Below are 71,458 nucleotides of genomic sequence, written 5' to 3' on the forward strand. Positions count from 1 at the left end.
CGGACTCTGCTAAGAACTTTACATATGTTACCTTAACTTTGTAACAACCCAGCAAAAATAGGTACTCTTATCCCTGTTTTACAGATGAGGATAACCGATACCTGAGGCTCAGAAAGGCTACGTGACTTGCTCAAGGTCATTCAACTAGTGGTTGAGGCAGTACTCGTAAGTCTGTCAGACTCGAGAATCCACTTTATTTTCACTGTACCACACCGCCCTGGCTCACCACTCTACAAGTGCCTAGAGACCCACACCAGAGTGGAAAAGGAAAAGTGAGGCAAGGCACGAGCCTTTTCATTTTCACTGCCTGGCTCCCAAGTGACTCTGGGGACGCTAATCCCATGGTGTTTCACTCGGCCGACGGCCTCACCAGCCTGGGGCCCTGGGAAGCTGACAGGAGTCAAAGGGGCCCCTGCCAGGCTTGTCCTGGCAGCTGCCCAGCTGACTTGAGCTAACACAGCAGCAGGCACAGGAAAGGCTCGAGAGAGAGTGGAAAAGCACCAGACCCTGGGCCGCTGAGGGCAGAGAAGTGATCCCGGCCATGTTCAGACAGGATAACGCAGCTCTAAAGCCACCACTATCACCAGGCTGGGAAGAGACCCGGGCGGGGGCCGGGAGGGCTGGGTAAAAGCCCCAAGTACATCTATTTACTAATGTGTTTCAGTGAATCCTGACTGCTGGGCCAACCCAAAAGAGGGTCATGTGCCTCCAAGGTGAATCAGCGAGTGTGGAAGAAAACCAGTCCATGCCCTGGTTGGTCCCAGCAAGCCTGGCCCACCTTTGCCCCATCCACAGAAACCCTGCTGCCTGATGACACCTGAGCAGAGGCAAGAAAGCACGCATGATCTCACAGCCCCGAGGTAGCAGAGGAGCTCAGCCAGCCCGTGGGAAAAGAGCGAGCCAGCTGAGAATACTAACAGACTTGCTGGAGGCAAAAATTCAGCGAGGGCAAGCCCGAGGAAATAGAATTATTTAAAAGGAGCACAAAGTGAGACTAGAAAAACAGAGCAACCTGGACTTCCAAAGGTAGTGCTTCTTCCATCAGGCACTGGGAGGACGTACATCAGTGGTGGCAGGGTTATTCCAAAATATCTGAAAACCCAAAAACGTCTTTGTGGGAAAACTTTTTGTGTGTTATTTCTGTAGGTTTTCTGTCCTGTTATGTTTTGCTTAGGCCAATATTAAACTACATATGTGCAGGATGCCCAAAAGTGTTTTGAGGGAACCAATCCTGGGATCTAATGTTTGCCACAGTTGTTAGACTGCTTAAAAACAAAGCACACCTCTAAGATTTCATTAGAAGGCAAGGGGCAGCTTGACAGGTGGCATACTGGCAGCCACTGGGTCAAATTAACCCTATGGGTATGTTAACATGCTTAGAATTTTTAAAAAAATAAATTTTCAACATTTAAAAACCAGAAGTTTCCATACCACACACCTCTCCCCCCCCCCCCGCAAAAAAATCTGAACTTCTGGCATCTTTTAGAGAGGAAAACAACAATCTGGTATCTCTGGGCAAGCAGCACAAATTGGAAGAAGCTGCACAGCCACTGCCCCCTTTAGGCAGGCCTGTGCTTTTCTAGCACCTGGACTGGCCGCTCATTTAAGCCACCTGACTGACCCCTGTAGGCAAGAGAGTTTGCTACTGGTGGTTTAGCCCAGTGAAGGGATCCCAGGCTTGGTCGTCCTCAGGACTGCCACAGGGGGACAGCACTGGTCTGCCCATGAGGCCTGCGACAGCCTGAGCCTGTAACCAAGCTGAGCTTATTAGCACATCCTTTCAGAACCAGAAACCTCATCCTCACTTCAGCAGCAGACCCTGCTTCCCCACGCTCCCCATCGGACTTATGCCCTGAGAAGCAACAGCAGCTCATCTCAACATTCCCAGCAGGCCTCAGTGACTGAGGGGAAGCCACCGAATCGACTTGCCCTTCCTCCTCTGGCTACCACTTTCCACGTCCCCCCGCTCCTCCCACCCCACAGCCGGCATCTCTACCTGTTCAGGAATTCTACCTTCACCCACCTGTTAACACCACTGGGCCTCAGATCCTGAGGTAAGAGGCAGGGCAAACACCCTCCTCCTTTTAAGGCAGGTTCATTCTTCATCAAATGCTCATTACTTGTCTTTGCTCACTCAGGTTAAAGGTCAGTTGACTTCGTGAGGCAACAGGTCGGCTCTCTGCTCTCACCCCTTCCAACCTCACCGACAACATCTTTAGTGGCAGCATTTAGTATAAGCTCCTACTGCCCTTCAGGAAAGACATTTAGTATTATGCACTGAGGCCCTTAAAACCGTTCGTCCCATTTCATCCAAAATGCCATTTACTCTTAGAGGAAAACATAGGCAGAACACTCTATGACATAAATCACAGCAAGATCCTTTTTGACCCACCTCCTAGAGAAATGGAAATAAAAACAAAAATAAACAAATGGGACCTAATGAAACTTCAAAGCTTTTGCACACCAAAGGAAACCATAAACAAGACCAAAAGACAACCCTCAGAATGGGAGAAAATATTTGCAAATGAAGCAACTGACAAAGGATTAATCTCCAAAATGCCATTTACTGTTCCTACCATTTAGTCCAAAAATGCAGGAAAATCCTTATATAAGATACTCTTTGCAGTATTTCTCCTAGTGAACGACCAGAAACAACCCAAATGTCCAGCAATAGGGAAACTGTTAAAAACAAACTATGCTATATTCCCACTTGATGGGCAATTATACAGCTAATGAAAACAATTAGGATTATGAGGACCATGTGATAAGATAGGAAAGTGATTACGATATGAAAACACTATGTAAAAAAATATAAAATTAAATGTACAGTAGTATCTAAAAAAACCAGTCCAAGGATTAGTGAAAGATACCAAAATGTTAATATTTTTATCTGTACCAGAGCCCTCAGAATGTGGGTAACCTTTTTTAAACCCCTACCAAATTTAATGTACATATACTACTTTTATAGGGAAAAGTATGTGTGCATGTGTGTGTGAAGTTGGAAAATTTGATAGCAATTGTTAAGCTCCTTGGTCTACTCTTAATGTAGACTTTGAAAGTATATAAGCCTCATGTCATCATGATAAAAAGGCCCTTGGGAACCTGCACCTCCAGGACTCACCGCCTCCAGGATCCAATGCAGCCACGCTAGTAAAACAAAGCTTCCGGGGCCCCAAAGTCCTTAGTTAAAGGCCAATTTTATCCTACCCGGAGATGCCTGCTTTGCATAGCTCCTAGGAGACCCCAGCACCACCTGGAAGACAGGATTAGATCAAAATGGTTCTCAGACGCCACTTTAATCAAGTTTTGCACTACACAGTGACGGGGTGGGGGGTGAAAGACAATGACTGTTTTCAAGCAAATCCACCTGCCCCAAGGTGAACAGCCTGGGCTCCCAAGAACAGAAAACTGCTTTCCTTCCCAGGGGAATCCCCTTCCTGAGCTGACAGGACAGGATTTCAGGGAGAATGCACACAAAGGACAGAGCAAGCTAGCTAAGGGAGCCAGGGAGATTTCTGAACTCTTCCCAGTGCAAACCAGAACTAGGCATGTAGGTACCCCTCCTAAAGGCATCACCCCAATCCCAGCCACTCCCACCTGAGGCCAAACTGCCTCCCCACAGGGAATGACGGCCAATGTTCACTTCATCACTCTCCTCCCAGTGGTGCACCTAGCAACACAGAAGCCTGAGCAGCTGTGGTCACCATCCAGCAGAGGCAGCCTTCAGGCCAGAACCCTCACGGGCCTTCCACTTCACTGGCCCCTCAGCTACTAGTGTGTCTGCCTGGCCATAGCAGAGCAGCCAGTATGTGTGTGGCTGTGTGGGGCGGGAGGGGCCAGAAGAAGCAATAAAGCAAATCAGTTGTGGGTTCTGGTTGCTGGGTTGACATGGTGGCAGGACCAGTCCTGGCCCCCAGAAGGACCCATAGGGCCCTGTGTCCTCCATTAATTCTTCTCCGGGCGGTTTCTGTTCAGGACAGCTTTAGGGGCAAATTCCAGCTTGTCCTTAAGGCTCACGACCTGGGTGTGGTCCTTGCCTAGCAGCTCATCCAGCTTGCGGTCCTCCCGGCGCTCCGAGATGCTCTTCTCCTCCTCCACAGGCTGGAGATCCTTCCCCCGGATGAACCATTCCAGGTGGTAGCCCACAGCCCCAACCACGAAGGCCACGGGAAAGGTGACATAGGGAGCATAGGTACGCACCACGGTCCAAAGCACAGGCCACATGACATCTGCAGAAGAGGAGGAGGCCGCATTAGGGAGAAGCAGCACCCCTTCCCACCAAACACGGACAACCCACCAGGGCTCTCCACTCACCAGGCAGCCTGGCACGATTTACTGAGCATCCACCCCATGCAGAGCAATGCAAGAGGGCACCCTGCTTTATGCAACAGTTGGGTCTCCGAAACAATCCAGGAAATTTCAGAAGAGTCAATTGTTAGGGAAGGGGGAAAGAATCTCGTTTACGTACTACACTCTTTGACAATTATGCAACCACGTATGGCAGCGTTCCCCACGAGAGGACCTCTGAGCCTTACCTAATAAAGCTTCAATCCTACTGTTGACCCCAGGCCCTCCCTGCACAACTTGCCAACATTCTAAGAGTGGGTAAGAGCCTTTCTCTGCTCTACAATATTCCTCCATCAGCAGAGCCAGCCATCCTTTCCCCACCACGCTCACCCCTGTGAGTCTCCTGTCTCCAGGTTAATGAGAAGTAGTTCCTCTGCCCCACATAAAGAATAAGCAACATATTTAGGCAGCCAAAACCCCAAACCATTACCCAACCACTCTGGATTTTAGATAAAGATAATGTTTTTTTCCTATTCTGAACTTGACTTTTCTAACAAGACAAACCTCTTCCTTACAAATCTGCTTGCCAAACCCCTTTCAAAATACACTCTCTTCAACCAAAGCCATATCCTCGTATTTGCATAAACTCCTAAAAATATCACCAGCCCATTATACATACTCTGGACACACTAGAACTTGAAAATCTATGTTAAAAAACTACTGTACAAGAAGTGGAAAAACAAAGAAATGGAATGACCCCAGGGCTTCCAGAAATAAAGTAAGGCAACACCAGGATAATGTAAAAACACACAAATTGGGTCACTCTCAGCCATTTAGTCTCAAATGATCATTATCATTATTAACAATTATCAAAGACGATTCACAACTATCATAATAGTGATAGCTCCATTTATTGAGCACTTATTACATGCCAGACCTTGGGCTAAGCTCTTTATATATACTATCTCCTTTAATCCGCATGTCCACTCTCTTGATGTAGCTGGCATGACCAGAGGGTTAAGTAACATGCCCAGAAGTCTCAACTGAAAGATCATTCCTTTTGTGCCCCTGCAGGTATTTCTCCAATCTAGCTATCTCTGGTCTGAACCTCGCCAAAGTTAAGATGACTCTCTCCCCCTCCCTTTGGTTCCAATTCTCTCTGGAAGAACCCCAGCATTTTGTGGACCCAAGACTATAATGGACCATCACCAAGGAAAAAACTGCAGCAGCTCCAAGACTGCCCTCTGAGTCCCTGTCTTAGCACCAGGCACTATGCTGGACAATTAACACACTAGTCATCATCTGATCTTCACAACACCTCTATGAGGTAGGAATTATTAGCCCAGATTTTTGTTGAAGGCCACAAATGCTCAGGGACATAAGCTTAACTTGCCCAAGATCACCAGAAGTGAGAGAGACATTGACTGGAACCCAGGCCTCTCCAACTTCAACACCTATGCTCCTTCTACTGGAAAGAACACACTGCGAATAGGTGTATGGTTTCTGTCCAAATCCTGGACTTGAGGAGAACTTACTGCAATTTTTTCCCATCAGCTTGGCATTTCACTACCTAGAAGAGCTTCCCTTTTTGCAAACTCTAAGATTACACTCAGAGATTTGTGAAATTACAAGATTTAGGAGTTGTTAAAAGAGGCACCCTTGAAGAATCTCAAACCTAATATTTCATTTTCTTTCCTACCTGTAAGCAAGTTCTCTATAAGTAAACACTTTTCCTAAACAGCAACTCTCCACTCAGATTTCCAATCTGTCTTCAAATATACGAAGCATGAGTCCACAACTAATATTGCTTCTCACATGCAGCCCGAGGTCTCCCTCTGTGGTCGGGTTCACATTCTAACCATTCCCAAATAACTTAATCCTTTTATTTATTCAACATTTATAACCACTTTCTCTGTGTCACACATTGGGCTGGCCTACCCCATGTGTCTGCATTTCTCAAAGCACTTAACCCTCCAAGAGGGAAAGGCCCATGTTTGTGCGTCCCCACTGTGCCCTATTCATCCCCCACCCCTCCCACCACGCCCGGCATTAAGTGCTTAAAAAGTCTGGTGAATGAATGAGAGCTCAAGCAACTCACTTGTGTAAAACCACCGCAGTCATCTAACCACCCGCCCTCGAAAGGCGGCAGGAACACAGCAGGTGCCTTTGCTGATTACAAGTAGCTAGATACTCTAACAAGTCATCTCCAGGGTGTCAAAACGAAAGAGGCAAAAGTGGCAAATATTTCCAGCCCCGCACCGAAGGAGCCTGAGCGTCCGGTTAAGGTCAAACGGTAAAGGTTGCCGGGAAACCTGCCCTTGTGCCGGGGACCTCGGAGGCCCAAGGAGACGCGAAGCCGCAGTCCGAGATTTGAGAACTGCTAACAAGGGCAGAGGAGACCTGGGTGGAAGAATTCATTCTGACCGTTACTGAGCCCGGTCCGGGTATGAGAGCGCAAGGAGGTCAGGTCCAAGGGTCTGCCCTTCTCCCTCCTCTAGGTTCCCGGTCCCCTGCCCCTATCCCACCACGCTCACGGCCTCGTCTGGTCTGTCCTCACCCACGTGCCTAAGGCCGAGAAGCCCGGGCTGCAGAATGTCTGCAGGGCGCTCAGACTCCCACGCCGAGCCCGGGGAAGAGAGGGAGCAGTCTAGCCTGGCCAGGGCCGCAGCGGACGCTCGCCATCTCCCTTCCCCTCACTCAGAGGTCAAGGCCACCAGCCGTCGCCACGGCTACGGGCGGCCCAGCAGCCGCTCGGGGGTAGGAACTGCCTGCCGGGACGAGTGCTCACCCGCGCCGCAGCTCACACCCCGCCGTCCGGCCCCAGCTTTCCGCCCGCGATCCGCCCGCGCTGGGGTAGCACCGAAGCCGCCACTCCCAGCGGCCCGCGAGACCTCGCCCCGGACCCCGCCCACCGGCGCCGGCTCCCTCGGAGCGCAGGGATTGGCTGAGCTCCAGAGCCAAAGGCCTGAGGAAGCTAGGGCTCTGCAACGGGCCGCGCTGCGCTGAGGCATACAGCGCCCCCCCCCGGACAGGAGGTTTCCCAGTGACATCACCACGGGCTTTCGCGTGGAGAAAGTGGAAGGTCACGCATTCATGTATTCAACTGATGTTTATTAGGCTTCTTCTAAGACCTTGGTCTGGGCACAGAAAAATAAAAAACATGATCCTTGACCTCAAGAAGGTCTCAGCAGAGTAAAATCTAGAACTCTTAAGAACTCTTCTGGTCTGGGCTAGCTTTCTAGCAGCGTGACCTTGGGAACATTGTCCATCTGCCTGAGCCTCCTTTCCTTCTTATGCATAGAGGTAATAACACCTATTTCACAGGAGGTTGTGAGAGTTGATGAAACAATGTATGCAAAGTGCTGTGCTGGCACATAACAAGCAGGGAAATAAATGGTACTATTGTTAGTATACAAATAATTGAAATATAGTAAAACCTGTCTTACTTGACCCCTTAGGTGCAAGTATTCACTGCCTCCTCTGTGTCCCCACTGTGCCCTGTACAGATGTCTACTTTAACACATATAGAAAAAAAAAAACACCAAAGCTTAAGCTCCATAACACCCCCACCTAGCCCTGTCTTTCCACCTTCATTCCACTAGTCTCAGACAGGCGTACTTATTTACCTTTGGTAACACATACTAAACCCCTCCTATTCCCCCACACAGACCAAACTGTTTCACACCTCTGTGCCTTTATTTATGCTTTTTCATCTACCTGGAGTGCCCTTCCCACCTTTCTTTACCAAAGTAGCTCTGTCTTGTTTTTCAAGCTCAAGGGACACCTTGGTAGGAAGCCTCCTAGATTGCATTATCAGGGCAGATTCCCTTCCTTTATGATCTCAAAGATCTCAATGCTAAGCTCTGACAATGGAGGTGGAGAAAAAGGAACAGATAAAGAATAAAGAAATGTGTACGAAACCATTATTAGCAGAACGTGTTCACTGAGGGAGGACAAGGGAACAGAATTGCCCAGAATAACTAGCATTCAGTCAGCCAATTAACATGTGCTAGGCATTGGGGATGCAAAGATGACTGGGACCGTGTTTTCCCCCAAGAGTTGTCTGACTAACAGGGAAGCAGAGGGGTCTACAAAATGTCAAGAGAGTGTGAGAAATGTGATGACGGGAGCATGCACAAGTAGCACAGAGAAGGAGCCCCAGGAAGAATCAGGGAAGGCTCCCCAGAGGAACCTGCCCTTGAGCTAAGTCTCAAGTAGTGGCTAGCAGTTCTGTCAGGCAGAACTGAGTGGGGCTGCAGGGCACAGATTTAGGAATCAGAGAGTTGTGGGTTCAAATCCTAACCCTGCTGCCTGTTAATCTCAGAAAAGCTGTTTACACTCATTGTTTTAAAAAAGACAGTAATAGTACCCACCCCCCTTTGGTTGTTCTGTACTAAATCACCTAATGTGTATAAAATGCTTGGCATTTACAGTATATGGCACCTTCTAAGTGCTTGGTAATTGATCACCAGTATGTTTAGTATTCCTCAAATTTACCCCTCCTTCTGTAATGTCCTATGTCCATTTATGGCATTACTTACTCACCAAGCCAAAAACCTAAGTGACATCTTCAAGGCCTCTTCATCTCTGCATTATTCCCCAGATCCAGTTTATAGCACCTATGCCTCCTGAATGTCTCTCAAATTCATCATCATCTCTTACCTAGACTACCTCGGCAACTCCCTTCAGTGGTCTCTCTGCCTTCCATTGCCTCCTCCAGTCCATTTCTATTCTGTTGGCCAAAGAGTCTTTCAAACACTTAAATAAAACCATGGACTCTCCAACTTAGACCCATGGCTCCCTTCCAGCCACATCTCCTTTATTTCCCCTCTACCCATCCTAGCCTGTCACCTGTCTCCAGTCTCTGCTCTTTCCATTATCCCACACACACATAGCATTCCATGCCTTTGCCTAGGCTGGTCCTTTTGCCTGAAATGAATGTCTTCCCTCCTCATCCCTGACTACAAAACTCTAATTCATCCTGCAAGGCCCAGTTCAAAAGGCTCCTCTTGCAGAAAGGTTTCCTAGACTCGCCAGCTGCTAGAGGATCCCTCCTCTGGTCTCTTCCGCCCCTCTGGGAGAGCAGGCCTCCCTCTGTACCATAACTTTGTGTTTATGTGCCTTGCTATGGCCAGATGGGAGCAACTCAGGCACAGGGACTGGATCTAATCCTTCACATGTCCATGGAGCCCAGCACAACTACCTGGGCCACAATACCCTAAGGAGACTCCCCACACGCCCCCTACATCAGCCCCACAAGGGGAGATTTTAGACACCACATCTGTAGCAGGATGCCCACACAGTCTTGGATGCTACCCGTCTCTCCGTGTCCATTCCCATATACCTCATGGTCCCGGCAAGCCTGGCCCAGTTTCTGAGAAAACACGGAGACCCATAAAAATCTATATAATGTAGAGGTTAAACTTGGACTCAGCTACTTCCTGGCTTTGTGATTTGGGCTAAGTTGTTGAACCTCTCCAAGCCTCGGTTTTCTCATCTGTAAAATGGGGGTGATAACAATACATGCTTCATAGGATTGCCCCGAGTATTGTCTAGTTCAAACCTCTCCCAGGTCCCCATTTTCGAAAAAACTGACCTCAGGATGATAGCCACTCAGCCAGTGCCCCACTTGGCATATCTGGGGGAAATAGACATATGAACATTTCTAGTTGAAACTGTGAGTCATCCAATTTCAGTATTCCCAAACCTGGCTGCCATCAAAATGATGCAGTGGTTAAGAATCTGCCTGCCAATGCAGGGGACACGGGTTCGAGCCCTGGTCCGGGAAGATTCCACATGCCGTGGAGCAACTAAGCCCATGTGCCACAACTACTAAGCCTGCGCTCTAGAGCCCGTGAGCCACAAGTACCGAGCCCATGTGCCTAGAGCCCGTGCTCTGCAACAAGAGAAGCCACCACAATGAGAAGCCTGTGCACCACAGGGAAGAGCAGCCCCGTCTCACCGCAACAAGAGAAAGCCCGCACGCAGCAACGAAATCCCAACGCAGCCAAAATAAGCCAAAAAAACTCATCTGAGAGCAAAGACTCTATTCACTAAGCCTTGCACGGGGCCCAGGAATCTGTTTGGAATCAGCTCCAGGCTGATTCACTTTTGGGAATCCGGGTCGCACGGGAGCCCTCTTCACCTCCCAGTGGTCTCAAATGAGTGTGTGTGGGAATATGACCTCTTGCTTTTCAGGTGGTCTTCCAGACCAGCCTGTAATATATGTTCATGCCACTCTCTTGTTCCAAACCCTTCTGTGGCTCCCCGTGGCCCTCAGGACCCAGGCCCACCTTCCTCAAATTGACCCAAAAGCCCAGCATGATCAAGCCTCTGCATTCCCAATACCTCTTTCTCCTCCAAGCCTCTGCACAGCTGTTCTCTGAACTTGAACATTCTTCCCAGCCCTCGCCCTCCTTCAGTGGCTAACACCTAGTCATCTTTCCAGCACTCACCCTTATAATGTAACTGCTTATTTACTTGTCTTTCCCATATGGCTGTTAGCACCATAAGAGCAGAAACTAACTTGTTCAGAGCTATCTTCAGGTGCTGGACAGGGCCAACAGTGGTTCTTGATAAATATTTGCTGAATACATGAATGAGAAGAACTGGCTAGTCCAGTGTGGCCCAGAAGAGCAGCCAACCCTTTTGGAAGGTTCTTCGTCCTGCGTCAGAGTCCACATCAACGCAAAGACTGGAGAGAGGGCTTTGTGGGTAGGAGCTGCCATTCGACTCTTTCTGGGCTCAAAAGGCTGTAGAGCTAAACGCTCAGGATTTACATTAGACAGACTTGGGTCCACCACTCTTAGGCCTGCCTGTGACTTTGGCCAGGGCACTTGACCTCTCCTGGGCTTCAGCTTTCTCACCTGTTGTAAGGATGAGCTACGTTCATGTAAAGCACTCGCATCTTGCCTGACCCTCAGCAAGCATCCAATAAATATTAGCCATCACTACTAGGTTTGGGATGCCACTGAGCTTCCCAGGAAAGTTCTGTTCTCTCTTCTGTTCCCCATCAATGTACCCATGCACAGGAGGCATCAGAAAACATGACAGCACAGAATTGAACAGTTTTCTGGAGCAGAAAGAACAGTGGCCCCTTAGGGAAAAGGAAACCAATATTTGTCCATATCGAAGAACAGCAGCCCTCCTGTTTATGGAGCACACGCTGTGTGCCAGGCATTGGGCTCTGGGCTTCCCTCTCTGGGGGAACCCTGGGGAACTGGAAGGCAGAAAGGGAACCGGACTAAACTAGGAGGAATTGGAAGACAGGCCTCTTCACCCCACCCGGGCCTCTCCAGGAGGGCTCAGGTCCTCTGTCGCCACCCGGCGGGGCCGAATCCCCATTCCCCCAGCTGGCCCAGACAACTCCGCTCTCCCCAGACCAAAAGCCTGGGCTCCGGCCTCTCCTCCCTCCACCCGCTGTCCCAGGCTCGGGCAGAGGTGGCTTCTTCTGGAGAGAGCAGCTGGCTCGAGTGCAGTTCTGCCGTTTTATTTTTCCTGGGATACTCAAGGGGATGTGGGAACAGCCACAGGTGTGGTGAGGGGAAGCCCCCATCTCCCCTCCCCAGCAGCGGGGAAAGGGGAGAGGCCCAGGCGCCCTGGTCCTGGGTTGGTCCAGCCACTGTGGTCCCTGGGCCCGGTGGGCTGAGGGCTGAGGGTAGAGCCCCTGGGAGGGTGGGGCGGGCTCCTAGGCGGGGTTCGGGATTCTTCATAAAAAGCCACGAAGCTTGATTCCCCACGAAGCCCAGCCCCGCGGGGTGGGGGGGACGCAGAGCCCAGATGAGGGACCCGGCCCGGCCTGGCCCGTGGGGTAAGTAATGGCAGAGATGGTGCCCGTGGGGAGGAGGTGGGGACGAAGCGTCGGACCTGGAAGGTGGGGGGTCCCGGTGGGAGCGCAGGGCGGAGAGGCACGGCCCCCAGCCCAGCCCGGGCGCCTTCGCGTGGGGTCGGGAAGGTAAAAAACCCACGAGACCGTGACGGGCAGGAGGGGCCGGGGCGTGCGGTGCCGGCGGGGCGGGCGCACGGGGCAGCCCGCGTTCACAGTGACCTCGACGCTGGGTGTACAGTACGGGTAGAAAACCGCGGGCCCGGGCCCGGGCTGGGCGGGCCGGGCCGGTCACAGCCTGGTCTGGGCCTCGGGGATGTAGATCTCGATGCTGTCGGCGCTCTCGGTGGCCGAGCTGTGGCGGAAGGAGGCGGCGCGCTTGGCCGCCAGGAGCCGCTTGCGCGCTTCCTGCCGCTGCCGGTCCACCGAGTCCAGGGAGCGCTCCTTCACCGGCACGCCCCGGCCCCGCAAGGGCTTCTTTGGTATCGGCGGAGGGACCTTCTTCTCCTCCTGCCGGCAGAGGGGGCGGCACTTAGTTTGGGGGCGGGTCCCACCCGACTTCCCAACCGGCACCCCCGCGGCCCGGAACGGTTAACAGCGCGCGCCTCTGACTCGTGAGAGCGGTTCTTGAGAGCGTGTGACGGCCCCCGAAGCCCCAGGGGTGCTTGTTCTGCCAAGGTGAAACCCACATTTTTCATTTTTTAAAGAGATGGACTCGAGCGCCCCCTGGTGGAGCCGTTTTCCACAACTCGCATCAGAGCGTTCGCTCCCTCCTGGTCCACAGGAGTGCAGTTCCCCCGACGCCGGCAAGGCAATGAGGGCTCACGTTCCAGGCTGCTGGGACCCATCACTGACAAGGTCTGGTGAGATGAGGGCTGAGGGGACCTTGAAGGTCCCCTCTGTGCCGAGGTCCAAGCTGAGGGCAGTCTGCCCTTCTGGAAGCTCTAGTTTGGCTCCCTCAAACGACAGCTGGTCCGAGGTGGCTGCAGCCACCAAAGGGTTCTTGCAGCTCAGGCAGTGATGAGCAGTGGGACCAAGCAGAGGGCAGTGACCAAGAGCAGGGTCGAAGAGGGTCACCATCACCTGTCCAGGACTACCTTTGCTGCCCAGGGTCTCTTCTCCTGCCTTTCTCTACCGCCCCCCACCCCGCCCACACTCTCTGGGGAAGGGCATTTTCCAGGGTCTGGACTCTTGGTTTGAAGGGACCTCCCCCCACCTTAGGCTCCAGGAGTTTCCAGCTGTTGGCCTTGAGTTGCTGTAGCTCCAGGAACTTGAGGGTAACATCCTCGATAGAGAGCTGCAAGAGGTCCCAGAAACCCGCCAGGTCCTGGAAGGTGGGCACGGGGAACGCAGTGGGGTCCTGCAGTGGAGGGTGACAGAGGGGAGGCAGTCAGTCGGCAAGGTCTGAGCCCCAGCTTGGACCAGAGAAAGCCCAACCCACCCTCATTGTCAGGAAGCTCAACCTGGGAGAGTGGGGAGGGGACTGGGAGGTAGGGAGACAAGACAAGACAAACACCTGGTCTCACTTCCAGGCATACACACACTCCAGTCCCCTACCAGGTACACACACCTGATAGGCTCCGTGCCATGGGCACTCACCATGCTTTGCTGACACAGCCGGAAGAACTGCTGAACCTTCTGGGACAGGAGAAGTTGTGTGCTGCCCACGGCACTGCGGATCTTCTCCAGGACTGGAGAGCAAAAGGAGATGCGGGGAGAGGAAAGATGCCTCTCCTTACCCAGCCTCCAGGAAGTCTGCCCTGAAAGACTGACCCCTCTGTTATCTGGCACCGTCTATCCGTCTGTCTCCTCCGGCCCCCTCCCCATCCCATCCTCAAGGTCATGACAAGCAGCTCCTATCCCACTTCACTAGGAAGACTGTCTCCTCAGACACTGATGTTTCTTCTTTCACACGATCTACACGTCCTGACTGCTTATCCTCCTGTGTCCGCTTCCCTCCCATGTCAGAGAACAGATGGAAAGCAGTGCCAGCCTGGCCCAATAGCCTTAGCCAGGCACTAGCTCCGTGACCACTCATTGGCAGAACTTTGTCACTCATCAGTATATGACTCCTTGGCTCATTGAGAATTACCAAATAATGTCATGTGCATGACTCTTGTCTTCTAGTCACTATCCCATCAAATTGGGGATTCTGCGGTTAAGACTGTGTCTCCCCTCAGACTGGACTTGCAGGGAAGGGCATGTCCTCCCTTGTGCAGGGCCCTGTCTCCCTGGCTGAATCTCCTTCTCCTAGGCCTCAGGCATGAGCTGACACTGTGCACTGCCTCCCCCTCTGCCTGAAGTCCTGGTCTCACACCTGGATCAGACCTGGATTCCCACACCAGCCCAGATGGGAATAGGGTCCCCTCAATCCCCATGGACTTGGGCTGTCAGCCATCTCCTAGAAGGCCCAACCCTTTCACCCGGTCACTTTCCCAGTCCTATCTCTGACCTCTGAAGCTGCTCCCTGCTTCCTTCCAAGAGCTCCCAACATGCCCTACTGCCAATAGGAGCCACCAAGGTCTGGGGCCATACGACCAAACTGTGAGAAAGGCACAGTCAGGCCCAGCCAAAGGCCTCTCCTATCACATCGCGGTAGTGGCCGCCGCCGCCACGATGCCTCCGTGCCCGGGGTCCCCTCACTCACTCTCCTCCGGCAGTTCATAGTCCTCCGCCTCGCGCTCCATCTGCTGGCACCAGTGCTCCAGCTTCTCCACCTCCGCCCTCAGCATCTTGATGAACCACTCGCCATCCCGTGGGCTGGGGGACGTGCGGCCTGAGTCGGGGAGGCTACGTGAGCCGCGCTCCATCCAGGAGTCACGGCGCCCGGACCCGGGGCCGGGGGTAGGGGCAGGGGCGGGGCCGGGCGACCCATCGGTGGCCGGCGGCTCATACGGCAGTGGGTAGCCCTCGCGGTAGGCCCACTGGCCTTGCGTGTGGACCGTGCGGAAGACTGAGTAGGTGGGGGCCCGGGGCCCGGGCTGGGGCTCAGAGGCGTGCCTCTGGAAGGAGCGTCCGAACTGCAGGGCCTTGTCTTCTGTGGCCACGGTGGCCAGGCCGGCCAGGCCCTCCAGCTCCAGGTCGGCCTGCACGCCGGCTGTCACACTGTTGGAGCGCTTGAACCTCGCCCGCCTGGTGAGAGAGCTGGCGGTTATCTCTGCCCCTGCCCAGTCTCATCCCAGCCCTCACCCGCACCCCAGGCCAAAAGGAAACCTACAAAGTGATGGACATTAATTCACGACCTTTAAATGTATCAGTCCTTGCCACGGGTCGGTACATAACATACCTACCTGTTGCACCGGTTCTGGACAGGGGTGATATTCAAAATATTTAACCACCTGTACTCCATGGGCAGAACAGATGCTGGCAGACACCAATCAGACGGACAAAGCCAAAGTGCTAGGGCATCACCCCGCAGAAGCTGGATTGTGGGCCAAAAGGGCCTGGGGAGGGTCCAGGGTGGTGGCTCTTTACCAATGAACACAGCATTATTTCAGCATTTTAACAAACAACGTGTCTTCGCTAGTTCATACCAGCTGTACGGGTATATCCTCAGTCCTATGGAGAGATGAATAAACTATAGCACAGAGAGGCCCACAGTCAGCCAGCTGGAAAACAGCGGAGCCAAGATCTGGACCCAGGGCTGCCACGCTCCACAGCCCAAGAACTTCCCACCATACCAGCTGCTAGAACATCAGGAAGAACTGCCTTAGAGCAGCTGGCGAGAAGGGGTGGGCTGCAGCTGGGAGGACTTCGCCTCTAGGGACCCCATGGCTCAGCACGGAGCCTGGCCAGACACAGTCAGCGGGTGCCAGTGGAGCTGAATTAAGTTGTTGGCAGGAATGACACAGGGCCTGGAAATTTCTTGTCTTTGAGTTAATAAAATGCAAATCTTATGCAAAACAGAATGTCAGTTGACCTTGTTCTCCCCCTCCCCACTGAGTTCAATCAGAGTGAGGGCTCTTTTCTATGAAGAAGTAAGTGCTCCCTGAGGCGCATGAGGTTGGGGTCAGATAATAGATAATACTTAAAGAAGAGAGAGTCAGGAGATGTGAGGGTGGCAGGGAGAGGTGAACAGACGTTTGAGGTCTGGAAATTCAAGGACCATGAAAGAAAAGCCCATGTGTCCTAAGCTTCCTCCACCCTCATATGGTCGGAAGAGAGAGGGATTTGGGGGACCAGATTTAGGGGCTCCTCCTGCTTCCCAGAAGACTCCCCCACCCCCCACAACTTTAGCCTTCCTCATGCTGCCTGGGCCTTCTCTCCCTGCCTGCCTGCTTCCCTCCAGCTGGCGGGCTGCCTGCTGGGAGCCTGTTGCCATAGAAACCAGACCCAGAAGGATGCTGCAGGACCCAGGAAAGAGAGATGCACTCATGTGCAGTCCCCAGCCAGCCCTATGTACCAACCCCCACCCAGAGAAAGAGAAAGCCGGAACATACCCGCATTGCCTCCCATGTGGTCTTCACCTTGGCACCTGCCCTGGTCGGGGCTTGCATCTCTCTTTCCTTGACTATTGGATCAACCTCCTTTCGGACACTGCTGCCTCCACTCAGAATAGCACAGAAGAAGAGCAGTGGATTGTGAGGCAGACCGGAGTTCTAACGCTGGCCTTGTTGCTATGTGCCTTTGGGAGGCCACTCACCCTCCACCTGGGCCTCCACCTGGGCCATCTAGTAAGTATATATGTATGTGTGTATATAAAATACACTATATGATATATATGAATATGTATTATATATAAACACACACACACATATATGCTATAAAATGACAGGAATGAACCAGTACCAATGCCAAGGTACCTCCTCTCTCTAAAATTATACTTTGCAGGTAGGGGATGAGTGAAATAGGTGAGGGAGATTAAGAGGGACAAATTTCCAGCTACAAAATAAATAAGTCACAGGGATGAAACGTACAGCATGAGTAATACAGTCAGGAATATCGTAGTAACTTTATACGGTGACAGATGGTAACTAGGCTTACCGTGGTGGTCACTGAATGATGTATAGAAATATTGAATTTGTGCACCTGACACTACATAGTGTTGTAGGTCAATTACACGTCAATAAGAAATAATAATAACATAATTTTTTGAATAAAATAAAATGAAATTATACCTTTTAAAAATTATACCTTGTAAAATTATACCTATGCATATTTTAAGATCTGGGGCCCAACATTCTCTCACCAATCCACCCAGCACTGGAGTAGTCTTTCTAAAGCTGACCTCTGCCCAACCCATCCCCCTGCGCAAAACCCTTCCATTGCTCCCCACTGCCAACAAGATAAAGCCCAGGCTTCCTGTGCTAGCATTTACTCCGGATGCAGTCCTCTCTGACCTCATCTCCCTTGAACCCTCCTTGCTCCCCAAGTAGATTATACTGGCCCTGACTTCAGCCTCTGCACGTACTATTCCCCTGCCTGAAATGGCCTTCCTCCCCCTCACTGCCTGCTGGTTCCCTGCTCAAGCCCCCTCCTCTTCTGTGAGCCCCCTGACTGCCCCGAGGCCATCCTCGTACCATCCCTCCCTCAGCCATCTTCTTGCATTTGGAGGCGGTCCCACGGTTTGGTTACATTGCTCTGTTTCTGGTGAGAGTTTTGTATGTCTAACTGAACTGTCAGGGTGCCCTTTGGCTCCCTTTAAATATTTTTGTGCTTTGAGCTCCAGTTAGCCTCTGGCTCCTTCGGCACTCCAGCAATTGCAAACCACACAGGTAAAGGTGGGGCTTGCCCCAATAAATACATTAGTGAAGATCTGCCTTCCCTATTTGCTTTTCTGGTACTCCCATGAAACATGGAGCTGTCCTTTGTCATCACTGGGTCTGTGCCTTCCACTGTCCTCTGAGGGGTCCTGAGAAGATCACACTGTATCTTTTTTTTTTTTTTTTGGCTGCGTTGGGTGTTCGTTGCTCCACGTGGGCTTTCTCTAGTTGCAGCGAGCAGGGGCTACTCTTCGTGGCAGTGAGTGGGTCTCATTGCAGTGGCTTCTCGTTGCGGAGCACGGGCTCTAGGTGCACAGGCTTCAGTAGTTGTGGCATGTGGGTTCAGTAGTTGTGGCTCATGGGCTCTAGAGCACAGGCTCAGTAGTTGTGGCGCACAGGCTTAGTTTCTCCGTGGCGTGTGGGATCTTCCCGGACCAGGGCTCGAACCTGTGTCCCCTGCATTGGCAGGCAGATTCTTAACCACTGCGCCACCAGGGAAGCCCCACACTGTGTCTTGATGGAAGTAGGCCACGCAGTCTGGAACAGAAGCATGAATGCCCCAGGCTTCATGGTTCTCAAGTCAGTACCTCAAGTAGCTCTCTCACTGTGTCTACTTGAAGGAAGACCAAAGAAATTGAGGAGCTTATGGGATTACTGGAAACACAATCTTCACCAACACTTCCAGCCAGGAGCCAGAGATTTGCACAGCACAAGCAGGAATTGGTCATCTTTGTGCAAGTGGCATTTAAAACCAGCAGTGTGAGACAAGATCACCCAAGAAAAGAGAAATGGAACAAAGATGCAAAGCCCTGGGGAACACAGACATTTCAGGGGCCAGTGGAGACGGCAGAGCCCCAGGCGTGTCTAAGCCAGAGAGGAAGAGGAGGAAAATCAAGAGAAGGGGACCACAAAAGGATGAAATCCTCAAAAAAGGGTCTCAAGCAGGAATGAGCAGCCGACTGGAAAATGCAGCCAGTTGAGAATGAAAGGTGTCCATTGACTTGGCAATATGGAAGCCACTGGTGATCAGGGCAAAAGTCAGTTTGGTGGAGTATGGGGGCAGACGCAGATGGAGGGGGTTGTCAGGAGGTGGAGAAAACTAGGCAAGACAACTCTTCCAAAGGGCTTGGTTGAGAAGGAAGGAAGAAAGAAGACAATGTACCTTTAAGGAAGGGATGATCTGGTTATTTGTCAGTTGTATCTCAATAGAGCTGGAGGGGGAGGAAAAGGAGGGACAACTGGATGCTTCTCACATGCCATATCCCCAAGGGGCAGGTAGAATAATGGCCACCGGAAAAAGTCCATGTCCTAATTCCCAGAACCTATGAATATGTTACCTTCCACAGCAAAAAGGACTTTGCAAAAATGATTACGTCAAGGATCTTGAGACGAGATCCTGCAGTCTCCAGTTGTGTCCATTTTAATCAAAAGGGTCCTTCTAAGTGAAAGAGGGAGGTAGGAAAGTCAGAATCAGAGAAGCAGATGGGACAATGGGATCAAGGTTGGAGTGATTGCCTGTGAGGACTCAACCCGCCACTGCTGGCTTTGAAGACAGAAATGGGCTACAAGCCGAGGAATGCGGACAGCCTCTATAAACTGGGAAAGGTGAAAAAATGGATGCTTTCCAGAGACTCCAAAAGGGGTCAGTCCTGCCAACACCTTGATTTTAGCCTAGTGAAACCCAGTTCAGACTTCCAACCTCTAGAAATGTAAGATAATAAATATGGATTATTGGATGCCACTAAAGTAGTGGCTACAATACTGTGCTGTAATAATACAGCAGCCGTAGGTAACTAATACAACCTGTAAAGAGAAGTCAATTCAAGCTAGAGAAGAGAGAGGCAGTAACCCAAGGACCAGATAGGAGGGGAACAAATAATAACCACTTTACATGAATCAATATGCTCAGCCCTCACATTAGTATCACCCCTACTCACAGATGAGAAAACTAAGGCTTAGAGAACCTAAGTGACGTCCTAAGACCAGACACTTATTAATTTAGTGCAGTCTGTCTGCAGAGGCCAGCTCTTAAACCATTACACTCCACTGCCTTCCTAGGACTGAGGGACGGGAGCAGCTTTAACCAGAAAGGCAGAGGCCTCCACCCCTGAGGCAGCACTGCTGGAGGAGGCAAGGAAAGAGATGCAGTTGGAGGCTGGTCCGGCAGTGGAGACAGGTCCCACCAATGACCTCAGTCGTTACAAAGAAGTAAGCAGGGAGGTCGTCTGCTGGAGATTTGGGGGTGAGAAGGCTGGGGGAGGGAACGAGAATGAATAGTTTTAAGGAAGGTAGGCTAGCAGAGTGGTTAAGCATGTATGCTCTGGAGCCAGAATGTCCGGGTCCAAAACCCAGCTCTATGGCTCGTGCCTCAGTTTCTTCATCTATAAATGAGAATGATAATAGTACCTACTCACAGGATTGTTATGAGATAATGTATCTAAGAAACTTAGAACAGCACGTGGCCTGCCCACTGCAAGTGTTAGCTGTTACATGGTGAGGCAGGAAGGTTTGTAGCTCACACTGAAAAAAAAAGGGAGGTGGACAAATAAAACAATGGGAGTGTAGCACTGAGAACCCAGCCAGACCATTGTAGTTATTGATTATTATGATTGCTGTTGATCATTCCCATCTGTTCTCCCACAGCACTCTGAATAAAACCTTTTTTATACTCCATATCACATTGTATTGTAGTTAGTTATTTACATATCTGTCTCCCTTACTAAATTGGGCAGTTCCTCAAATAAACGTTGATTATTTGGTTGGTTGGTTGGAAGGGAGGATAGTAGAGATTACAAATCATCCCCCAACATCCATTCTCCTTTCTTCCTTAGTAAAAGAATCCCACGATTTTAAGCTAGACACATGGTCCCTTCAAATAAAGATTCTTTTACCCATCTCCCTTGTAGCTAGGTGTGGCTATGTGGCTAAGTTCTAGCTCATAGGTTATAAGCAGAAGTAGTATGTGCAACTTTCAGAAAATGTCCTTAAAAGGAGAGGGCATGCCCTTCTTTGTTCCCTTCTCCTCCCTGCTGACCATAATGTAGATATGATGGCTGGACCTCAAGCAGCCATTTTGGAACATGAGATGGAAGCCACGTGCTGAGGAGGGAGGAGCAATAAGATAGAAGGAGGCTGGGTCTGACACTGCGGAGCACCTACCAGCCCTCAACTGACTCTCTGGACTTCTAAGCAAGAGAGAAATAAACTTCTATCATGTTTGAGTCACTGTCATTTGGGGGTATTCTGTAACTCACAGCCAAACCTAATCCTAACTCTAACTGATCCATTTTCAGGGTAGTGAAGTCCAAGGCTTATGTCCCTACTTAGTTTTGGATTTGGCAGTATTTGCTGCAGTCTTCACCAATCGCTGCAAACACAGGAGAGAAACTGGCTTCAGTTATGAATCATCACTAATTCATAACAATGCCTTTCAGAATATTTTCTCCCCAAGCCTTTTAACAAGGTTGAGGAGGCCTCCTCCCCTCAAGTCCTTTAGGGTGACAGTGCTCACATTCCTGATGATTCTGGAAGTTATCATGGTTACTTCTGGGAGATGTTTCTCCTGTGATTCTCTAAGGGATAACACAAAAGGCTCTGGGAAGAAACTGGCTTATCCCAAGAGACATACTGTCCAAGGAATGATCAACATCCAGGAGTTGTCGAGAAGTTTCGCCAGGAGTATTTGGCAGCAGGCTGGCGGGGGGGGGGGGGGGGGGGGGGGAAATGGGCGTGGACGTTTCAGCAAGGCTCAGCCATTATAGCAGCTCCCTCTCTGAGAAAGCATCTAAGAGCTTAAACATATAATCAATCAGGAATCCCCAAGCCCACCACCGCAGGCTGGGGGCTGTGACAGTGATGCCGAGGTGGGGCTAGGGTGGGAGTTGAGGAAGAGTCGTGACCATCCTGGAGTTTATGCTGAGGAATAGAGGCAGTGTCCGCACCCCAGGCTTGTGGTCAGCCAGCGACTCGTTGCTTTTGCAGGACTGCTCTTGGAATATAACTTCATGAGGATGGAAGCTTCCTGTTCTTTCTGCACATTCCCTTCCCAAGGTCCCAAAGCCGGAAATGATCATGAAGCTGAGGGAGGGGTGGACTTCCAACACAGAGTTCTCCAGGGAGCCCTGGTTGGGCAAAAGGGGATCTAAGTAGGGTTGTCAGATAAAATACAGGACTCCCAGTTAAATTTTAATTTCAAATAAATAACAGATACTTTTTTTAGTATAAGTACGTCTCAAGTACTGTTTGGGAAGTACTTATACTAAAACTAATTCATTGCTTGTCTGACAATCAAATTTAACTGGGTGGTATGGTGTTTTTACTTGTTTACTTTGTTTTGTTGCTGCTAAATCTGGAATTTAAGATAAGATCTTAGTGGCAGGGATCTAGAAGTGGAAGCTACAAGGGGATACCATGATTAGTGAGAGAGGTAAAAATCACATGGTTTTGATGTTCTCAAAAGGCCCTAGGAACAGACTTCTAATATCCATCAATGATATTTGATGCATTCTTTTATCATGGCCCAGAGTGTGCTAGGTCCAGGAAGACAGGTGCTATAGGATGCCCTGAGATGGGGGTGGTAACTGTTTCTTAAATATGCTCCCTCCCATCACAGGGTCTTAGCACCTGCTGGGCCTTCTGCCTGGAACACTCAGCTCCCACTTTCACTTTGCTAATTTTTGTTCCTCCTTCAGATCTCCACTCAAATGTCACATTCTCAGGAAATCCATGCCTGACCCCTCTGCCTGGGTCAAAGGCCCCTATTACACACTCTCATAGTGTACACACCTCTCCTTTGTGGCTCCTTCTCAGCTGTACTTCTGCATCACTTAGAAGGTTCTTAGATTAACATGGCAGCAAGCTTCACAGGGCAGGGGCTGTGTCTGGCTCTGCTCACCTTTGTATCTTTGGTGCCCAGTACAGTACTTGACGGATAATAGGGTTATAATAAATGTCTGTGGAGAGATGAATCTTAGGTGGAGGTGTGGTGGACATGGAACCGAAGGGGCACCAACCCCAACCCCTGTCTATTTCTAAGCCAAGTCACCACTGATGATGAGCAACAGAACGGACCCACAGACAACTCCCAGGTATAAAGGGCTATAAATCTGCACTCCTCACCCAATAGGTTAGCAGGGAACACCTGAAAGGCAGAAAAGGAGAAACTTTTCCTCCCCAGCAATTTTTTTAAACCAAAGTACAGAAAGAGAGGGAAATACTGGGACCAGTGAGACAGAAGCAAGGACAAGAGAGTCCAAGAAAATGGGGTGGCAGTGGGTGGGGGGCTAGGCCTGGATGTGTGCCTAGAAGGGCTGCTGGTATTCGTGGCTCACTTTTATGTACCAGCTGGGGCATGGTGTGCGGTAAGTCAGACTTAAAGTGCCAGGGACATAAGGGAGAGAAAGGACGGTGCAGGTGTATAACTAAGGATGCCTTCAGCAGACAAGCAAGGGAGCCTGGCCAGAAAGATGCGCCAGATTTCTTCTCTCCCCACCTGTCACCCCCTCTGGATTCCCAGTGTGATCACCTGTCCCAAGCAATTCAGTTCTTTAGACATTTATCCATAAACCTTCTCCTCTCCCCTGCCCACCCCTCCAAACCTCCCCAAGCACCTACACAAGAGCAAGGAAGACCTCATTCTCTGCCTGTCCCCACCCTTCCCTGACTTCACTCCAAACACTTCCAAAATTGGTCCCACTTGTCTCTGTAACTGCTGCTGACGACTGATCGATGTAGTGGACTGGACTAACTTAGGAAGTTCCCACCCACCCCACCCCCACACATATAGAAATGCTGGGTCAAATAAAGCCCAAAAGATGGTTTTGCTACAATGCCAAGCTTGAAAGCAGGAAAGAAACATCTTCAGGTATCAGAAACAAAAAGGAAAGTCAAAACCTTAGTGGTGAAAGGGAACCTAAGCCAAGCGAGCCACAGGAATATGGGCCAGATATATCCTAGAGGCTAGATGGTAACGCCCAGGGAGGATTTAAAGGAGAGACCCCAAGCCTGTGCATCCTGGGGACCTGGAAGGAGACCCCGTGCATAAAGCCAGCAGCCAAAAAAAAAGGTTGTTTCATTTACAAATGTGGACTAGAAAATTCATGTCATGATTCAGGTATGTGGCCTGGAAGTAGGATGCTGAGAAATCAGAATATTAAGGCTGCTCTGGTTGTGGGTATGGGGTTTGAATGAGTAGTACCAGTGAAATACAGAAACCTCAAGCTGAGATATTAACTCTAAAACTGGTCCCAAGCTCAAGCAATACTTGAGCATAAAGGAAATTGAACCCAGGAGGAAGCAGTGGGCAGTAACAAGCAATAGTGAACACATAAATTGTTAAAACATGTTTGTAAATCCAAACTATTAAACCATAAAAGATATAACAACAACAGATTCTTTAAAGGGTTTTAAAGGTAGGGTTTTTTAAAGAGGTATAATCAAAATACTAGATAAATATAACATGGAATGGGAGAAAATATTTGCAAAAGAAGCAACTGATAAAGGATTAATCTCCAAAATATACAAGCAGCTCATGCAGCTCAATAACAAAAAAACAAACAACCCAATCCAAAAATGGGCAGAAGACCTAAAAGACATTTCTCCAAAGAAGATATACAGACTGCCAACAAATACATGAAAGAATGCTCAACATCACTAATCATTAGAGAAATGCAAATCAAAACTACAATGAGGTATCACCTCACACAGGTCAGAATGGCCATCATCAAAAAATCTACAAACGATAAATGCTGGAGAGGGTGTGGAGAAAAGGGAACCCTCTGGCACTGCTGGTGGGAATGTAAATTGATACAGCCACTATGGAGAACAGTGTGGAGGTTCCTTAAAAAACTAAAATCAGAACTACCATATGATCCAGCAGTCCCACTACTGGGCATATACCCTGAGAAAACCATAAATCAAAAGGAGTCATGTACCACAATGTTCATTGCAGCTCTATTCACAATAGCCAGGACATGGAAGCAACCTAAGTGTCCATCATGGGACGAATGGATGAAGAAGATGTGGCACATATGTAAAATGGAATATTACTCAGCCATAAAGAGAAACGAAATTGAGTTATTTGTAGTGAGGTGGATGGACCTAGAGTCTGTCATACAGAGTGAAGTAAGTCAGAAAGAGAAAAACAAATACCACATGCTAACACATATATATGGAATCTAAAAAAAAAAAAAGGTTCTGAAGAACCTAGGGGCAGGATAGGAATAAAGACGCAGACATGGAGAATGGACATAGAGAACGGGGAGTGGGAAGGGTAAGCTGGGATGAAGTGAGAGAGTGGCATGGACATATATACACTACCAAATGTAAAACAGATAGCTAGGGGGAAGCAGCCACATAGCACAGGCAGATCAGCTCGGTGCTTTGTGACCACCTAGAGGGGTGGGATAGGGAGGGTGGGCGGGAGACGCAAGAGGACGGGGATATGGGGATGTATGTATACATATAGCTGATTCACTTTGTTATACAGCAGAAACTAACACAACATTGTAAAGGAATTATACTCCAATAAAGATGTTAAAAAAAAAAAAAAAAGTGCTGACTCAGGGCTGGAAGGCATGGGAACCACTGGCTCTGCCCTGAAGGAGGAGGAAGCTCCCTGTTGCCAGACACACCTGATGGCTTTCACACTTTGATGGCCCTTGAGATTGCTTTGTAGAATCACTCTTTTTTTTTTACCAATAAAGGAAGAATTTAAAACATATATATATATATATATATATATATATATATATATAAAACATGGAAAATGGGAGGAGGGAGTTAAGAAGGAAATTAAAGTATACCAAGGTTCTTGTTTTGTGCCTATTTCAGGATAGAAGTACTAACTAATTTTAGACTTTATCAGAGACATATGAAATTAAGTATATTTGTTTAAAATTTGAGGGAAATCACTACTAAAACGTAAACTTCCAAAGCAGTGGAGGGATGGAGGGAACAAGAGAAATAAAGTCACCTTGATCGGCTCAATAGAGGGCAGAAAAGTAGGGGAGGAGGAAAGCAAAGAAAAAGCATGTCCAGTAGAAAATTTTTAAAGAGATGATAGAAATAAGGCCAAATAAATCAGTAATCAAAAAATATATAAATGGATTAAATAGGTCTACTTAACTCTATTAAACAGGTCTACTTAATGGATTAAATGGATTTAATAGGATTAAAATATATAAATGGATTAAATAGGTCTACTTTACTTAATTTTAGGAGTTTAGCATAACCTTAATGCCTGAACTGAAAACAATAAAACAATAAAAAAGCATGTCCAGTAGAAAATTTTTAAAGAGATGATAGAAATAAGGCCAAATAAATCAGTAATCAAAAAATATATAAATGGATTAAATAGGTCTACTTAACTCTAGCTCCATACTGCTTACAAGCAACATATGTAAAACATAAGGCTATGGAAGGCTGAAAGACAAAGGATGGAAGAAGATATAACGGAAAATTAATCAAAAGAAAGCAGACGCAGCAATAAAATCAGGCAAAATCAACCTCAAGGCAAAAACCAATAGTAAGGATGAAAAGCATCCTATTTAATGATAAAAGGGCCAACCCAGCAAGAAGATACAACAATCATAAGCCTGAATACTAAATAGCATTCTCTCAAATTAAGAAAAAATTGATAAAAGTCCCAGGGAAAATGACACATTCACAATCATGGTGAGACATTTTTAAAGCACCTCACCCAGAACTCTTAGATCAGACATCCAAAAAATATCAAAGATAAACATTTGAAAAATGCAATTTATAAGTCTGACCATATATACGCTATGTGTATATGATGAAGGAAGCCTTGACAAATTCTAAGGAATAAATATCATACAGAATGCATTCTATGACCACAATATAGCAAATCTAGAAATCAGAAGTGAAAAGGAGCCCCTCAAACAAGAAAATACATTTCGAAACTAAAAAAAATTAAAAAATAAAAAATTCTTCTAAATAATTTACAAGTTAAAAAGGAAGTTATGATAAACTTCCTAAAGGAAGTTAGTTACAAACTATTTATAACTGAACGATGAAAACACTGCACCCCAAAACGTATGAGATACAGATACAGCAGTGTAGTTAGAAGGGAATTTATAGCCTTAAAAACATGTTAGAAAATAAGAAATAGTGTTCAAGAAGCTGAATAAAATCAAACAAGGTAGAAGAAAGAAAATAACAGAGAAGTAGTAGAAGAAAGGAAATATTAAAGCTAAAAGAGAAACAATAGAGATGCTCACCCAAACCAAAAGCTAGTTTTTTTAAGACTAATAAAATATAATTTTAAAAATATATTAAAATAATAAAATATGCAAACCTTGAGAAAAATGAATCAAAAAAGAGAGGTAGGGTATAAGCATGTGGTATTAGGAATAAAAAGGGGGGCATAACCTATAAATATAATAAAAATGTGTAAAATTATAACACCATGAGAAAGAATATTTGTACCAAAAATTTTGAAAACTGTCAATTTTTGTTAAATGGTCCATTTTTTAGAAAAATATAAATCATCAAAATTGACTGAAGAAGAAAAATAAAACCATAATAGATCAATAACCATGAAATAAACTGAAGCTGTAGTTCAAAAAGTTTCTCTTATCCCAAAAAGGCCCAGAGAGTTTTATAGGCAACCTTTACCAAACCTTTAAGGAATAGATAATTCCTACTTTACACAAATCGTTTCAAAGAACAGAACAGAGAGCATGTTACCAAACTCATTTTAGGAGTTTAGCACAACCTTAATGCCTTAACTGAGTAACAACAATAAAAACAAAATTGTAGGCCGATCTCACTTCTGAACATAAATATAAAAATCTTAAATAAAATAACAGCTATTCAAAAATCCAGCAACCTATATGAAAATAATACAGCAAGACTGTGACAAAAACGGTTAGAGTTCCATTTCCCATTCTTCTCTTTGTGTTTAGCCATAAGAACCCTGATTTTCAGCTCTGCTCATTGCACATTGCTTCCCAATAAGAGACTATTCCACAGCACCTCCCTTGCAGCTAGATGCCACCATGGGATGAGTTTTTAGCCAGTACGATGTGGGAAAGGGTTGTGTGTAACTTTCAGGAAATCTTTTTTTTTTCTTTTTGGCCTCACCGAGCAGCTTGCGGGATCTTAGTTCCCCGACCAGGGATTGAACCTGGGCCATGGCAGTGAAAGTGCCGAGCCCTAGACCACTGGACTGCCAGGGAATTCCCGCCGGAAGTCTTTTTAAAAGGAAGGACTGCATCCTTCTCCTCTCTTTCTCCTTGGTGCTGCTCAGAATGCAGACAGGATGGCTGGTGCTTGAGCACCAGCTCCTTGGTTATGAGTGATGATATACAAAGGGTAGAAGATCAGCAAGACAGGAGGAGCCTGGGGTCCTGACACTGAACTTCTACATCCAGGCTTTTTCTTTTTTCTTGGTGAGAGAGAAATATACTGAAGTCACTGTTGAGACCCTGTTACAGCCAAACTTAATCCAAACTGATAATGGGATCAAGTGGGATTTATCCCAGGAATGAAAGAATGGGTCAACATGGAAAATCTATTAATATAATTCACCACATTACAGATGAAAGTATTAAATCTATGATCATCTAGGTAGATTCTGGAAAAGCACTCAATAAAATTCCACTCTCATCTTTTATTAAAAAATAAAAATTAAAAGCTCTTAGCCAACTAGGACTAGAAGGGAATTTCCTTAACCTGATCAATAGTATCCATCAAAATCTGTTGCAGGGCTTCCCTGGTGGCGCAGTGGTTGAGAGTCCGCCTGCCGATGCAGGGGACACGGGTTTGTGCCCCGGTCCGGGAAGATCCCACATGCCGCGGAGCGGCTGGGCCCGTGAGCCATGGCCGCTGAGCCTGCGCGTCCGGAGCCTGTGCTCCGCAACGGGAGAGGCCACAACAGTGAGAGGCCCGCGTACCGCAAAAAAAAAAAAAAAAATCTGTTGCAAACATCATCACACTCATAACTGGGCCTTAGAAGATATTCACTAATGTCAGGAAGGACATAAGAGTGCTACACGCAACAGTAAACTAGAAGTCCTCTTCAATGCACTATTACAAGGGAAAGAAATTTTAAAAAGACAGATTTAAAAGGAATATCCTCATCTGCAGAAAATATCACTGACGATATAGAAAACCCATCGTGATTTTCAGACAAACTTTGGGTCCTAATAAGAGAGAGCAGCAAGGCTGCTGAATACAAAATCAACATATAAAACGTAATAGTGTTCCCAGACACTGGTACTGCCCAACAGGAAAGAAAAAAAAAAGATCCCCAACGTAAGATTGTCCATAATGCCTTTCTTCTGGATCATGAAAAAATCCTGCTTCCTAGCCTCTCCATACCCACCATTACTTCCCTGAAATTCATTCTCCACTCAGCAGCTAGTGACCTTTTGTAAACGTAAATTAGATCACACCACACTCCTTCTTTAACCTTTTAAGGGCTACTCATTAATTAGAATTAAATTCCAGTTCTTTATCATGCCCATGCTGTACATGACCTGGCCCCCACCTATTCTCCAATCTACTCCCTCACCACTGTCCTGTCCTGTTCCACACCAGCCACATGAATTTTCTTTCAGTTCCCAATGCATGTCAAACTCTTTCCTCCCCCAGTGCCTTCACATATGCTATTCCCTCCTCCTGGAATGTTTCCTCCCCCGACCATCACCTGAGTGTTCCTAGTCAACCCTCAAGTCTCAGCTTAAATGTCACCTGCTTAACCTAAATAAAATCCCTTCTCTCTTAGTGCCTGCTTTTTTCTTTCATATTCCCACCATAATTGTAATAATATCACATTACCTATTATACCACAGTGTGTAATCATATTTTTACTCATGGTTTGTTTATTCATTGCCTTGACTCCCTTCTAGGCCATAACTTCTACGAAGGTAAGAGTCATGTCTTCCACATTTCCCTGAGCATTTAACAGGCACTGTCATATGCTTATGACATAATAAGTGTTAATAATACTTATTAACAGATGCTTAATAAGTATTTTCTGAATGAATCAATCCACAAATGAATGACAGAGGTTGCTGATATAGTCTGAGTCTCAGTAGAATGCCTGCTGCACTCTTCCCAGGATTCAGGCTTGTTAGGAGGAATGGGGGGACCCCCAGGGGTCTATATGGATGAGGGACCAAGAAGCCCCATGAGGGAGCAAATGGGGGCACATGGGCTTGGTTTCTGGTCCATGGGGCAGCATTGGAGCTGGGGGCAGTGGTCTGAACACAGAGCTGCACCCAGCCATGACTCCTACCCCACCTCTCAAGAACTCAAGTCATAGACTTGCAGAATTGGCTTTACCGTAAAGTGCTACTTTTCTGTGATCTTTGTGGAATATTAAGAATTTGGAAGACGGTAGCTTTCAGTAATAATGGGGGCAACAAGGGCGCCTTTTTACCGCACTCGATGGAGGCATTTACAGCTTCAGGAGCATATGGAGCTGCAGGGAGCTAGTGTGAGAGTAGAGAAAAGTGATGAATCCCCACAGGAACCCCAAGAAGTCTTGACCAGGCACACACACACACACACACACGATGCTCCCAGGGGTTCCCAGAAATAGTTGGGGGAATTTAGGGAAGGTCTAAAACCCAACAATGGCAACCGGGAACAGAGCTGTGAGGGACTGCTACTGGCACTCTACTTTTATTCCTTCAAGGGGTATGGCCTGGGCAACACAGATTACCACGAAACTCTTGCAGCCAGCCCCAGGCAGGTTCCCAGACACCACACTTAGGGCCACTGGCCTGGGAGCACTGCAGCCCAGAGGGCAGATGGGCCACTATGACACTGCCACATGGCCATTAGAGAAAGCATCTTCCCATAGGAAGCCAACAACAGAGGGATTCCTCCCAGTATTCCCTCCAGAGCTCTCAGTGCTAATTTTTCAGTTCGAAATTAAGGAAACACTGTTTCTGAGGCCACCTAATGCCAGAATAGTGGCATACCCCCAACTGGTTAAATGCTTGTATGAGCCGAGTGGGGAGGAGTATTATATCTGCCCGGGGCCCCTGAGAGGCAATCTTCACGTTTATTTGTTTCTTTTGGGGTTCACATACTTGTACACCACAGGAAGTAACGAGGGATTGGAAAAATCCTGTTATCCCCTATAAAGGACAATTGCTAGAGGCCTGCTTTGCACCTACCTGCTACTTCTCCCTACTACCCTGTTCCCAGGACCACTGTATTCTCCTGTCCACCTCACAGCACCTGGGACAGGTATGGGTACAAGGAGAATTCACTTTAGACTGCCCTGGTGACACCTCCGTGGAGAGCCTCTGTGGCTGCTCTGACACCTCCCCATTCAAAGGGCTTGTTCTCAGGACCAGGAAGAGAGGGTGTGCAGGGAGCCCAGGCCAGTGAGGTCGTTATGCATCCCTCTCTCCTCTTCTCCACCCCACCCCCAGCAAAGCCTGAGATATCCCCACTCGGACCCACCTCTTGTCTTCTTCCACCTGTACACCGATGGAGTGGAACTCTCTTCGACTCCTGTTCTCCGTGTCCGAGTCTGAGATAGTCTCCACCTGGTGGCAGGATTGGGAAGTCAGTGGCCAGGGCTAGACAGGGGATACAAGTCCTTCCCAGGGAGAAGGGCAAGCGATGCCTGAGCCCCAAGCCAGCTGGCAAATCCTGAAAAGACAATCTGCCTGAACAAGACGAGAGACCCAGGAGGTTAGATGCATCAAGGTGCCAACCTCTGGGCACCGCTCTCCGCTCGCCAGGGGTGATGGTGCCAGGATGAGGGACAAGGATGTGGGCTGGGACTGTCTGGAGCAGCCCCGTCGATGATCAAGCTAAGAGCAAGCGAGGAAAAGGTCTATATCCAGAAGGGCCCACTGACCCCCTCAATCCATCCTCAACCGGACGGGGCCTGAACTTCCTCGGCGCCTCCTCCTTCCATACCTGCACCCCGATGGACGGCCGCCACTTCCGCTGCCGCGCCAGGCTCCGCAGCTCCTCCCTGCCTGGAATGGTCTTGATGATGAGTGTGGGGGGCTTGGGGCTGGCCCGGGGTGACACCGGCGCCAACTCCAGGGTGCGCGCGCCCATGGCCGGGCCGTCCAGCCCGTCGGCGGAGCTGCAGCGCCGGGCTGGGCCCTCTGCCGCGGTGAAGCTCTCATGGGCGGAGTCGGTGCTGCTCTGGGCGGTGATGGAGATGCGGGGCGGGGCCTGGCTTCCCGGTGGGATGGGGGGCGGGGCCTTTCTGAAGTTGAAGGCTGTGGCCAGGGAACGCAAAGACACATAGGGTGAGAAACACGTCCTGGCAGGTGTCTGCCACTCCCCACACCCACGCGGTACCACGGGACCCAGCAGCCACGTGTACTCCACGTGCTGCTACCTACAGAACCACGGATCCTTCTCCCCATCATCCGACCCAGAGAGGCAAGCGACCTGCCCAAGGTCACACAGCAGAGCCGTGACCAGGGCCAGAACCGGACCCAGATCGCTCTCCAACCTAGGGCCGGGCCAGGGACAGAGGGGGCGTACTCACAGGAGCCGGGCCTCCCTGAGACAGAGGCAGGGGTAGAAAGGAGGGGCAGGCAGTCATCGTCTTGAGAGCAGCCGGCCTGGATGGCCCGGAGGTAGCTGTGGCTCCGCATGCGGAAACAGCCGGGCAGGTCCAGGGCGTCCACGGCCTGGGACTCCAGCTCCCCAAACACGGACCCGCACACGGCCTCCAGCTGCTGGTTCAGCTCCTCGCTGAGCTGGGTACAGGGGCCAGAAGGACAGTTACCGTGGTGCTGAGATGGGATGGGGGCGTCTCTGAGGCACTTTGCATTAGGAATATATCTGGTTCTGCAGAAGCTATGTCTCTGTATGACTCTTAACGCCTTTGGACTAAAAGAAACCCTCACCCCCTGCAAAGAAAGATGGAGGCACCTCTGCCCTGTGCTGCTCGCCAGGCCTGCTTTGGAACCAGCCTTGGGGTCTAATCTTTCCTCTACCCCCCCCATGCCTCTCCCAGATGCCTAGCTCGGGTGCCTCCAGACCACCCCATCTTCCTCTCCACCTGTCCCAGCCCTTCACGTTTCTCTCACTTGACCCTGGGGGGAGAGGACCAGAGAGCTGACAGCCACCCTCCTGCCAAGTATGGGGATGGGGTACTGTAGGGAAGGACAACTTTTATTTTATTATTTATGACCAACTGCATTACAAAAATGATGGAAAGCAACCTATAGAGATAAAATGATGTGGCAGGAAGGAAATTAATGGGTACATAACAGAGCAAAAATGATCATCCTTCAAGTGTTCCAAGCCCTCCCCCACCTTCTGCCCACTGACTAGGGTTCTGGTCCAGCCTGCCGGCTCCTTCCCTGCCCTCATCCTCTGAGGAAAGTTCGGCCACTGCTGATTGAGGTTCTTGGTTTTGGTTTTGATATTTTGTGATGCAGAATCCATGGTGTTAAAAAAAAAATTGAAGCGACTAAGAAAAAGCAAAACAAAAATTTTGTTCATGGAAGCATGTCACATAACACTCCACGAAGACTAAATATGCCAGCGGCTGTAGCTTCATTTGCTTTATATGAGAAAACTGACACAAAGAAAATATAAAGGTAGGGAAGGACGTGGTTCAGTGGTAAGCTCAACACCCAGAGCACAGGATGGTTGCCCATTTGACCCTGAGCTTCAGAGCACCCATAGCTTCAAGGAGTATAGCTTCTGGGTTGCCCACATGGGCTATGTCGTGAGACTCAACTGGACTCCAGTGCTGGCTCTGCTACTTCCTAGCAGTGTGGCCTGGGAACATTGAAATTTGGGGCCTCTGTTTAATCACCTGTCAAATGGGAATGATAATGGTACCAGTGCTGGCTCTGCTACTTCCTAGCAGTGTGGCCTGGGAACATTAAAATTTTGGGCCTCTGTTTAATCACCTGTCAAAGGGGAATGATAATGGTACCATCTTCACAGGGCTATTTAGGAGACTCAAAGAAAAACAAGGGAGGCACTTGATGCAGGTAAGCCCTCAATCAGTGCCACAGGATGGCCTCAGGGCCTACCTGGTAGACACAGGCCACCACTCATGACAATCACACTATTCTTGTCACTGAGTCCAAGAGAAATTCCCCCATGGGTGATTATGTAGAGGCCACTGGATGAAGTCGTGGACAAGGTCCTCAGTAGCATCCACATGGTGACTGTGACAGCAAGTATCCCATGGTTGCATCTTGTGACCTCCCAGGAAAGGTTCATGGCATCATATTTATGTACAGTCAACAGAGAAAGGAGTAGCTCGACTCATGTGCAAATTGCAGCTCAGTGTTTCCAAACTCGGCCCCCAAAGTGTATGTGCCATTGTATCACTAGAGTCTACCTCAAATTGAGCAGGAATTTCCATCCTATTCTACAGATAGGCAAACTAAGGCTCAGAGAGAGCAGATGAATTATCCAAAGATGCCCAGCATGTAAGTGAGAAAACTAAAGTGTCCAGTTTCCTGTCTCTCCTGCCAGGCTAACTGAGCATCAGAATGTCCTGGAGAGCTTGTTAAACCTACATTAACTCAGTCCCCACCCTAAGGATCTGAACCCAGGGTTCTCTAACCATAAGCCTCTCTTCACCTTGGCTGCTTTGAAGGTCAGAGCCAAATTTGCTGGAGATTCAGTGATTCCAACATGGGTCCAGTAATTAAAAAGAAAGACTGTCTGCAGCTTTTTCTAAAGGAACTTCAGTACAAGTGTACAGAAATCATAGGCCATGGACAAATCAATCCAAGATCCCGTAGACGTGAAGTTCTCCCATGTTTGTCCGGCACAAGCCACACTCTTGTGGCACCTGTGACTTTCATGACTCCTTGTGAGTCTACCTCTCATTTTCCTATCTCTTGACCTCTGGGGTACCAAGCACCAGTGGTACCTGAAGCTCAGGAGCTGATCTAACTCTTGCTATTTCTAGGCCGGGCTCAAGATACTCCCCAACTAGAACCAATCCAGCCCAGAGGGTCCCTCTGAAGCACAAGAAAGCTTATCTAACCCTAGCAGAGAGCATTTCAGTCTCAAGTCTGGACACCAAGGATGGAAGGAATCTCACTCCGTGGCTTAGATCTGTATCTCCAGCCCTTTTCTCTGTGTAAAGCACTAGGCATAATATCTGGCATATAGCAGGTGCTCAATAAACATTAACTACTATTATTAGTAGCAAGAGGTTCTTAAATCACAGTGACAATACCTCTCAAAGGCCCATCTTTCCCAAGGGTTCTCAAGCTCTTGAAATCCCCACCATATGCTAGTCCCATGACCAATTCTATCCAAGGCAGACAGAAGGAGGGTGTGAAACTCTCTGGGGCTACACATATTCCATCTCTACTAGCCAAGAGGAGCTTCTGGCGTTCCAATAAGGGACCAGGACCTAAGGGAAACGTAGATTTTTATAGACTCTCAGAGGAATACTGCATCTGAGCTGATCTTTACTGTATTACAAGTATGAAATTGCGACACTGCGCTGTGAATTCTCCTATTTTCCCTACACTGCCTTCCACCCTGCTCCCCTCAACTCTCACTTTCAGGAGAGTCAAAGCCAAAGAATCCTCTTGGGAAATGAGAAACTTAACCTTTCTGCAAACCAGACTCAGAATCAGTAAGTATTTCCAAGGATGTGGGATATTTAAAAGAAAATACTTTGCTTGGGTCTAACTGAAAATTATCTGTGCTAGAGTTAGTGGGTCCAACTGGGGACAAGGCAACATCCTATATACTTTACATATGTCATTTGGTTTAGATAACCTTGGAAAACCCTCCCATTTTAAAACATTCTAAAACACTTAATAAAATATAACAAACGTTTTATATACATTAATGGAGCTCACAAGAAAGCGAGGTAAGTCCCCAGGGGACAAAAGCAAAGAGGAGACTGGAAAATCAGAATATTAACTGTGTGAGCCAATGCTGCAAACAGCCCAGTGGAGGGTGGGAGGCGGGGGCAGGGGTTGCTGGTCTCAGTAACCAAAGGGCTTAGATTTTATCACCCACTTGGGCCCACACGAAGCGTGGAACTGGAAATGGGAACCTGCATAGAAGTAGGAAAGGGGAAAGCTTTGATGAAAAGACAAACTAGAAAAACCAATTATCAACACAGACTGATGACAAGGGAGCTAGTCGGTAGTCTAGGCACTGGGGAGAGGGGAAAGATGATAAACCTCCTAAGAATTTATACCCACAAGCTAGTCTTCACACAGACCCAGCCTTCACTGTCTGCATGGACCAGACGCCCCCCAAATTAAAAATTAACATTAAAAGGTCCCAGACCGAGAATAGGTGAACAGAAGCAATTTAAAAATATTTTCTGAATGGTTCTGAAGAACCTAGGGGCAGGACAGGAATAAAGACGCAGACGTAGAGAATGGACTTAAAGACACGGGAAGGGGGACGGGTAAGCTGGGACGAAGTGAGAGAATGGCATGGACTTATATATACTACCAAATGTAAAATAGATAGCTAGTGGGAAGCAGCCGCATAGCACAGGGCGATCAGCTCAGTGCTTTGTGACCACCTAAAGGGGTGGGATTAGGAGGGTGAAAGGGAGACGCAAGAGGGAGGAGATAGGGGGATACATGTATATGTATTGCTGATTTACTGTGTTATAAAGCAGAAATTAACACATCATTGTAAAGCAGTTATACTCCAATAAAGATGTTAAAATATATTAATTAATTAATTAAAAATATTTTCTGGGGGACCCACTCCGAACCCAGGCTGATGAGGGTTCTCAAAGATAAAGCTACACTGAAGACGAACGAACTCATATTAAACTGTGTGGTAAACAACCTCTGACACAGCTCCTAATCATCTTCACCTCCTGGCATTCACATCCTTGCATAGTGCCCTCCTCTTGAGTGCAGATTAGACCTATTGGTCCACTTCTAATGAACAGAATATGGCAGATACAATGGCATGTCACTTCTGAGATTAGATTACAAAAACACTGAGGCTTCCATCTTGGACACTTTCTCTCACCATCTCTCTCTAGGAGTCTTTGCTCTGGGGGAAGCAAGTTGTTATGTTTGAATTGTGTTATGTTGTGAGCCATATGGTGAGTCCCACACATCAAGGATCTGAAGCCTGCTGACAGCCATGTGAGTGTGGAAGGGGATCTTCCTCTAGGCAAGCCCTGAGATGACTGCAGCCTTGGCCAACACCTTGATGAAGCCTGTGAGACATCTGATCCATGTGGCACCCAGCTAAGCTGTGCTTGGATTCCTGACCCACAGAAATTGTGAGATAATAAATATTTTTTGTTTAAGACTCTATGTTTTGGGGTAATTTATCATGCAGCAATAGATCACTAATGCAAACAGTGACATAAACAAGAACTAAACTTCTACTGAGTGAAGCCGTTGAGAATTCAAGGTTTATCGGTTACTGCAGCTAGTGCTACCTTAGCTAAAACAGAATAGCTTTTAAACAATGTTTAAATTTTCTAAAAGATAAACAAAACTGAAAACATAAGGATAGAATAAAAGCTTTGAGGGACTTTTCTAGCGGTCCAGTGGTTAAGACTCCACGCTTCCTCTGCAGGGGGCACAGATGTGATTCCTGGTCAGGGAGCTAAGATCCCACGTGCCGCCTGGTGCGGCCAAAGAAAAAGTTTTGAAAAAACCAGAAAGATGTGAAAAGGGACTAAATCAGATTTCTAGGGGGCAAAGGGGGAAATTTAAAACACAACTAATGAGTAAATGAAACACAGTTGAAGAGAAAAATAGTGAACCAGTGAATAGTGAATAATATCTGAGGAACTTACCTAGAAGGCAACATAGAGACGTGAAGAGATGGAAAACATGAAGGAGAGAATAAAAAGGCCCCAAATACAACAAATAAGAGTTCTAGAGGGGGGACTCGATAAAATGTAGAAGAGGCAATATTCAAAGGGTTAATAATAGTCACTGAGAATTTTCCAGACTTCTGACTTCAGACACAACAGAGTGAGGATACCAAATCCTATCCCCCAAGACAACTATAAAGCTGCACAAAACTGTCAAAAACAACCGTTTTATCACTCTGAAAATCAATCAAAGGTATACAGCCAAGAAACACATTCATGAAAATTACTGAACTTTGGTTGGGTAAGAACAGCATGAGTCTGTGGTGTCCTTGCCTGAGGCTGCTCCCGTTACCCAAGCTCCCAGCTCTATCTGTTGCAATAGTTCAAAAAGGGTGGGCCAGGCTATGAAAACCAGCTGCTTCACTGCAACTAACAAAGGGAGCTCACTTGATTTTGAGCATTGTCTGTTATAGTGTCTAGAATAAGAATAACCAGCAGCACTGCCAGGCTGAGGTTTCAGCACTGTTTGGGGGCAAGCAGTGGGACTGCCAGACTAGACAGGGATTTGATGGGGAGTTCCAGGGGCTACGACAGCCACAGAGAGTTTGATAAGCTCTTCACATAGTCTGGGTTAACTAGAGGCTGGGTGCATGTACAACAGAGATCAGAGAGGCCTTGAGCCCACCCACATATCCTTTGCCAATGGAGCCAGCGCATACGTGCAGAAGAAATGCAAGAGAGCCTGGTGAAAAGTAAAAGCCAGAGATGGCCTGAAAACAGCACAGTGTTTGTACTCCCCAGATCACACATAGAACCATAAAAGGAGAGAGAAGAAGTCTTACGGACTTGAAGTTTTTGAGCACAACCTCTGATCAATCTCTGGCTGGACATTAAGCTATGCAGAGACAGGGTCAACCCCTAGGAAACCAGGCTTTAACATAAAAACAAGAAAGAAAAAAAATTCGCGGAGAAATCAGAGGCTGCATCTGGAATCGTAGATAGATTTCACAGATTTAGCCCAGGGATTAACAAACAAACAAAGCAATAACAATCTTCAAGAGGTAAAATAAGAATCCAGAGTTGCTACAATACATTATCTAAAATGTTCAGTATTCAACCAAAAAATTTGTAACACATGTAAATAAACAAGAAAATGTGAATGTCCCCAAACATTTGATTTATCAGACAAAGACTACAAAGCAGCTATTATAAGAATGTTCAAAGAACTAAAGGAAAGCATGTTTAAATATTTAAAGGAAGGTATGACAACAGTGACAGAATTAATAGAAAATCACAACAAAGAGAATTTTTTTTAAAAAGGAACAAGAAAAGGACTTCCCTGGTGGCTCAGTGGTTAAGAATCCTCCTGACAATGCAGGGGACACGGGTTCAAGCCCTGGTCTGGGAAGATCCCACATGCCGCAGAGCAACTAAGCCCACGCACCACAACTACTAAGCCTGCGCTCTAGAGCCCGCGTGCCACAACTATTGAAGCCCATGAGCCTAGAGCCCCTGTTCCGCAACAAAGAAAAGCCACCACAATGAAAAGCCCACACACCTCAATGAAGAGTAGCCCCCGCTCGCCGCAACTAGAGAAAGCCCTCACACAGCAATGCAGACCCAACCAGCCAAAAGTGGCAGCCAAAAATTAATTAATTATTTTTTAAAAAGAACAAGAAAAGAATCAAATGGAAATTCTAGAGCTGAAAAGTACAATAACTGAAATTAAAAATTCACCAGAAGGACTCAGCATAAAAAGTGATCAGTAAACTTGAAGATAGATGAGTACAGATTATCCAATATAAAGAACTGAATGGGGAAAATGACTGAATAGAAATGAACAGTGCCTCAGAGACCTATGGAACAACATCAAGTATATCAGTATGCATGTAATGCGAGTCCCAGAAGAAGAGAGAGAGAAGGAGGAAGAAAAAATATTTGAAAAAATAATGGCCCCAAACTTTCCAAATTTGACAAAAAACATTAATCTACAGATCAAAGAAACTCAATGAATCCGAAGTAGGTTAAACATAAAGAGATCCACACCCAGACACATTACAGTCAAAATGTGGAAAGACAAAAAGAAAATCTTAACAGCAACAAGAGAAAAACAATTCATCACATACAAAAAAATATGATTAAAAACTGGCTTTTCATCAGAAACAATGAACACCAAAGGCAGTGGAATGGTATGTACACAAAGTATTTAATACAAAAGAAGGTAGTAAAGGAAGAACAGAGGAACAAAAATGACATGAGACAATCCAACCATATCAATAACCACATTAAATGTGAGTAGACAAAACACTGCCATTCAAAAGGCAGAGATTTTCAGACTGGATAAAAAAGCAAGTAGATAGAAAATAAAAAGAAGGAAAAAGAAGTACCAGCAAACAGTAACCATGAGAGAATTTTCCAGATTTGATGAATCCTCAGATTCAGGGAACACCACACACACACACACACATCATAGTGAAACTGTAGGACACCAAAATCAAGGACAAAATTTTGACAACAATCCGAGAGAAATGAAAATAACCAAGAAAGATTATTAGATTGATAGTAGACTTCCCCACAGCAACAACAGAACAGATGACAGAGGAATATCATCAAAACACTGAGAGCAAATAAATGTTGACCTAAAATTCTGTAATAAGCTAAATTATATAAAATAGTGAGAGTAAATGATATTTTTGGTTAAAGGCAGAATTTGCCACTAACAGACACTCACTGAAAAAAGTTACTAAAGAATTTACTTTAAAAGGAAGAAATGAAATGTAAGAAGGTATAGTGAGGGGGGAAAAGGTAAAAGTGTGAAGTATCAGTAATACTACTAATCAAGTATTGGTAGTATAAAATTTAATAACAATAATAAAGACTAACTGAGAGAGGTAAAAAAAAAGGTGGGACTAAAATACTGGGCAACTGGTACATGTAAGAAGGGAAGAGGTGATCAAAAGTAAAGCATCCTAAGGTCTTTACATTGTTCAGAAGAAGGGTAGAAGTAATTGTCAATCTAAGACAATCTGAGACTTTGCTAAGTCAAATATGCACATGAAAGTATAAGAATAACCACAAAAATAATGAAATTAGTACATATAACTGCCAAATCAGTGTGGGATTTGGTGAAGAGAAAAATGAAGAAAATCCAATTGATCCAAAAGAAGGCAGCAAAGGAGTAGAAAGGCATCACCCAAAAGGCAGGATAAATAGATGGGCACAAAACAAGATGACAGAAATGAATCCAAGCATATCAGAAATCACAATAAATATAAATGTACTAAACTCTCAAACGACTGTCAGAATGGATATAAAATAAAATATAGCTATAAACTACTTACAAAAGACACACCTAAAACATAAAGAGACAAAAAGCTTTAAAGTAAAATATAGGAAAAGATGTTCTAGGAAAATACTAGAAGGGCAAAAAGTGATAAAGATAATAGAGTGACGTCGCTAGTTCATTAAACCTGTAAATTTCCTCTTCTGTAAATCAGGGGTTATAAACCATGCCCCCCTGGAAAAATATGTAAAGTATACAGGATGTTAGACAGTGTGAAGTGATGAAAAGAAGAAGTGGCGGGGAGGGGGGGAGGAAGAGGAAAAGGAGAAGAACAGAGAAGGGAAACAGGAAATGTTGAGGGGGGTTAAAATTAAAATTTAGAACGTTTGGGTAAAGACCTGAAAGAAGCGAGGGAGCAATCCATGGGAGTATCTGGGAAGGAGAGATCCAGGCAGAGGTAGCAGCAAAGGACCTAAGGCTGAAGCACACGTGTGGTGTCGGAGGTGCAGCAAGGAGACCAGTGTGGCTGGAGTGGGTGTGGGATGGGAACAGTGTTAGGACAGGAACTCAGAGGTAGCAAAGGGCCAGATCATGCAGGGCCTTATACATCATAGTACAGTGTTCGACTATTCCCCTGAGCAAGGTCTTGATTGAATGCAATTTTATTTTTAAATGATCACTCTGGCCGTATTATGAGAGAATGAAGTGGAGCAAGGACAAGTGCAAGAGATCAACTAGAAAACAGTGCAACAGTCTAGACAAAAGAACATGGTGACTTGCACTGACGTGCTGGCAGTGGAGATGGTGAGGAGTGACTGGATCCTGGAAATACTTTGAAGGTGGGACCGACAGGATTTGCTGAAGGGCCGGACATGGGATGTGTGAGACAGAAAGGAGTCCAGACTGACTTCAGTGTTTTAGATCAGAGCTCCTGGAAGAATAAAATTGCCATTATCTGAAATGGAGAAGACACTGGATGGAGTAGGAAATTTGAGGAGGGAGAAAAGGGTACCAGCAGTTTGGTTTTGAACATCTTAAGTTTGAGATGTCTACTCAACATCCATGTGAGATTTCAACACACAGATATATATGCATTTATGGGAGAATGTGGGCTGGTGATAGACATTTGGGAGTCATCAGGCTCTCAATAATATTCAAAGCCATGAGCCTGGATGAGCTCACCCAAAGAGTGAGTGTAGGAAGAAGTCCAGGAACTAAGCCCTGGAAAACTCCAGTGTTCAGATCCTGAAGAGTTTGCGGGCACCAGTGACACAGACGAAGAATAGGCAACCAGAGAGAGAAGGCAGAAGAACCTGAAAGGTGTGGTGTCCTCAAAGCCAACTGAGAAAAGTGTTTCAGGAAGGAGAGAGTCATCAGCTGCGTTAGATGTTGCTGATGGATCAAGTAAAACAAGGTCTGAGCATTAACTAGTGGGTTTAGCAACATAGAATGGTCTTCTGTGAAAAGATGGCTGTGCCAATCAGATTCCCTGATTCAGGAAATGTAACAAAGAAATGCTGAGAGACTGCAGCAGCAAAACCATGGGAGCCAACCAGGACGGTCTTTGCATTGCTTTTTTTGCCCAGCAAACAGTAAAAATAGCTAACCTTTATTGAGTGCTGGCTGTGTGCCACGAACACTATTATGGTGCCTATTTTTAAATAGAGAGAGTGGGGCTCAAAAAAGTCAAGTAGCTTGCCCCAGGTCACTCAGCTGGTAAGTAGCTGAGCTGGAATTCAAACCCACCTCATGCATTTAATTACTAAACTGTACTGCCTCCTTTAGTTAAGGGTAAAGTCTACACTTAGGTAGAACTCACACTTGTAAAATACCAGTGTGGGGCCAGGTACCTTGTGTTTGCTTGCGTATATTTTCTCACTGAACTCACAAAACCCCTGTGAGATAATCATCATTACAATTGTCATTTCAGAGATGAGCCAACAGGGGCTTGGCTTCCCTGGTGGCGCAGTGGTTAAGAATCCGCCTACCAACGCAGGGGACACGGGGTCGAGCCCTGGTCCGGGAAGATCCCACATGCCACGGAGCAACTAAGCCCACGCGCCACAACTACTGAGCCTACGTGCCGCAACTACTGAAGCCCGCGCATCTAGAGCCCGTGCTCCGCAACAAGAGAAGCCACCACGATGAGAAGCCCGCGCACCACAACGAAGACCCAGCACAGCCAAAAATAAATAAATTACATTAAAAAAAAAAAAAAAAGATGAGCCAACAGAGGCGTTGAGAGGGAGGTATCTTGCCAGTGTTCCACAGGGTGGAGTGGAGGGGAAAGAACTCAAGCCCTGATCATCTCTGAGACTGCAGTTCTGCCTATCTCCAGTCTATATGCTCAATCTTGCCTTTTACATGGGGTGGGTTGGGAGCAATCAGGCCACGAAAGGGCTGGGGAACCTCAGAGAACTGACGCTGCCGTTACAAGTTCATCACTTTGAGGATGCTTGGTGGTTTTTAAGGATGTGACTCTGAGATCCTCAGTCTGAGTCAGCTCCAGGAGTCCCAAGGCAGGCTTCCCAGCTCCCCGGAACCAGACCTGTTCTCTCTCCATGGGCAGATTCCTGATTTAAAGGCCTAGGCTGAGCATGGGACTGAATCCCCCTTCCCACCCTTTCCTTCCAGCATGCTGGGCCTCTCCCTACCTGTCCGGTGGTGAGGGAACGGCTATAGCCAGGGATGGAGCTCCGGGGGTGGATCCTGGGTGGGACACAGCAGCTGGGAAAGGTCAAAATTTCAGATTCAGAACGGGGGTCTGCTAGGAGGTGGGGGAGGAGAATGAGAGCACTGAGGCCCCTGAGCGGGTCTAACCCTCAGAAATCCCAGAGATCCCCAGGAGACTCCTGGGTAAAAGGATTCTGCCAAAGAGACATTCAGATAGGGGTTATCGCAGGCACCCCCTCTTTATATGGGGCAGAGCAAGACTGGCCAATTGAACCCTAAGCAGGGAACCTGACTGGTACCCACGCTACGCACATCTCCTGCAGGCACCCAGGATCAGGATCCTACACCCCACCCCCACCCCAGCTCTCCCTGTCCTTACTTGATCCGGGCCTGGTCCACGCTGGAGGAGCGGCGGGTGGTGAAGCGCCGGGCGACCGCCTTGGGAGATGTCTTGGGGCTGCCATCTGAGTCTCCACTCTCCTCATCCCCCATGGCTTTGATGTAGCTGCCGCTCCGCATCCTGCGGCAGGGGATCTCCCCGTCCTTGCCCCCCGTGGGGTAACCCCCCCAGTCATCTTGCGGCACCTGCAGGGACAAGGGGCCTCTATCTTTCAGACAAGTTCCTACTGAATCTGGAAGTGGGGACCCACATTCTCCACTGCCAGTGGGAGACACTCAGCCCTGGCTCAAGCAGGCCATGTTCAGGAATGTGCAGAGGCACAGCAGGTGAGGTCTCCGCTACAGGAGATGCCTCATCACCCTCCATGTGCCTTTTGCTCCTTAACTGAGGACCACCTAGAGAGTCTAGGAGCTGACATGCCAAGAGGCGGAAGCTCAGAGGCCAAAGTGACCTATGTCAATCTCACCCCTATAAAGCGTCACCTGACCTCAGTGTCCTTTCACCCCTCCTTCCCCTTCATCCTCTTAACTGCTTGTATCCCCAATCCTCTAACTTTCTGCCTCCCTTCTGTGAAGAACCACAGAGGGAGTGACATCAATCTGTGCTTCAGAAAGAGCACTTCAACAGTCCAAACAGAGGATGGATCGTGGAGGGCCAGGAGCAGGGCAGGGGCTCAAGTGGTGAGAGGGAGACCAATTAAGAGGCTGATGCTGTTATCCAGGCAAGAGATGATGAGGCTTAAATTAAGACAATGACAATGAGGGGGAAGAGGAGATGGAAATGAGAGGTGTTAAGGAGCATCAGTGAGCCTGATTAGACGTGGGGGGTGAGGGGGTGGGGAGGAGTCGATGACGACTGAGATCCTGCTGGCTGAGGACCTGGGGGGATGGGGCTGCTGCTCACTGAGCCACAGAATCCCAGAGAAACAGGTTTGGGCAAAAGGTGATAGGTTCAGCGTTGAGCATCTTGAGTTGGCAGAGAACTGTGGAGCAGGTGGTTGGGCGTTTGGTTCTGGAGTTCAGTGGAGAGATCTGGGCTGGAGGCAGACATGGGGGAGTCATGGGTGGCAGCTGAGTCCACAGGAGTGAATGAAACAGCCCAGGGGAAAGAAGAAAGAGAGGTGGGAAGGGATCCACTGACATTTAAAAGGGGACTGTGAAGAAAGGGAGAGGAGCCTATGAAGTCACCTGAGAAAGAGTGGGCAGAAGGGTGGGAGGGAAGTCAGGAGAATGCCATGTCATGGAAACAGGAGACATTTCCAGAATAGAAGGAGTTGATAATGTCAAATGCCACAGTGCGTGCAGAGGTTAGTGATTCAGGCTAGGGAGTTAGAACCATGTTCGAATTCTGGCCCCGTCACTTGCTAGCTGGGTAAACTTGAGCAAAACCGATTACTCTCTAAGCCTCAGTTTCCTCGTCTGTGAACTGGTGATGATAATTATGCCCACTTCACAGCATTGGTGGGAAAGATAAGTGAGCCAATATAGAGTGCCCAGCACAGAGTAAGTGCCCAATGTTGACCATTGTTATTATAAGCATTGAAAGGTACCTTTCAAGGATAGTTCTCAAGAGACCATTGGTGACCACTCCCAGGACATTTTAGAGGACAGGGACGTGGAAGTCAGACTGCAGTAAAGGGGAGAGTGAAAGGAAGTGAAGTAGTGGAGTCTTCACTCTAAGAACTTGGAAATGAAGGGAAGACAGGAGGGAGATGGAAAGGGGTATGGGGTTGAAGAAAAATATTTTTTTTTTAGGATGAGAGAGATTTGGGCATGTTTGCAGGATGAGGGAAAGAGTCAGTAAAGAGACAGTCTTTAAATGTGGGGAGGAAGGGGGGGACAGCTCATGGACAGAGGGGATCCCAGAGAGATGGGCTCAAGCCCTGTGGAGGCGTCATCCTGGGATGGGTGGTCCTGGCTTCTCCTCTGAGCCAAGAAGGAAGGGTATGAGGGTGGCTGGGGATCTTGATGAGTCCCCAGGTGCACTGACAGGAAGGTAAGGGAGTCTGGGATGGTTGGCCTACACTGTGAAGAACGAGGTGTAATGAAGGCATGCGGGAGGGGCCCAGGGCAGGTAGCGAAGATTTAAAACACCTGTTGAAAAGAACAGGTTAAATGGGGTGGGGGTCAGGCTTCAGGGAGAGCATAGGGCTCGGGAGAGGAATAGAGATTCTGGGGTGGGACTAAATGAGGGGTCAGAGATCAGTGTAAGAACAGGGATGGGATGGGGCCCCATGAAGGAGCCCTCAGGGGGTGAGGCGGACAGGGCTCGGTGTGGGGCTGGGCTCAATCAGAAGATGGGAACGCAGGGAAAAGACGACGCTCCATAAAGGAACAAGGGCTCTGAGTGAAAAGAGGGATTCTGGAAGAAGTCTGAGAGAGAGCTGGCATCCAGTAGGGGAACAAGGTCTCAACAAAAGGACTGGGGATCCAACAAAGACACCTGGTCTGATGTGGCCAGCTTCCCCTGCTTTTGTGCCAGGGGGGCACCAGTCTGTCTAGAGAGTCCCTGCAGCCCCTTGTTCTCCCCCAAACAGGCTCAGACTTTCCAGTCCTAAGATTCCCTGGAAGCCCAGCCCCTGATCGATCCTTCCCCTTCCCCATACTCTACAGAGAGGAGCCACAGAGGCAGAGGGAGGCAGATGGGACAGCCAGGCACGCTCTGCACACTGCAGGGCTCCCACTCCATAGCCACTGCGGAGCTGCTGGCTCCTCTGCAGGACACTGTGAGTTGCATGTTAAAAAGGAAGCCCCCAGGGAGGTGAGGGCAGCCCTGGAGAAGCAGCAGGGAGCAGCAGAGTGGTGGCAAGGTTCCAGGGATGGGAGAAGAAGGGTTGGTGTTCTCTCCTCGGCCCTTTCTGCTGGACCCTTCAATCCCCAGCTTAGAGAACCTCTCTCCCAGGGAGGGGGCAATCCAAGGCCAACCCAGAAGTCCTGAATCCCAGAAGTCTCCGACCTCCCCTTCTGCCTCCCACCCCTTCCTGCTTCCACTGTGGCCCTATCTGTTCCCTTGAGCTTTTGTGAGTTCCCCACCCAGGAGAGCCCTAACATGTGAACAACTTACCAAAAAGGCCAGTGACACCCAAAGACACATGCAAGCTCAACTCTCCACACCTTTGAACGTGCTGTAGTCTCTTCCTGGAACACCCTTAATCCTGGAACTTCTGCACTCAACTAACTCCAAATTCTCCACTGAGATTCTGCTCAGGGGACATTCTTCCTAGAAGTTGTTCTGGCCACCATCACCCAGGTGGGTGAGGTGCCTCCTCTGGGCTCCCAAGGCTCCCAAGGCTCTCTCCTCTCACAGCCTCATCACAGTGTATTCTACCTGATGCCTTGTCTATCCCACCTTTAAATGGTGAGCTCCTCCCAAGCAGCATCTGTGTCTTCATCTTTGTATCCACAGCACCCAGGAAATGCTCACTGAATGAATGGATGCAGAGGAACTATGCGGAACGTGGGTTTGGGGGATAACCCTAAGTCTACTGGACTTCTAGGACTTGTCTAGACTTTTCCTCCTAAAACTACAGCAGGGCTCAAGAAAGCCTGTCAGGGGATATGAGAGGGGAGCGTAAGGCAGAGAAGAGGGAGGTTGACGGCAAGAAGAGCCCCCGACCCCATCTCAATAGGAAGACGGAGAGGGGACAGTGAGAGATGGATGAAGGCTCCATAAGGAGAAGGGTTCAGAGCTCTTAGCCTCAACTGCAGACACTATAGAGTTGGTAGAAGAGGACAGGGACAGTGTGCCCTGGCCTGCTGCTGTGTCTGGAGCTCAGACTTGTGTGAAGCCCAGCCTGGGGAATCCCGTAAGACAGGCTCCCAGGCTCTTCCACAGCCTCACGGGTGTCCTGCTGCAGGTTCCCCAGAATGACAAACACCAGCAGAGGCACATTCTGGAAATAACTGACCTTCACATTCAAACAATATCTGGACCACCCAGGTGTGGGCAGAAAGGAGGTCTGGAGAAGGCCTAAGGGGCAAGAGGACTGCTTTCCAACGGCTGACCTCCAATCTTGGGGAAGCTACAGGCAGGGCGCACCACACTGTCCTGTTCACTGCCTATCCTCAACCTCATTCCGCCTCCAGCCTCACGAGGCAGAGGCCAGCACAGCTTGTCCAAAACCTCAGGTAGAGGAAAAGTCTTCCCGGCACTGACATACAATCTCAAAATAGAAGGGCCCCTTCACTGCACAAACAGGGAAACTGAGGTCCCCAAAGGGGCTCAAGGCAATACAGTGAGGCAGGGGAGAGCCTCCCTGACTCCAGACCCTCCATCCTGGGAATAGCTGGCTCCCACCCAACCCTTTCCACAGCTCCCTGGGCGACAACATTGATGAGGGCTGAGGACCCTGTTCCCCGCCCCCACCAACGCCTCACCTGCAGATAGTGATAAGTCCTGGCTTTGGCCTTGGCCTCCGGACCCAGGAGCCCCTTGCCTGGCCCGGCCCCTGGGTATCCATCCCGGCCCTGGCTGACCATCATGGTATGCCAGGCACTCCGCTTGACCGATTGTCCGTCCAGTGACATGGACATGCCAGTGCAGGCGAGACAGCGGCCTTCCGACCCGCCCGAGCGCCCCTTGAAGCTCAAGTCCCGGTAGGACCCGTCTGGAGCCTCCAGGCAGAAAGGACCACCAGGCTCCCCAGGGGGCCGCCCACCGGCCAGGAAGCCGCTGTCACTGTCCAAGTTGTCGTCGGAGCTCCACCAGCCCGCGGCCTTGGCCTGCTGCCGTCCATCCCCCTTGCGGTCCTTGCTCTTGCTCCTCTTGCCATGCCGGGACTGGTGGTGGTGGTGGTGGTGGTGATGGTGGTGCTGGGAGGTGTGGAGGCCTCCAGAGCCCGGGCCAGGGTAGCTGTCTCCGCCGGAGCCACCTCTGCCCTCAGCCTTGGGCCCATTATAGTCCCGCTTCCCTGGCGCCTCCAGAGAGTGGGACTTGGCAAACAGCTTCTGCACAGAGTGAACCAGGTGCCGGATGCGGCTGGGGCTCTCGCTGCGGGCCTCCGGGGTAGTGCCAGACCCTGGCCCGGGCCCGGCCCCTGCTGGACCTCGCTGGTATGGCAGCGTGTGGAAGCCATCTTGTTGAACGGGCAACTGCTTTTCAAACTGGTCCAGAAGTGTGGGAGGCAGGCGGGGGGCACCCTTGCCCTGTGGGTGGCCCACACAGTCTTCACAGGTGTCGAAGGGGCCCTGGCCAGGGTACATCCTGGGGAAGGTGCTGCTACCCCCCCCAACCCCGGCCCCTCCCGGCCCTCCCTCGGGGCCTGTCGATGGCCCCTCACTCAGGCTCAGGGGCCCTTCAGGAGAAAGGTGTCCCAGGCCAGCTCTTGGGGCACAGAAGCGGGGCTCGGTGGAGAAGGCCTCCCCGGAGCCCAGCAGGTATGGAGCCCTGGCAGCGGGGCCCACGTCCATATGCTGCTGGTCGGCAAAGCGGGCTGGGCGGGGATGGCTGCCTCGGTCGCCATGATAACCCCTCATGGCCTCAGCAAGGGCTCTTCATAGTGCTGGGGGCCAGGCCCCAGGAACCTCCTGGAAAAACAGGGAGCAGTGGGATTAGGATTGAACGACAGGCCACGTCACCTGAAACTACCTTTTATTAGGTATTCTCATATCCTTTTAGGTAGTGCCTACCAATTTAGTGCGATTGATTCCACTATCTTTCCACAAATGGGCTTAAAAGCCTTAAAACAGTCCTACTAGACAAAGATGCTCACAAGGGCACAAAATAACGTCATCATTCATCAAATGCTGCAAATATGATAAATACTTATTCACAAGAGGAAACGCCCTCAACCAAATGGGTTTTTAAAAATCCTTAGGTAACCCAAAATAAAAAGATACCAATACAGACATAAAAACAACAGTCAAACATACTAGCCATTAGGTGAACTAGCTTTTAACAAGCTGACATGAGGCAAATTGATCCAGCACCACACCTGTGTCTCATCCCTACCCAATTCCACTGCTAGGAAGAGTCAGGCCTCTGGGTCACAGCTCCCAGAAGCAATAACCAAAGAGAACACTGGACCCAAATCTACATATCTATCACGATTCTGCAGGAAAACCCCTCTGCTTCCTTCCACACCCAGCTCCTTCTATCTGGCTGTAGGCTTATTCTCCTTCCCCCCTACCCAGGACTGAGATAGGAAGGGATAACCTGAGATGACTCCGCCTTCCTCTTCCGGGTTCCAAATATCCCCTGATGAAATTTCCCCTTTTGCCTTTTACCACCCACCCCCATGCCAATGGAGGGGAGTCACGAAGGGAGGAGAAACATAAAGAGGAGGAATGCTGGCTCTTCGAGCAGCAACTGAATCCTAAACTGGGGTTAAAACCCAGGAGTTCCTCCTCCCAGGAACAGTGAGCTGGCAGGGCAGGGGGGTGATGGAGAGAAAGCATTGGAACCAGTGCTCCTGGCCCCCATCCCAGGCTTGCCAAGACTACAGGACAGAGAGGTCAGCTCTCAGCAAGTACTGCCTCCAATCAGGACTCCAGAGCTGCCAGGACAGGAGCTACGGCAGGAGGGGGTGCCAGCAGGAGGGACAGGGACTGAGGAGCTGGCAGACGGCGCCCTCTCTCATCCCAGACCAGGCTCCTGGGCCATCTGCTGACTATGAGGTGATGACAGCCTCAAAGACTCCAGACAGCAGCACCTCCAAGGCTCTTCCTCCTTTCCTCCCCTCCACTGCCTCCCCATACCCACCATGGGGATGGCTTCTTCCAAATCCTGCTCACAGCTCATCTCTGAGCACTTGCTATGTACCAGGTACTGTGCATACCTAATATTCTCTAATCCCACTGAAATCCTATGTGTAGACATTATCCACACTTACCCATGAGAAAATTGAGCTCAAAATGGTAAGGTCACAAAGCCGATAAATGGGTGAGTCACTTTGAATCAAGATTCAAACCCAGGTTATTCTGATTTAAGAAGCCCATCTCCAAAAAAAAAAAGAACCCCATCTCCCAGAGTCTCCTACTACTCACCATCCGGGTTGTCCCATCCTTGGTGTCAGGATTCCCACCGCCAGGCAGAATCCTAACTTCAGAAGGCTCAGGACCACTGGCTCCTGACCAAAAGGAAAAGGGTGGTAAGCAAAGAGGAAAAGAGATTCTCCTGGAGTCCTCAGAGGACCAGTCTCAGGCCTTGACAGTTTCCCTGCCCAACCCCCCAAACCAGGACTGATTGGATCCCCCATGATGCAGAGCCTTTGGACCCCCAGAGAAATGAAGTTGGCTTCATTATGCAAATGCATGCAAATGAGCTTACAGTTTGGACTACCTCCAACTGCAGGTGTCTGTGTGATCTGTCCATGGTGCTGAGCCACTGCATTTTTTTTTTTTTTTTTTCATTGCCCTCAAATATGATTCCATTCCGCAAATATTTGTTGAGCAGCTACCATAATAATACTCGGAATGAGAAGTGTATAGAGGTGATTTAAGTGTGGCCCCTGTCATCGAGAGGCTTGTAGTCTAACAGGGGAACAATCTCTCACGTGATAGGGTTATTTTAGGTCCCTGTATTTTTGCACAAGCTGCTCCTTCCTCCTAGAATCTCCTTTCATCCACCTTCCAACCAACTCCCCTGGCTAACTAAACATATTAAGCCCACCTTCCCTCGAAGACTTTTTGTGCTCTTATTCTGGGTTATGCCTCTCTATTGGGTTTTTATCACACCCTGGGTTCCTCCCATGAAAGCAGCTATCACACTGCACTGAAATTGTCTGTTTCAGTTTCTGTCTTCCCAACTAGAATCTGGTCTTCTGCAGGGTAGGAACCAACCTCTATTTATCACTGGATCTCCAGCACCTAACTCGGGGCTTTGCCCGGAGCTGGTACTTAATAAATGTTCGCTAAGTAGATGAATAAATGACTGTGCTGGAAAGAGGGACCAAAATGTCAGGCCAGTTAAGATGAGGGCAAGAGCAGATCCAATAGAGGGAAACTGAGGAAGACTTCCCAGAGAAAAGTGTGTTTAAGATGGAGAACAAGATGGCTGTGTGTAAGGAAGAGAGAATTCCCAGTGGAGGGAACAGCAGGCATAAAGGCAGAAGAGTTGGGCAAATAAGGAATTCTGAGGCGTGGGTTGAGAGAGTTCCAGCAGACACTGGGGTTTGGAAAACACTGGGAAGAGATGGGAGAGAGTCAGAAAGGAAGACGACTCTGAAGTTTGCAGCAGCCGTGACTGGAAGACTAATGATGCCATTATTAGGCACAGGGATGTCAGGAGGAGCTAGCTCTGCGGACATGATTAATAGTAGTGGAAGAGACACAGTCAGACAACAAGAAGAACTTCCTGACCCTGAGGGATGTGAGACAATGAGGAAGATTGTGAAGTCTCCTGGGAATCTTCCACAGAGGGGAAGGTAGGACATGCCCAGCCCCTGGCCCACCCTATGGCCTGGGCTGGAGAAGATGTTCGTTATCTTGCCTGGAGGGGAACTCGGGGTGGGGGGCACCTCACAGATATTAACTGCCTGGCTCTAGATGACAATTCTCCTCCTTTGCCCCCCTCTGGGGAAGCAGAGGGGACTTCAGACCAAAATGGCCTCTCAAGCAGCTATTGGAAAAGCACCTAGAAGCATCTCCCCACCTTGGAAAGAAGCTTTGATAGCTTGGTCTTTCATCCATGGCATGGTCCTCCTCTTCCTGCCCCAGGCAGGATCCATGTCTGAGACTCACAGCACAAAAGGCCACTTTGACAGAAACCCAGACCATCCCATTTGCTTTCTTTGTGGCCACATCAAACCTGGGAATGTCCACACCAATGGTGGGCATTCCCAGGTTTCCCCCCTTCCTCCACCACCACACAGGTGCTGCTGCCAGCCCTAAACCTTCATCAAGATCTTATCAGTCTCTTTAGGATCAATCTATGTCCTCCCAGCTCTGGTCTCAAAGGAGATGGGTCCCTGTGTTTGCTTCTCTCCAGACAAGCCACCCCCAACTCCCTTACCCGTGTCCTACAGGGCAGTACTCGCTAGTGGAAAAAGCTCAAGCCCTGAGACCAGAAAGTGTGTGACACTAGACAAGTGACCTACCCTCTCTAAGCCTAATGATACCTGCTCACCTATCTCCAAGGATTTTAGTATCAAGCGATACAAAACCACTCTGTAAACTCTAAACGATTACACAATATAATCCCACATGTGAAGCCTTCATTTTGGACTTCCCAAATCCCCAATGTCCAAATATTAAACAATACAATCAAATCCAAATTACTGGGAGAAGAAGATATCCAATTTATGGATTTCCTAAAGAGAAGATTTAATTGATATAGATTCAATTATATAAACTTCCTCCTATATATCACACTTATGATCACATGCCTTCTGCTGCCACCCCATTACTAAACATAATCCACAGGCAGGAAAAACAAGCGAGGAGGGGACTAATAATTCAATCCTTCGCCAAGTCCTATGGATTCTGCTTCCTAAAAATAGATCTGCCCACTTATTTCCATATGCACCAAATCACTGTCGGCTGACTAGCCAAAACGCATTCTCAACCTGCTTTCCCCTTTCCCAGCCTCCCTTGTACCTAGAAGCCACATGATTCACTTGTAGCTAATGATATATACATAAAAATTTGATGAGGGATTCTGGGAAAGATTTTTGCCTTTATAATAAAAGGGATGGGGCTTGCAAGTACCATCCTTCCTCCCTTTCTTTTCAACTTGAATACAATCATGATGCCTGGAGCTAGGGCAGCTGTCTTGCCACCATGAAAGAAAGGCCTAGAGAATCACAGACATGCTGGCCCTGGAGTCACTGAGCCATGGCTCCAACATAAAGCAGTTGCCTTCTTCCAGGCTTAAATGTAGGAAGGAATAAACTCCTCTTTATTTGAACCACTGTTGGCCAGATTTTCTGTATTTGCAGCAGAAAACACTGCTAACTAATCCAACTACCTCAGAACATCATCTCCTGCCTGGACGTCTGCAAAAGCCTCCTAAATGGTCTCCCTGCTTCCGTTCTTACCCGGCTCCAATCCAAATGGTCATTTGGAAACACAAATCTGATCATGTCACTTCTGTGGTTAAAACTCTTCACTGGCTTATTGATGTTCTTAGGATAAAATGCCTTAACCCATCCAACAAGGCCTGCAGGCTCTGGCTCTTCCTGGGCTTCCAAACTCTGCTCACAACACTCTCCCCCTTGCTTCCTCTGCTCCAGCCAGGCCAGTCTTTCTGCAGTCCCATGATCTCTCCCATCACGGGGCGTATTCCCCACCCCCCACCCGTCCAGAAAGCTTTTCCCGTCCACCTCTGCCTTGCTAACTCCTACACACCCTTCAGATCTCAGCCCGGTTGTTGCTTCCTCAGGGAAGCTTTCTCTGGCCTCCCTGACTAGGTCAGATACCCCTGCTGTGTGCTCTCAAGGCACTGTGTACCTCTATAGCTCTTCTATCATTACCATTGTCAATTTGTGTGATTCAGAAATTGTCTGTCTCTCTTACATGGAACATGTAAGCTCCATGTAAGTGCAGGAATTTCGTCCATCTTATTCACTGCATTATCCCCCCCCCCACTCCTAGAACAATGTTTGGTAGATGGCAGGTGTTTGTTGAGTGGATGTGAGCCTATAAAGAACAAGATCCTTTTCACTTATGACATTTTAATTCCCACAACTATGCCAAGGGATAGATATTATCCCCACCTCCCAATTTACAGAAGAAGAAACTGAGGCTTGGAGGGGCTGACCGTCCCAAGGTCATACAGTTGGTGACAAACCCAGAAGTCAAACCCAGTGTAGTCTCACTCCAAGGCCTGAGCTTTCCTCATACCGGGGCTGCTGCTCAGGGAAGCCAAACGAATTAAACACCCTTCTGAAGGAACACAGTAATGAATTTGGTTTTTTTGTTTTGTTTTTTAAAAAGGAAACAAACGACTAAGAACCACACACATACTACACACTCCAGAGGTAACCAAAGTGTGGTTTAGCCTTTTCCCCTGAGTGGTGAGTACTGAATTTGTTCCAAGTCCAAGGTCAGATAAGTACAGAATAAAGGAAGCTCCCTGAAACCCTCTGACAACGCTGGGTGCTGGTGCTACTTTCCCCCCTTTTATTGCACCAAGTCATCTATCTACTATCCCAGGCCACCAGCACACAGAGAGCTGCCCAGATGGTGAACCTCTGAGCCCAGGGAAGCGGCTGCTTTTGCAGTTGCCTGTAGCTGGCTAGGAAGTGGGGAGTGAAGGAGGCTAGGAGGGTGCTGTGAGTGACACATTCTCTGATGCAGCTCGCATCTCTCTGGGACTGGAAGAAGTGGCACACATGCTGTCACCGAGAAATTACCCAATTTAGCACCAACTACACAATCCAGCAATTAGTGTCTTAAACTGGAACTTGCTGGGGGCTGCCAGGCTGGCAGAGTTGTTGTTACAAATCTCACTGGGAAACCAGCTGTGTAATTCGCCAGGAGGTTGTCACTGCCCCAAGCAATTACCTTCCAGAAAAACAATGGGAAATGGAGGAAGGAAAAGGGCTGCAGAGGAAAGAGTCACAGTGGTTTCTTGTCCTCTCCCCCAGGACCCTGTGTGGCCAAACCAGCTGATTTTCCTTTCTGGAGACCTAGGTGACTCCCAAACTCCCTGGATCAAAGCAGTTATTGGTATAGCCTCTGTTGTCAGACTCTATTAAGTCCCTTTCCATTCACTTGCTAGCTGTGTGTACTTGGCCAGGTGATTCACCTCTCTCAGGCTATTTTCTCTTCTGTACAATGGGGATAATATTAGCACCATCAGAAAGGGATGAAGGATGTGACGGTTAACCAGGTAAAGCATATAATACTGCACCTGGCACATGGTGAATACTCAATAAAGGTAGCTATCCGTATTTGCATTTTCATTTTTATGACTTCCTCCATTGGTTTACAGTGTGACCTTGAGTAGGTCACTTACTATCTCTGGGACAGCTATATAAGACCGAAGGTATTCTACTGGAAAAAAGCAGTTCTTACTCAAGATTGTCCACACCTGGGCAGCCAAGGAGCAAGGTGCCTTCGACAAAAGCCAGGGTCTCAGAGGCTGACACAAAGTGATGCTTTGGGCAAAGATAAAGATTTCAGAAATCAAGTATTAACTGCTTCATGCCTTCCCCCAAGAAGCTGTCTGGAAGAGCTACAAGCTGGACACGATGGTCCAGATGGCAACAAAAGGGTACAGTTGCTCTCTTGCTGTGGATCAGCCTTCTCTAGTCCCCTCACACTGGAGCCTCTGAGGTCATCCCCTCACCAGTTCCAACACAGCAGAACCTACAGCAAGTGAGGCCTGGAATTCATTTTGCTGCTGTAGGCCCAGGCTCCTCCACACCTGCGGGTGAGCTACGTGTGCCCTTGGGATCTCAAAGTTTCAGGCATTGCCTTCCCACCCCCTTTCCCTGTGTCAACCTAACCAGAGTGGCCAGGATTCTGCCTCAGTTTCCCTTTCCAGTCCTCCTCCACCCCCTATCCTGACAGCAGCTCAGAGGCTGGGGCTCCATCCCCGGTGAAGGGGCCAGCTAGTGGGGGGCCCTAACACAGAGCCTCTGACCTGTAGCCCACACTCCCATGCCCACAGATAGGAATTCCTCCTCAGCCCCAGCCTTTCCCTGCACCCAGGGCTGTCCCAGCCCCCTTGACCATTTCAGCACTGGCTTTTCTCAGCTGCCTTCGGCAGGATCTCCGCAGCTGGGCTGGTTTCCTCACCCCTGGCCTCTTGCAGCCTCGCTACCCAGCTCTGTCACTGAAGACTCGGCAGGCCTCGTGCCCAGCCCCCACCCTTAGGACCCTAGAAAAGCCTTCTCTTCCTCTCACTACCCCAGAAAGTGGAAAGAAGGGAGGGGGAACAGAACAGGAGGAAGGTTTGGGATCTTTTTCATTCACCTTTATTACTTCATTTAATCAACTCTTCCTAGGGGTTTAGGGTAGGAATTTTACAGAAAATGGGCTTTCTGCTCCAAAACACTTGAGACACAGGAAGATCCAAGTCTAAATCCATCTCCTGACCCATTGGACAGTGCTCAGCCCGTGAATAACCCACACTACCTATAATCTCTTTGAAAATCCCACCTGAGGGGGCTTTGTACTTGATGTTCTCTCTGCTGGAACACTCTGCCCCAGATATTCCCATGGCTTCCTCTGTCTCATCTCTCAGGTCTCAGCTCAGAGAGGCCCTCCCTGACCACTCTCTAACTAAAGTCGGACTCCATCCCCCAGGAACGCTCTACATCACCCGGTTTCATTGCTTCAGAGCACTATTGCTCTTTGAAATTATTTTCTTTATCTATTACATGTTTATAGTATGTTTCCCCATAGCAGAATATAAGCCCCAGGAGGGCAGGGACTAAGTCTGTCTTATGTGCTGCAGTATTCTGAGTGTCTAGAGCAATGCCTAGCACAAACAGGTGCTCAAAAAGTATCTATCACATGAATGAATGTCGTCACTTTCCACTCTACTCCTGTACCCAGCAGCCCACAGAAAGGACCTCCGCTCCTTTCCCTATAAGGGCTCTAGAGAGCCCCTGGAGGATTTGGTATTCGAAATCCCACCACCAAACCCAGCCCTGTTCGCCACTGTTTATCTAGCGCCTCTCAAATGGCAGGTAAAGATGGTTCTTTTCCAGCCACGTCTGGGGCTCTCTAGGTGTGCCCCTTGGCAGAGCTCAAGGAAGGCAGCAAGGGGAAAGAGGAATGAAGGGGGGAAATTTACACTCCCCACACTGCAGAGCAGAAGGAGACCGTGAGGAGGGAATCTCCCAGCCCCAAGTAGGTCTCTTCCTCCAGACTCTCTGGGTCCCAGCTTCTCTCCCAGCTGGGGCCATATAGCCCAGAGGCACCAGAAGCAAAGTTCAGGCTTCTCCAGGGCTACCAAATGCCCTACGAGATACAGTTCTGCCTGATCAGCCTCGCCCCTCATACCCGCTAGCTGCAGCCACAGCCAGCTGCTTTTGGCCCACTCTTCCCTTTCTGTCAACTCATCAATCCTCAGGCTGCTCAGCCTGTCCCTGCTCCCCCTCCTGAAGGTCTCCAGGAGTCTTCTTTGGGGAAGTCATCCCAACCAACCGCTGAGAGGCAGGATCCCAGGACTAGACTCCTATAGGACCCTGGTCAGGGACGGCTAACGAGAGAGACTGTGGGTGATGGGTCCCAAGTGACAACTGTTTGGGTTCATGTCCCAGGTCCACCAGTTACTAGACACGTGGCCTTAAGGAAGTCCCTGCATCTCTCTCTAGTTCAGTTTCCTCACCTTCCAAATGGGGGCAAGCCTAGCTCTTTTCTCACCATGATGTCATGAGGATTAAGGTACTGCGGGGAGAGTAGCACAGGGCTGAGGGTTAGCTCCTGACTACCAGGGAGAAAACACTAAAACGTGCGATCTGGGAGCAGCGCCTTTGAGAGGGTTCCTCAGACAGCCTCAGTCAGAGGCTGTAGCCATACCTGAATCAGGTATGGATCAGAGATCCAAAACCCTGAATACTCATTTGTTTCATGCTTCACCCAGGACTTTCTGTTCACCTAGGTTCCTTTTGAAGACCTCCCACCCCTTAAGCATGCTGAAGACAGCAGAGCAGCTCTGGTGGCCAAAGATGATGGCATCTGAGAGAACCAGACGCCCTTGATTTGTAGACCCCACTGATCCCCGCAGCCAGGGCTGGTGGTCTCTCTTCCAACTCCAAGGATCCGGGAGGGAAAGCCCGGTGAACTTATTGCTCAGTATTGAAAAGACAATCATCTGCTTCCAACCATTTCATCTCAGCCTACCTGCGTGACCATGAGTCTCAGTTTGGTCATCTGTAAAATAGGGATAACGATACCTACCTTCTAAGGTTGTGGCAATGAGAAAATAAGCTGATCTGTTCAAGGCAACTGGCACATATGTTTCCACACGTTGGCTTCTCCTGACGTGAGCACCCTAGTGCCTTCTTTTATTTGTATGTGTTCGATGAGATTTGGGCTGATGCTGCCCTGGCCTCCAGGATGCTGCCAGACCTGAGCCTTCTAGGGCCATTAGAAAACAACAGGTAGAATCCCAAGTCCATGGCAAGGGTCCCCTGGGCAGCAGCTTCTCAGCCAGGCCAGGCCTGTGGCCTGTGCTACTCTCTGGCCCAGGTGTCTTGCTGCCCCATGAAGCCTGCCTCCTGGGTTGGCACACTGTCCTGGAAGCTCTCTGTGAGAGGTGGGGCCAGGATTGCCCACACCAGGGTCTGTCTTCTCTGGGCCTCTCCTACAGGGAAGTCAAGCACAGAGCCAGCCCCCAGGGGACCCGATGAGGGCTAGTTGGTTGGCTAACTGCCAGGTTGACGAGGTGGCACCTCCCTCCCCTCTGCTCTGCCTGATCCTCCCCCAGCAGCCAGGGTCTCTTAACCCCTGCTCTCCTCGCTGGACTTCCGGGCTTAGCAGGAGCTAGGACCACAATGGGAGAGAGTATGGGGAGAGGAGTCAGACTATGAGATTCTTCCGTATGGAAAGCCTGTCCTCCCAACTTTGCCTCTGATGCAGTTCAAGTATCCTCTCTTCCGAGAAACCTCACCTAAGCGTGCCCTCCTCATCAATCCCAGAGCAAAGCAGCTGCTACCTTCTCTAAGGTCCCATACTTCAACACAGTAGGATAAATAGCTGTCTGCAGGCTGCGAGCTCCTTGAAAACCAGGATCCATCTGATCTATCTCTGTATAAACAAAACCTGGCTTATAGTAGATGCTCAATAAGTTCAAGATCAGTAATTGAGCCATCAAGAAGCAGCACCCCTCCGCTGGTGCATAGAAATAGGGAGAGAAATGGGAGAAGGCATGAGGGAAACGACTCCCAGCAGCTGGACCAGAACTCTCCAGCAGGCAGAGCTGGTAAAGTGTGACGTGGGTTTCCTGAAGAGCTGGGAGTGTCCTGTCCAGGGAGGCATATAAGCTGAGGTTGGAGGACCACTTTGGAGGATGGTATAGGATGCTTTCAAGCACAGAACACATTTCAGATCATACACCCTCTGGTACCTTTCAACTCTGAAGTGTAAGGCTCAGCTCTTTGAATGCCTACAACTGAACAGGCATTGTGTTAAGTGCTTTAGATGTACTTCTTTGTGTCGGCCTCGCAACCATCCTTTGCAGTAGGTGCCATTATTATTCCCATTTTACAGATGAGGAAATTGAGGCCAAGAAATGCAAAGAAAATTGCCCAAAGTCACACAGGTGGTGGAGGATTTGAATCTGGATCTAGTCCTGGCCTGACACTCTCAACCACTAGGAGACCAAGCCCTGGCAGGTCTAAAGGAGCATCTCTCTCTGACCAAACTGGTCTGTTGAGGTCACCAGGTGGAGCCTCAGTGTGCCCTGATTCATCACTCAGCCTCAGGAAACCTCCACCCTTGCCATCCCTCCCTTGCACATGGGCATCCGGTCCCGAGACAGCTTATTCACAATTTAACACACGTGTTCTCCAGAAGCAGCTTACACAGCCATGCAGACTCATCCAACGCAACTCACATGGCATTTGTCCTCAAACAGCTAGTCATCATCACATAATGTGCACAGATATATACAAACTTGTTCCCACACGGGTTCACGTGCATTTTCATCCAATGGACATTGACGCCTGTGCACACAGAAGCTGCACAGATACAAAACCTCACATACACATTCACATGTTTATCCCCACACAACCGACACACATGTTCATTTCACATCACTTAAGCACCCACATCTGCTCAATGTCATACACTAAATCCTCCCCCGACATGAACTTTATCCATTGTTCCCAGATCCAATACTAGGCCCAGGTGAGCAATGATGCTGCCTCCCTCTGGGGTTGGCCAGGCAACCCAAAGATCGGGAGATGGTTCAGCCTGCCTGTGATGGATGGAATTAATCTACTGAGCTGGAGAAACTAAATAATTAAATCCCTAATCATCCCCCCCAAGCCAGCCCAAGCCAATATAGCTGAGGGAGGGAGGGGGCTCTGAGGCCCAGACCAATAACCTAGAGAGGAGGAGGGGCTTGGGAAGAGAGGCATAGACAGAACCCTCTAGGAGGGTTCTCTGGAAGGCAGACAGACAGACATGGTTCTCCAGTGCTACCGGCTCTCCCTTTCCACATGGAAATGGAGCAGCTTGGGAAGACAGCCCACCACCACCCACTAATACAGAGTAAGAGGAGGGGTACAGTCCTTCTCCCACCCTCCCCAGAGTCCTTCCTGCCCCTCCACGGTGTGCGTCCTAGCAGTGTAAGGGGATGGCAGACAGGACACTCAAAGTGCCCAGGACCATGGCCGTCAATGGGGACTGTCAGCCCAAAGGGGAGCTGATGTAAAATCACTCAGGCCCTGGCCACCCCTGGAATAGGCCCCTCCCCTGCCTGCCGCAGATGGCAGGGAAGGACCCTCCACACAGGTGCACCTGCTTCCCTCAGGAAGTGGGTCCAGCATGTGACTAACAGGCTGAGGATGGAGCAGAGGCCTGGGCAGGGGGGCTCAGGGAATGAGCCTGGGAAAAGGCCCCAGTCCGATTGGCTGAAAAGTGGGTCATTTTCCTTTTGAAAAATAGTGAGAAAATGGAGAAGTAGGTCGTGCTCTCATCCCCTCAACCCCAGGCACCTTCCCAGACTTGTGGGGTGGGGCGAGAAGGAAAGGTCTGCACATGCCAAAGCCCCATCTCCCCCAGGACTCCACTGGGGGGGCGGCGCCCAGCCCAGGAGGCCAAGGTCGTCATCACTCAGGACGCCCAAGGACACGCACTCTCTGAGGCCAGGCCGGGAGCACAAGCCCCACCCTGCCCTGGGGGCCCTGGGCCAAGCTGGAGGGATTCGGGCTCCCGCGTGCAAGACCCTGAGGAGCCCCCTCCCATCCTCCTGTCTGTTGTGGTGCCTCCTCTCCTCTCTTCTCCTCCCTTTCCTCGTCGTCCACGTGGGCAGAGTCGTTGCCATGACACCGCGGGCAGGTGGGCGGCTCTGGCGGCTCTTTCGGCCCAACCCCCACGCTCAGAGCCCAGGTGGGAGGGGAGCGGCGGCAGCGCCCCCGCCCGTGGTCCAGATGAGAGGAGAGATTGGCAGAAGGTCCCCATCATACACCCCGGAACCTGGAAGGGGCTCTAGCTCTTGGAAATGAGGCAACCCAGCTCTTGGAGGGGTTGCGGATCTCTCAACGCGGATTTTAGGCCTCAGGGCCCGCCCCCTACGCAGGTCAGGCAGCGGCAGGAGCGGGGCTGACCCACAGGTCCCACCTCTCCCTCCTTTTCTTACCAGCCCGCCTCCAAGCGTTCCCCAGGTACTAAGTTTCAGTCACTTCACCCTAGAAGCTGAATGGTCGTGCCTGAGGTCTAACCGCAGTTCCTCATTCTGCAACACAAGCTCAAGTCTCTATGCTCTTTCCTTAGAAAGGAAATCAGACACAGTTGAGCCTCTCAGAGAGATTCCTCCCCTACCGCCAAAGCCCCAGCCTGTCCGCTAGAAATCGGGTCCCAGTTCCCTGGGTGTCCCCACATCCCGGAACTCCCACACCCTAGTGGGGAACCACTCACTCCTAAGCCCATACTTGGTCAAGGCACCCACCCAGCTAAGAAACGGGACCAGAGTGGAACAGGGAGAGGAGTGGGGGCAGGAAAAGGTGAGGGCTAGAAAGTGGATGCTGCCTGAGGACGCTGTCCTGCCTCCCACCACATCTGGCCTCAGGAAGTCTCGGCCAGGCCTGAGCTCCTCACGGGCTCTGAGCACCCCTCTCAGGGTCCACGTGTCTCTCCCCGTGTGTCTCTCAGGCTCTGTGACTCTGCCTTCCAAAGGCCCTTTCCACCACTCAGCACCCTGTGCCCTATCCCTATTCCCTCAGGCAGGGGCCCTGCAACACTGATCAAATGGAACCTGCCTGGCAGCCCTTCGCAGCCTGGCTGACAGGGGTAGACATATGTGGGGTGGTGGTGAGAAGATCCCATCATCCAGGGTTAGCTGGAGGCTGTCCCGCTTGTCACTGGGTGTTCGTGACATACGTACCACTTTACATATAAAGACACTTTTACTTTCTTCCTTAGCCTTCCGCGACTAAGATAGTAGATGTCACTGGCTAAATATGCCATGTGCACACGTGTGCCTGTGTGTGCATACATGCGCGTGTTTGGACACGGTATCTCCCTTTCTCCACCTCCACTCCCAATGTTCTCCATCAGGCTGCCCTCAATCCTAAGTTCTCACTAAAGCTCTTACAATGGGTTCCTAACTGATCTCCCTGCCTGTATCCTGGCCCAGCCCGATCCACTCTCATCACTGGCTGCCAGTGCGATCTTCCTAAAATCTGTTTATTCAACAGATACGTAGTGAGTGCCTCCAACGCCAGGCACTCCTCTGGACACAGTAGGTACAGTAGTGAACAAAACATTCTCTTGCTCCATTCTCATGAAGTTTCTCTCCTAATGGACAAAGAGATGATGAACAAATATATGAAATAATGGAAGTGGTAAGTGCTGAATTATTTTTTAAAAAGGGGAGGTGAGAGGACAGCATGACAAGGGGCTATTTAAGATAGACTGTGGGGCTTCCCTGGTGGCGCCGTGGTTGAGAGTCCCCGTGCCGATGCAGGGGACACGGGTTCGTGCCCCGGTCCGGGAAGATCCCACATGCCGCAGAGCGGCTGGGCCCGTGAGCCACGGCCGCTGGGGCTGCGCGTCCGGAGCCTGTGCTCCGCAACGGGAGAGGCCACAACAGTGAGAGGCCCACGTACCGCAAAAACAAAAACAAACAAACAAACAAAAGATAGACTGTGGGGGAGGCCTCTCCAAAAAAGTGACTTCTGAGCAAAGACTTGAATCAAGCGAGGGAGCAAGTCACGTGGGTATCTGGAGGGGAGAGCGTTTCAGGCTGAGGGAAAAGCAGAGGCCCCCAAGGTGAGGCTGTGCTCAGCACCTTTGTGGAACCGAAGGGAGGCACTTGTAGGGGTGGCATCTGAGATCAGGGAGGTCACTGGAGGCTATTTTACACACAGCACTTATGTCACTCAGACCCCACTAAGCACTTAGGATTTCACTCTGAGTGAGATGGAAAGCCATTGGAAAGGCATGATCTCATCTTAAGCTGGCTGCTTTTGTGGGGAGACTCTCCGGAGGAGGGGCTGGCAAGGGTGGAGGTAGGGAGACCAGTTGGGACATTTCCTGTCACTAAACCACCTTTTCCTACCTCTGCCCACCTGGTGAACACCTGTTCAAGCCTTGGCTCAAAGGCCTCCCCTTCTATGGATCCTTTACCAAACCCCTCCCTTCCCTGCTCCAGAACTGACCAAGCCCTCCGTAGGCCTCCACTTTCCCCCGTGAACACTTATGTCCTCCTACTTTCCTGAACACTCTCCTTACTTGGATCCAGGTCTTTTACCTTCTCTAGATTGTAAGTTACCTAAGGTCAAGGACCATCACCAGTGTCCAGCACGGTATGTGGCACATCACCGACATAAGAAAAACGCTGGCTGAATGAATGGATGAATTGGGGGAGGCACATGTGATGGAACAGGGACTATCTGTAGGCTGTTGTTAACCTGGGTGAGTGAGGTGCACGTGTATGTCATCATGGGTGGCAATCAGGCCAGTATTAACACATGCCCACATATTTCTTCTACTCTGTCTATATGCATATGTGTGTTAGCAAGTATGTACATATTGACAAAGCCCTCTGTTGGTATGTACATTCCTGTAGATTTTTCACGTGTATGTATACATTTTAGAAAGTGCATTTATGTTCAGATATGCATATTAAGGCATAGACAAGTAATGCACACATATACATGTACACACGCCCATGTGTGAAGCTGATGTACACACCTGGGCCTCCCTAAAAATCCCTACCCCTCACCCACTAAGCCCAGCTTGTTCTGCTTCATTCTTGAAACTTCAGCAGTAACGTTCAAGCTCCCAAACTCTTTCCCCTACATACACCCCTGAGCACCATAGCATCTGATCAGCCTTGAGCTCAGCTCCCTTTCTCAGCTGTCCCCAAGGCCTGTACAGTTTTCTCCTCTGCAAGATCCTTTCATACGGATGGTGGCAGGGAAGAGTTGGGTCCCCATGAGAAGATAACTTGAGACACCTCGAGGAGCCTGGTTTTTGGAAAAGAGCCACAGGCATGAGAGTGGATCAAGTTCAAGCTTGTGTGAAAACAACTTTTGGACAGTCCCAGTGTTTAGTCAGAACCTCTCCGTCTCATTCTTTCTGTCACATTTATTCACATGAATGACTCAACTTAGGTACACATATTCACATGCTGTTAATTCATGTGCCCCCACATACGTGCTCACATGCATACTTACACTCACATATATGTATGGTTGGGTGAGCACCCTCCCACACACGGGTTTAAGTAATTGCCTTTATAGTCACATATATACACAGACGCATACACAGAGTCATACATACATATACACGTAATACACAAACTCATAAATGTGTTTGTACCCATTCATACAGCATACTCACACATATGTATGGACATATACACAGTCACATACACGCTCACAAGCAGGAATACACATGCGCATGCACTGGAATAGCAGAGATGTGCACAAAGCCAGGAGTCCATATTCTCTCCAAGTGACATCACAAGTTTGCGTTTGCTCTCTCCTCTTGCCAGTCTCCCACTTCATTTTAGAAAGTTATTCCTATTATCAATAGGATATGCCCCACTCCTGGATATACTCCATTCCTACCCACTCAAAGAAAACAAAAGTCATTCCAAAAAAGGGCTCTGTCATCCCCTTGTCTCATGCCTGGAATAACCAATATTTCCACAGACAACCTGGGAGGCAGGGAACAATGGAGTAGGTACACTTCAGAATAGGTGCACCTTTTTCCACCCAACAGGCAGCCCCCACCTCCCATATATATACAACTTTTTAATTCTGAAAGGGGAAATGAAGAGAAAATATCAAGGCCAGAGTTCTTCCTCCCAGCATCTCTGGGTATGGTCCACGGCTCCCAGACTCCAAAACGGCTATTGGGGCAGAGGAAGGAACAGTAAGAAAATTATCTCTGGGCCTTAAAACTTCTTGGGGATGCTTCTCTTCTTCCCTAGAGGGCAGCTTCATGACGTTCAGTGAACCCCTCCCACCCCAGCCAAGGACCCCAGCAAAGACAGGGCAGACCTGGAGGCTTAAAAATGTAAAGGGGCAGGGGGTGATCTCGGCTCACAATAATAAAAGAAGCAAGTATTTAGAAAAGAGGAGCTGGGTAGGGAGCAGGGAAGCAAGCTGAAGACACCTCCCAGCAGGAAGGCAGCTGCTGGAACACTGGGTCGTGAATAGCAGGACCCTCCAATGGGCCAGGGAGAAGGGGGTGGACATCCAACGTTCCATGTGGGGGTGGAGGGGTGACTGCTTCAGGCAGTAGCAGCAGCTCCAAAGTAAAGTCTTATCAAAGCTGTTATGTAACCAAGGGAGCTGAGTGGAGCACAAACACCTCCCCTCCCCAAACAGGCACCCACACCCACACCCACCACCTCCCAGCATCCACAGCATAGGAGAACTCAGCTCCTCCCAAGCAGCTAGAGAAGGGAGGAATCATCTTGATGAGTTACATCGAAAACATGATGGGTGAGGGGCTCCTTAGTAAGTAGAAGTCACATCTGGAAAGGGATGAACTGGTTCAGTTTGGGGTCCCTAAATACCTCCCCTTTTCTTTTGAACTCCCTGCCACACCCAGTTTTTGCCCAGCATCCAGAAACTTTCTCCTTCCTCTCCCCTCAAGAAGGATCCCATTTGAATATTTGATTGTTCCTTGGGGATGGCAGGTGAAGCTGCCATCATCCACTCCTGCCTGTTGTTCCCCCACAGTCTCATCTGCATGTCCTGACATTTGGCTCTCATCCCCCTGGGATGACAAGGGAAGGGACCTGGAAAAATAAGTCCTTGCTCTATTCCCTTCAGATTTACAAAGATGGAGCACAAGAACCCAGAAAATTAAGATGATCCTGACCCTAGATTAGTGCGGGAAAGATTTACAAGGGAGCTAAGAACTGAAATCCAGACCCCCATCCCCCGATTTGAATCATTTTTCTCCCCCCCAGATTTTTCTCTTTTCCCACTGCCCCATCTCTAGTAGCCTCCTCCTTCTCTGCTGCATGGCAATGAACAATCCCACCCACTCCTTGAGTCCTTTGCTTGGAAATCTTTCTCCCCAACAAAGTCTCTCCCAAATGCTGCTCTGAGCTCTGGTTGGGGTGGGCAAAGCATGAGACAGGCTTGCAGAAAATGTCACTGTCTCCTGTCCTGAGTTTGAAAGTATGGTGGGCAGGGGGATGCTACATGGTCAATCAAATTATCCTAAACTCCTGAGCTCTACGCACCCCAGGCCTAACCAGCAAAACCTGAAGTCTCTTAATCCGGATCTGCCTTGAGCCTGAAGTTCTGGGACCCAGTAGGAGAAAGGCTGGTGCTAACACCCCTAAGCTTATTGCACTAAAAACTACCCAAGAGAAGAGAGCTCACAACCGCAACATCAGCCTCCATCCCTAGCCCCACACCAACAGTGCGGTGGTTTTGGAAAGGGGAGGGGGAACTGAAACAGGAAAAGAGGAGTCCCTTTCCCAAATACCGTTAGGAACCGTGAGGCCTAAGGTCAGAGGAAGGACCCCAAAATCTATCTTTCCGTCCAGGGACCCTGTCCTTGGAAAGTAGGTCATCAGGGAGAATTTTTCTAATGAGCCCTCAGCACTGCCCAGCAGCCTTTCCATCATTGGGCCCCCAACGCAGCCCCATTCAATACCCGGGACAGTTCCAAAGGAGCAAATCCCACCGAGTCCAATTCAGCACTTGGGACAGCTCCCAGCCACTCTGCGGTCTTGTTGCCAGAAACCCAGGATGCCAGAAACGAAAGGCTTACCCCACTACACCCCCGGTTTAGTACAGAAGCCCCTCTCCCCTGCCCCTCCCACACTCGCTCCCATCCACCGGAGGCACCTGGTACTCCTCTCTTCCCTCTATGTCCAAAGAAAGAAAAGAAACCCAGACTCTAGGCTTCCCTGAGTGAGCCTAGAGAGAGGACCCCACCCACCTCCTTTCAGCCCTGAGCCTCTCAACGCCACTCACAGCTGGTTCCAAAACCACTTTCCTTCTCAACCACCCCCCCAAAAATAAAATAAAATAAATACTCACGTGGGGGCCCCCAGCCCTGTAAGCAGATATGGCGGGGGGAGGCAGAGAGAGGTAGCTCCCCACACCCCGTTCTGAGCCCCCTTTCCGAAGGAGCCAGCTCCCATCTGGACTGGGGGGAGGAGAGACATGTGGAAGCACTGAGTGAGGGGAGGGGAGAAGGGAGAGGGGAGGAGGCAGGAGCGGAGGACTGCGGGGGGGGGGGGTGTCGGGATGGGGGCAAGGGAATCCTTCAATTTCATTCTCTCCCCATGTCTACATCAGCCCTGCAGGCTCAGCTCTTTAATATTTACACACAGGAAGAGGGAAGGATGAGAAAGAACAGAGAGTGATGGGGGCAGGAGATACCTGAGCTCAAAGGGCATAAACGCAGGGGCCTTGGGGAGCTAGGAGCTCACACCATCCCCAGCCCATTCCCATTCTGAGCTCTTGACTGGAAGGAAAAAGGAACCCTGGGACCATTCTGTCCCTTTGTTAACAAGACACTTTGAAGCAGCATCAGAAAAAGATCAGATCCCCACCCACATACCTGGACACCCCCACAAACCCAGATCTCCCGGGTGCCTTATGTTCAGAGGGCAGAGGCAGCATTCATGCACAAGCGCGTTCTGATGCTTGGAGGCGTGTTTGCATGTGGACCGCTGTGTAAAGGCCCATGAACACGTCAGCTAGCATGTACAGGTTCATACAAGTATGTTCTGAGTGCATCCACATGGAACAGCCCATGCAGTCATACGCAAACTTATATAATCGTATGTGTCAACCAGTCCCCAAGCGACCTCCTCGCAGCTCTCCAGCTAAAACCCCAAGGACAAGGCCACCCACCTCCCCAGATTCCCTTTTCACAGGCCCCTCCCTCACAGCCTCACTTTTTCTTTCTGTAACATGGGGAGAAGGACTGACGGGAAGGCATGCTGCATTTGAGCCCAGGGACTTGACAAGTTATTAGCAACGATGAGCTGGCAGTGCGTTGCCATAACGATGGTGCCACCACCTCACCCCAGCTCAAACCCAGACTCCCCAGACGGCAGGAGGCCCGCTGAGCCAGCAGCCTTCAGACCTGGGGGAGGGGGTGGGTAAAGAGGGAATCAAGACGTACTGCTTGTAGAGTGGAGGGTATGCAGCTGTTCTTCCAACCCCCACTGAGAGACAAAGCTTTGAATCTACCAAGTGGAATGAAATCAGATGCTGGAACGGTTTCCTGACCATGGGGAGGGAAGACACTGGAAGGGGTCTGTAGAAGCCCCTCTAGACAAAAGCTCCTGTTGTCACTTGCTCTTTTGTCCCCTCACTCAAAAGAACCTCTTCCACTGATCTCAGTAGATTAATAGAAAAACCAAACAAATAGGAAGCACTTCTATGAATTTTGATTTTCCCATCTGTAAAATGGGAACACTTATCTTTTTTTTTTTTTTTTTTTTTTTTTTTGCGGTACGCGGGCCTCTCACTGTTGTGGCCTCTCCCGTTGCAGAGCACAGGCTCCGGATGCGCAGGCTCAGCGGCCATGGCTCACGGGCCCAGCCGCTCCGTGGCATGTGGGATCTTGCCAGACCGGGGCACGAACCCGTGTCCCCTGCATCGGCAGGCGGACTCTCAACCACTGACCCACCAGGGAAGCCCGGGAACACTTATCTTTATCATTTAGCCCAGGCTCCTGGAAGGCTTAATTAGAAAGAGTTTAAGGGTAACCACAGACCCCTCCAAAATCAGACAAGCCCCAGAAGTTTCTCTACCTAACAGGAACATATGAAGTAAGGAACCATCAGGCCAATGAGGCAAAATGCATCAGAAACTGGATGGGATGAAGGAAAATGGAGCTCAGCCAGCCCAAGTTCCAACATCAACTGGAGAGAGATGATGTGAGCTGCCAGGCAGCAGCTGAAGGCAGCTGCTGCCACAGAAGAAAGTCTGGGAGTCTGGCCTGCAGCAGCTTCAACCCCTCAGCAGGAATTAAGAGATGCTCAATGGCCTCCCTCAGTGGTGGGTATGTCTAGGAATCCCCATTCCCAGGAACATCTGTAACTCCTTCTCTTTGGAAAGGGGTCCCAGGTTGAAGGATCTACAGCCTTAAGATTACTGAGTCTTTGTTTCTTCTCCCCAGATCCCCTCTGCTCAGTTTTGATGGGCAGAGCGTGGGGTGAGACTGGGGGTTTCTAGGAATGGAAAGCAACATGGAAGGTTGTAAAGTTCCTAGGCTAAAACTAGTCAGGAACCCACAAGTTTGCTGTGTGACCTTGGGCAAGTCCTCTCCCTTCTCTGGGCTTCAGTCTCCTCACTTTGTAATTAAGAGGTTGGACCAAGTCAATTCTAAGCTTCCTCCCCTGGCCATCACTCTAAAGCTACATACAAGCGCACTCCTTGGATGTGAGCCCCCTGGCATAAAATGCAGTGGGCACTGCCTGCCAGATCAGTGGGGCGGGGGGGTGGGGGATGCGGGGGTTGTATCTGAGGCTGTTCATCCTATGTTCATGTTCCTTTTAGAAACACCTGCCACCCTAGCCCTCCCGGCTCCCTTTTTAGACCCTGATTCACTGCCAACTCACGAAGCCTCTCCCTCCCCTCCCTCTTCTCTTCTCCTCCTCTCTCCCTTTTAGGCCCTGGCAGCTGGGTGCAGAAGTAGCCCCAGCACTCAGGGAATGCTGGGTGGAGGTGGAGGGCAATGCCACCAGGGTCAGAGAGAGCACACCAGGGAGTACCACTCTCTAACCCTGGCCCAGCCCAGCTCTTTGAGTCACCAAAAGACCTGGGTTGGAGTCTTTCCAAACCACTGACTAGCAGTGTGTGATTGTGGGGAATGCAATTCACCTCTCAAGCCTCAACATCCTCATCTGTAAATTGGCATTATATTAAGTTGAACCACATGAAATTGCTGTTTTGTAGGTAAAAAACAAAAACAGTTGAATATTGGCAATTTCATATGGCTTAACCTGCCCTGCCTGTTTCCCGGGAATGTTAGGAAGATGAGAAAAGTGTCGAGAAGGGAGCATTTTTTAAAAGCCCTGAACTGACATAAGGGCATTTTTAAAATTATTATTACTTCAAAGAGCTTTTGCACAGACCCACCAGAGTCAGTGGGCTGAACCAATGACCCAGAACTTGGAAATTTAGGGATTGGAAGTCTGGAAACAGCCACCTGCTCTGAAGACTAAGAACAGGACAGAAGCCTCCACCTGGCCTCCTGAGCGCCTGGCTCTAAAGAGCCCTTGGTGAAACAGTACTGGGGTGACACAAGTTCCAGGCCCCAAGAAGGAGAAGCACACACAGGCACATACACTCCAGCTCCCCCACCCACAGGCCCAAGGGCCTCAGCATGCAGCTAGGACACAACCAGTAGCATCACCCATGGGGTAGGTGAAGGTGGGAACCAACGTGCAAAGTGCAATGCAGCTCTTGCCTGAGTCAGGGGTGAGGAGTCCCTGGGGAGGGGGTTTGAGCTGACCTCTGAAAAGTCCCCTC

At 49.2% G+C, this 71,458-nt stretch overlaps 2 protein-coding genes across 2 annotated transcripts; both read right to left on the minus strand.

Annotated features, from left to right (window-relative positions):
• Positions 1-3,277: 3,277 nt before the first annotated feature.
• Positions 3,278-4,229, minus strand: SMIM12 (small integral membrane protein 12). Its single transcript, XM_065888177.1, has one exon. It carries the CDS (start codon positions 4,222-4,224, stop codon positions 3,946-3,948), a length of 279 nt encoding a protein of 92 aa, XP_065744249.1. The 5' UTR covers positions 4,225-4,229; the 3' UTR covers positions 3,278-3,945.
• A 7,531-nt stretch (positions 4,230-11,760) lies between these two features.
• DLGAP3 (DLG associated protein 3) lies at positions 11,761-49,403 on the minus strand. Its single transcript, XM_065888204.1, has 10 exons — positions 48,306-49,403; positions 43,909-44,114; positions 43,511-43,583; positions 32,312-32,525; positions 31,723-32,036; positions 31,258-31,343; positions 14,760-15,244; positions 13,712-13,803; positions 13,329-13,472; positions 11,761-12,622 (listed from the first exon to the last, which is right to left on the minus strand). The coding sequence occupies exons 1-10, from the start codon at positions 49,401-49,403 to the stop codon at positions 12,404-12,406; spliced, it is 2,931 nt and encodes a 976-aa protein (XP_065744276.1). The 3' UTR covers positions 11,761-12,403.
• Positions 49,404-71,458: the final 22,055 nt, after the last annotated feature.

The sequence above is a fragment of the Phocoena phocoena genome, chromosome 1 (assembly GCF_963924675.1).
Source record: "Phocoena phocoena chromosome 1, mPhoPho1.1, whole genome shotgun sequence".
In the NCBI taxonomy this organism is placed as follows: domain Eukaryota; kingdom Metazoa; phylum Chordata; class Mammalia; order Artiodactyla; family Phocoenidae; genus Phocoena; species Phocoena phocoena.

Excerpts from the sequence above, each read along its gene's own strand:
- SMIM12 (XM_065888177.1), bottom strand. The coding sequence starts at position 4,224 with ATGTGGCCTGTGCTTTGGACCGTGGTGCGTACCTATGCTCCCTATGTC.
- DLGAP3 (XM_065888204.1), bottom strand. The coding sequence starts at position 49,403 with ATGAGGGGTTATCATGGCGACCGAGGCAGCCATCCCCGCCCAGCCCGC. Across the intron at positions 44,115-48,305 it reads GGACTTATCACTATCTGCAG|GTGCCGCAAGATGACTGGGG; the intron begins GTGAGGCGTTGG and ends TTGTCCCTGCAG. Across the intron at positions 31,344-31,722 it reads GGCCGTCCATCGGGGTGCAG|GTGGAGACTATCTCAGACTC; the intron begins GTATGGAAGGAG and ends TCCTGCCACCAG.